Source organism: Lytechinus variegatus, chromosome 5 (assembly GCF_018143015.1).
Source record: "Lytechinus variegatus isolate NC3 chromosome 5, Lvar_3.0, whole genome shotgun sequence".
Lineage (NCBI taxonomy): Eukaryota > Metazoa > Echinodermata > Echinoidea > Temnopleuroida > Toxopneustidae > Lytechinus > Lytechinus variegatus.
The window spans coordinates 2,065,041-2,137,129 of NC_054744.1; the positions used below are offsets into that span (position 1 = coordinate 2,065,041).

The 72,089-nt window shown below is 36.6% G+C and overlaps 5 protein-coding genes across 6 annotated transcripts in view; 2 read left to right on the top strand and 3 right to left on the bottom strand.

Annotated features, from left to right (window-relative positions):
* Positions 1-6,628: 6,628 nt before the first annotated feature.
* Positions 6,629-16,352, bottom strand: LOC121414800 (muscarinic acetylcholine receptor M5-like). The gene is made up of 2 exons (XM_041607854.1): positions 15,447-16,352; positions 6,629-6,916 (listed from the first exon to the last, which is right to left on the bottom strand). Exons 1-2 carry the CDS (start codon positions 16,350-16,352, stop codon positions 6,629-6,631), a joined length of 1,194 nt encoding a protein of 397 aa, XP_041463788.1.
* Positions 16,353-23,677: 7,325 nt separating this feature from the next.
* On the top strand, positions 23,678-36,072 carry LOC121415045 (scavenger receptor cysteine-rich domain superfamily protein-like). Its single transcript, XM_041608117.1, has 9 exons — positions 23,678-24,080; positions 24,846-24,965; positions 26,175-26,393; positions 26,860-27,213; positions 30,623-30,961; positions 31,709-32,029; positions 32,565-32,888; positions 33,804-34,130; positions 35,593-36,072. Exons 1-9 carry the CDS (start codon positions 23,912-23,914, stop codon positions 35,742-35,744), a joined length of 2,325 nt encoding a protein of 774 aa, XP_041464051.1. The 5' UTR covers positions 23,678-23,911; the 3' UTR covers positions 35,745-36,072.
* Positions 36,073-44,462: 8,390 nt separating this feature from the next.
* LOC121415046 (myeloid-derived growth factor-like) lies at positions 44,463-51,262 on the top strand. Its single transcript, XM_041608118.1, has 5 exons — positions 44,463-44,683; positions 46,723-46,773; positions 48,492-48,632; positions 49,433-49,493; positions 50,656-51,262. Exons 1-5 carry the CDS (start codon positions 44,540-44,542, stop codon positions 50,730-50,732), a joined length of 474 nt encoding a protein of 157 aa, XP_041464052.1. The 5' UTR covers positions 44,463-44,539; the 3' UTR covers positions 50,733-51,262.
* Positions 51,263-57,460: 6,198 nt separating this feature from the next.
* On the bottom strand, positions 57,461-63,601 carry LOC121415047 (phosphorylated adapter RNA export protein-like). Of its 2 annotated transcripts, none has more exons than XM_041608121.1 (3): positions 63,520-63,601; positions 60,808-61,716; positions 57,461-58,460 (listed from the first exon to the last, which is right to left on the bottom strand). In XM_041608121.1, the coding sequence occupies exons 2-3, from the start codon at positions 61,684-61,686 to the stop codon at positions 57,966-57,968; spliced, it is 1,374 nt and encodes a 457-aa protein (XP_041464055.1). In that variant the 5' UTR covers positions 61,687-61,716; positions 63,520-63,601; the 3' UTR covers positions 57,461-57,965. The 2 variants fall into 2 exon arrangements, with proteins under 2 accessions (XP_041464055.1, XP_041464054.1); XM_041608120.1 differs by lacking the exon at positions 63,520-63,601 and adding an exon at positions 63,232-63,497.
* Positions 63,602-71,537: 7,936 nt separating this feature from the next.
* The window catches only part of LOC121415048, a 12,496-nt gene continuing 11,944 nt past the window's right edge, over positions 71,538-72,089 (bottom strand). Inside the window, exon 2 of the mRNA XM_041608122.1 lies at positions 71,538-72,089. This exon is cut by the window's right edge and continues 1,552 nt beyond it. The gene's annotated coding sequence lies outside the window, so the exon portion shown is untranslated.

Genomic DNA, 72,089 nt, shown 5'->3' on the forward strand with positions numbered 1-72,089 from the left:
AAGTCCCAAGAAGTAAACTTATTGTATTTGAAGTTCGATGGAATACTAAATTTCAAATCGGATCGCAACGGATCGTATAGGTTGCACTGGGCTTCCGAATCATGATTACTGATCAAGACATTCCTTAAATGACAGACAACCCCAACCAAAAGTTTACTTGAATAAAAGGAGAACAGATTAACAAGCATGACACTGAAGATTTCGGTTACACTTCGTAATTCCGAAACACGTAAATTGCCTATACCTCGATGTTCTTTAAACCGAAAACGTAAAAGGGTTCGTTAATCCGAACATTTTGTGGCGTTATTCCGAAGGTTCGATAATCCGAAAACGAAATAAGGTTCGATGTTCCGAAGGTTCGTTAATCCGAAAACGAAATAATAAGGTTCGTTGTTCCGAAGGTTCGTTAATCCGAAAACGTAATACGGTTCGTTTATCGGAAAACGAAATAAGGTTCGTTGTTCCGAAGGTTCGTTAGTCCGAAAACGAAATAAGGTTCGTTAATCATTTCGTTTTCGGACTAACGAACCTTCGGAATAACCGAACCTTCGGAATAACGAAGCTTCGGAATTACGAATGTATGCGGAAGATTTCATCCAAATCGGATGTAAAATAAGAAAGTTATGACATTTTAAAGATTTGTTTAATGTCACAAAAAAGTTTATTCTAAACATCAACAAAAATGACTACAAAATAATATATCAAGATAATTACGACCATACAGATCAGTAAGAATATTCACAGTGAATTAATTATAGGCGGAAATTTCCACAAATCAAACCTCCATTTACGAATATAAGCAGAAAGAATATCTTTCTTCTAACGATTCTGTATTCTATTTCTTTGTTACTACGAAAGATACATCTTCAGAAATGCGAAATATTAAACATATGGCGTCGTTCAGGGTCTGTACTGGGGCACTGGCCTTTCTGTATTTCATAATTTGCTTCATGTTATTCACGCTATATATGCCGGTGGTACTAACTTATCATATGCAGGAGGGGATTAAGCTAATTCCCATGTCATTGGTTAAAAGGAAAATCTAGCATCATAAATGAATTCCTCGTCATAGAAAACATAAAAGCTGCATTGATTATGTTTGCAGATCGTTCTAGACAATACAATTACAAAGTAACGTATACATTCCACATAATAATGTCAGCACATCAATTATTCTTATTGCGACGTTTAGGCCTAGCTACCTTGTTCAAAGAGTATAAATAATGTCATGAATGAATTCTTCGTCATAGAAGACCTGTATTGTTTATGTTCACAGGCAGTTCTAAATAATACATTGGAACATTGTCACGTGGGAAGTGACTTTTTTAAAATTATTTACCTACTGCTGCTTGACCCCAAATAAGGAATACGTATAACTGAGGATTACAGTTATTCCCGCAGTTATGATTTAATCAAATCTTCAATCTTTCTGTTCTCTTTTGATAGTCTTACAATAATTGTACATGAAAATATACATGGATAACAAAATATAACTTAACTTAATAATAATCGTAGACTCTAGCCCATCATCTCTTCTGGCTTGACATGCCCCACTCGGCCCTGGTGGTCGGTCCAGTTCCTGGCCTCCGCAGCTTGCGATATCTCTTCCACTCGGCCTCCGCAGACAGTGTTGCCCCTCGATGAGTAACCCCCAGATCAGAGAGATATGGCTTTAACGAATTAGTGGACGAGATCGGGCCCCAATAATAAAAATAGTTTTGACGAATCATGTCGGTGGAGAACCGGCGGCCGGCAGCTGGGGTCGTTATCTCGTCACCGACGTAGTCCCTCAGTTTTAACTTCTATTCTAGCGTAGGTGGTTCTACCTGAATTACTAAAATTAACCTCCTAATATACCCTATCGTTACTAGGACTAACTGTAAAATTTCTATAAAGTAATCCAAAGAATTTCAATAACAGATGAGTGCATAAAGCAATACATTCTATGAATAAAAGACACTTCCTGTGCATCTGTACATAATAATAATAATATAGGATATTTATATTGCGCACATTTCCACCTTGTTAGGTGCTCAAGGCGCTCCTATATTACCCGGCTAAGCTAGGCGTTCATAGCGCACACAGCTTCTTAAGGAATTACTTCCTACCGGTACCCATTTACCTCACCTGGGTCGAGTGCAACACATCGTGGATCAGTTTCTTGCTGAAGGAAATTACGCCATGGCTGGGATTCGAACCCACGACCCTCTGTTTCAAAGTCCGAAGACTAATCCACTGGGCCACAACGCTCCACATCTACATTCATCAATCATATCAATGCTAGAGCACTGTATTAGCTATTTATGACACCTGTATGAAAATTCTTCACCTAATAAGAAATATTACTACAACCTGTACAAAATATGACTTACACTTGTACTCTAAGGGGGGGGGGGGTATCAAACGTTTCCAACGCTTGCTTTTAAAACATTCAAAACATATGTACGTACAATTGTCTATTGGCCTACCCTAACTTTGGACCAAGTAAATATTTAAAACACATGTTCGAACTAAACTGAAACATTAGAATTGCATTAAATTAATTTCCTGACAAACATCTATATATTTCACATATACTAGCGCATCATGCTATTTCAAATTACAACTTTTAAACTTGTAAAAATGGAAAGTTATTTTCATAAAAATACTCGTCATAGAAACTCTATAGATGGGGCTGTGTTTTCTATGTTTTGATCTTTTGATGACCCTTTTGGACTTATCTGCTGCATTTGACACTTAAGATCATGATATTTCTTTTTATCACGCTTGTCCAGCAGAATTGGAGTTAGATCCGTTGGTTTGACCTGGTTTAAGTGGTTGGTCCTCTCAAGTTGAAATATTGGGTGAATTATCCAAACCCCAAATTTCTGAATATGACTAACACGAGGCTTGATTATTGGTCCTGTACTTTATTCAGTATACACTTCCGGTGGGTGACATAGCAAGACATCATGCTATTATCATCTCTACGCAGATGATACTCAGTTATATATATCTTTTGACTATAAAACTGCAGGAGACCTCGAAAATGCCCTTCATAGCCTAGCTAACACATAACGTTATAATATGTTAACTTGACATTAGTAAATAAAAAACATTATGAAGAAAACAAAATATTTTTCGAATGTTTCATAATGTAACATTATTAATGTAAAAATAGCATTTTTGAAACGTTAAGATGTTATGGCAATGAATTCTGTTATAAAATGTCATGAAAATATGTTTTCAAAATATTTCAACAAAACATTTTTGAAAAATGATTTTCTAACGTTCTCTAAAAACGTTTCAAATATGTATCAGTAACATAATATTTTTGACGTTTTTGTGACCTCATTTTAAGAGAAACACAATTAAATTTTTCTGACTTTATAATTTTACATCTTTGATGTAAAATAGCATTTTAAAAACATTTTTAGAATATTATGACTGTAATAATAAATGTTCTTAAAATGATAAGAAACTATGTTCTTAGATTATTCTAACAAAACAGTTTTGAAAAAACTTTTTAAATATTTACTAAAATGTTTCAGAAATATATTAGAAACGTTTTTGGGATGTAATATTAATATTTTTGAGAAACAAATTAACATTTTACCAAAATATGTTAAGCATTGGATGTGAAAATATCATTCTAAAAACAAGTTGAGATATTCTGACAATAACATCAAACGTTCTTGAAGTGTCATGAAACTGTTTATAAAATATTTTAACTAAACGTTTTTGAAAAATGTTTTCCTGATATTTTCGGAAACGTTACTGAAATGTATTTTAAACATATATCCAAAGTTTTTATGATATGATTTTTACATTTTTTTCACAATCTTAATATTTTACTTACATTTTTAAGGTTATATATTTGATGAAAAATTAACATCTTTAAAAAATGTTGTTACAATATTATGACAATTAGATAACCGTTATAGAAACGTAATGAAATTATGTTTTGTAATAGTTTAACAAAACATTTGGAAAAAAAACATTTTCTTATATTTACCAAAATATTTCAAAATGAATTAGAAACATCTCTATTTTAGTGTCTTTATAATACAATTTTAACATTTTATAACTATACTATCATCTTTAAAAAGTTATACATGGGATTTAAAAATGATCTTTAAAGGTTGTTATAATATTATAGCAATATGACATCGAACGTAGATTACATCCTACACTATTATGTTTCCAATTTGCGAGATCAGCAACCGAGATCTCAAGGGAGGAGGTTAATTCGGTTACACTTCGTTATTCCAAAGATTCATTATTCCGAAGATTCTTCTTGCGAAGGAACGTAATTCCGAAACACTTAAATTGCCCATGCCTCAAAGTTCGTTAATCCTAAAACGAAAAACGGTTCGTTAATCTGAACATTTGTGGCGTTATTCCGAAGGTTCGTTAATCCGAAATCAAAACAGGGTTCGTTATTCAAAGAACAAAAATTGGCAAGGTCTTACAGCAGTCTCCAAGATCACTGAAATTTGTTATGTCTGTGGAATGGCTCAGAAAGACCCCTCAAAGTACTTCGAAAGACTGATGGATATTTCTTGTCTTACTGGTCTTAGACTAGTCCTATAGAGATCTTTGAATGGTCTTTCTAAGATCTTTTATGCAACGAGACTAGTGATCTTTCAGAATTTTTTCCATGGACATTGCCTGGTCTTTCAATGATCTCTTATGAGTCCTACAGTGATCTCCGCAAAAATCTTGAGAGACTGCCGAAAGATCATGGAAAGACTAGTAAGAACTTTGAAAGTTCATCGAAAGACTGATGAAAAACCATCAAAAGACAATTTTCCTGCAGACCGCTGAAAGACTGTTTTGAACCGTTTCAAAAAGTTTTGGGACTCACGAGGACTACGAAGATCATTGAAAGATCCATCAGGAATCGTGAAAGACCTCGGAGATCTTTGAAAGTTCGTTGAAAGACCCTAGAAAGATCAAGCAAGTTTCATGGTCTTACAGCAGTCTTTCAGAGGCTTTGCTCTCTATGGAATGGGGATTTAAGACAAGAAATATCCATCAGTCTTTCAGAATTCTTTGAGGGGTCTTTCTGAGTCATTCCACAGAGATGACAAATTTCAGTTATCTTGGAGACTACTGTAAGACCTTGCCAATATTTGGTCATTCAAAGGTCCTTAAAATGTCTTCCCTCTGTGGAATGGTAAACCAAACAAGCAAAGTACTTAAAATTTGTAAAAATTGGTCAGGGAATAACAAAGTTATGACATTTCAAATATTTGCATTATTTTGGTGGAAGTCGTGTGCATGTCTTCATGAATATTCAATGAACAAACCAATGACGTCACATCCACACTTGTTCTTTTGTATTTTATCATATGAAATTATATTCATTCAGATTTTGTCCTCCAAACAGATTAAAATATTGGATTGACAAATGATTTAATGCATTAGATATTCATTGAATATTTTATTATAAGTGACCCATCATACACGCATGTATAGAAATATGAAATAATCACAATTTCATATAATAACACAATAATAAGAAAAGTGCGGACATGAACATCATAATAATAAATAATAATAATAATAACTTTTTATTTACCCAGGGTAGCCACTTCAGTTAAGAAACTGCTCTACCAGCGGGCCCTGCATAACATTATATGTTATTATTTCCCTTCTCCAATCTAAATGCTGAGCGCCTAGCAAGAAGGCAGAAGGTCCCATTTTTATAAGTCTTTGGTATGACTCGGCCGAGGATCGAACCCACGACCTCCTGTTCATGAGGCGGACGCTCTACCACTGAGCCACCGTGACCGGTCAGCTCACCTTTTGAATATTCACGACGGCGTGCATAAATGCTTTCACAGAATGTTGCTACAATAACTTCTTTATGTTGTTATCAGATTTTGATGACATTTTCAGCATTTTCTCACCGAATTCTACTTTGTTTAGATATAGTTATTTGTATAGATGTAATAAAGGGATTACCCCTTTAATCTCTTCTATCTATAATCAAAAGCTAACCGATTAGAATGGTCGATATTGTGCGAAGAGTTTTCAGAACTCATTGACCCTGTTTAACGCTACAGAAAGGAAATCTTATTGGAAAGAATTTTGGAATTTTACGTTACTTTCGTCAGAATCTCAATTCAAGTTCAAGAGTAAAACGGAGTGTTATATAATTGGGATTTTGGGGGAAGGAACGTTAAGAGAGCAATAGGTGCAGCATCCTCTGAGTCTGTCTTCAGTCTTCAGTCACGGTCATCTCCTCAGGGCTTGTACCATCACACCGGGTTGTCTGGTCCGGCAATCGCGTAACCGACCATTCGAGAAAAGGGCTTCCTGAATTCCCGAAACGTCCGGTCCAGTTTACCATTTGAGAATTGGGTAAACTGGACCCGACCTTTCGGAAATTTAGAGGACCTTTGATTTTTCTCGAGGTCGGGTTTCGCGATTGCCCTACAGGACGCGATGACCATGATAACCCGATGTGATGGTACAAGCCTCACATCAGTGTGTTCTGTTTAACCGACGAAGCTTGCTACTCACCTTATTTATAAGTTATGCTAAATGGTAGAAGTAGGGTTGAAAATAACTTATTTATGTTTGAGTGTAGCGCTGTAGATATACAACAGATCATGGTCAAGGGGACGATCACCATGTCTGATCACCATACCCTACATGATATGATCCTCATCACCGTAGCCCTGAATAATGGCTGAGATACCACGTATGATATGGGATTCAAGAGGTTGTTTCCATACGTCAAAAACGCAAAGAAGACGTAGAGTTGTATGGGAATACGAGGAATGATGAGACGAGCATCGATGGTCAGGAGTAAGCTGATCACGCTGAAAGGGATCCAGGTCAATACGAAAGCGACGATGATGAGGGAGAGGGTCCGTGTGGCTTTGCGCGACTCGGAGGGCGATTCCATCCGCTGTGCGTTGGATTTCTACAAGAAAAATGAAAAGAAAGTGGTTGATATGGGCGGATCCATGGACTGGGCGAATCGACTGCGGTCCCCAGCAGCGGCGCAAGAGAGAGAGAGAGAGAGAGAGGTTAGGAGAAAGGAAGAAAAGAAGTAGAGGAAGAGGGAAGAATGCTAGAAATAAAGGAAGTAGGTGAGAAATAAGAAAATAAGAGCGAAGGAAAAAAATGATTGGCTAATGGCAATACTTTGGCCTGCAGGCCTTTACGATGGCGCCCGGGGCAAGTGCTAGAATCTAGCCCCTTATATATACTAAGTAAACACACTTCTAGTCAAAATAAACATAGTATTAATGCGAGTGCGAATAATTCTCAATATTAAGACGTTCAGACGGAATATTTCTAAGTTTGCAAGATTATCATAAATAATATGATTTGTATCCAACTAAACAACAAATGCCAGCGCCAAGTGCGAGCTAAACATTATTGACATTCAGACCTGGAAAGGGAACATTTAAAAAGACCCTTTTATGAATTCATACAGATCTCATTAAATAAATCGACCTAATACGAGGGCGAATCGCGAGCCAATTTCCTTTCAATATTAAGAATGACTTTTCCAAGCACTTTTTGTAATCATTAACATGATGCATTTATCTTATCTAAACAATAATAACGCTAGCGCGAAGCGAGCTGGAAATTCGATTTGTCCGGACACATTAGGAAGAAGTATTCCCACTATATGTATCTAACTAAGCAATTAACGCAAGCATGAGAGGTGTGCTGAAAATTTGAATATATCTACTTATCTATAAAAATGAAGGAAGAGGATTTGTATATTCCTTATCAAACTAGCGCATGATGAAAAGCTTTGACAGAACAGTTTGTAAGAATTAATGAAGATCGAATAACCTATCAATATGCAAACCCGCAGCTAGAAATAAAAAGTTATGATATTTGCGTTTAGATATAAAGGGATATTCTAAGGATTGTTTGTTAGAAATTTTGAAGAGAATTAGTATATCACTAACCAAAGTTGGCATTGATATTCATCCCTAGATAAAGACATACAAGATTTATTTTCTAAATATATTGGGAACCAGGGTTAGAGCATAGGACGGGGGCATTAATCACCTTCAGTGGTATTCAATTCAATTATTTTTTCAATTCAATTTATTTTTTTCAATTTCAATTCATATCATTTATCAGGTTGGAAATGGAGGAGGCTGCTAAAAAGCGGGGCTTGTAGAGTGCAGCCTCCTAATAAATATTCTTGCAGTTGTTTAGCATATAAAAATTAAAGTAACAACTTGAGCATGAACCAGTTAAATTAAAAGGAAATAGGGGAAATTAAAATAGAAAATGAAATAAGAAAAAGAGAGATTAAAGGTCTCCAGAATCCAGCCCCAGCACTCACAGACGGACCTCGCCGATCAACAGGGAAACGAAAGAGATGTAAAAGTGTACGTGACATGATAAACATGTTTGATTAAAAAAATACAAGAGTTTGAGTGATGAAGAGTTAAATTCAATGGTTATCTTGGAGAAAGTTCAATTCAATTTATTTTTCATTCTTCAACATAATACAAATAAGTACAAGATAGATTGATTCCCTTTATGTGCCTTTATTCCTTTGCCTGTTTTCTTCATATTTTCTTTTCCTTTTCTTTATTTGAGCCCCTTTTCCCTTTTTGCTCACGTATTCCACTTGCGCCCCCGTATACACGCCACTGATCAAGAATAAAAATATTCCGCCCGCGCTTCGCAATTGCATTGTCTGTTTAATGTTATGATTAAATTGAGGACTACATAGCGCTTAAAATGTCCAGTTTTCAATATATAAAAGGTGTTATAGTTCACACTCCACTCTTTCATTTCCCTTTTTCCAAATTCTTGTTGGGAGATAACCATAATGTTATGGTTACATAAAAAAGGTCTTTGACTAATTTTTCCATCTAGGTCGCTTGTATCCCCATCAGCGCAGAGGATTATCTTTTTTTAAGGGGTGGGAGATGCAACAATTATGTCCCCCTCCCCCAAAATGATAACCCTGTACTCTGACGTCCATGGTGTAATGTTAATAATAGGGAAAAAAGTGGGAAATTTGAAAAAAAAGGTAAAAGGAGACTGAAAACAAAAACCAAATACCACAAAGTATATTATGTATTAGTAAAAATTAATAAATAAAAACAATATAACTCGTTATTTTTATGACTTGATTTCTCTTATCCTCTATTTTCTTCTTTTCTTTCACTTTTTCCCCTTTTCCTCGTATAAATTCTTCCACCCTCCATCTTTTTTCTTCTCTTTCCTTTCTTTTTTTTATGTTGGCCGCTTATCATCGGCGGAAATCTGTCCCCAAAGGTAGGGTGACCAGGGGCTGGAAAATTTGACAAGCAAAAAAAAAAAAAGGAAAATAGTTTATCACCCAAAATGTAAGGCCATCTTAACCCAAAAAAATTTAAAAGCGAAAAAAAGGTTATCACCAAAAATGTAAGGTCATTTAGTCCAAAATACATGTTTTTGTTGGCCACTATAATCGTTAATTTATAAATATTCCGTCACAAATTTTGAGTTAATCAAGATGAGATGAGGATCGAGCTAGATGTTCAGGGCAGCTCAGTGGCGTACCGAGCCAAAAATCTTGAAGGGGCAAGATATAGCGTAGTATCGGGCAAAATTTATAAAAAGTTGCGAGCGGGCAAAAATTTCAACATCTTTATTGCATAAATCAAATTATGTGATAGATTTTGACATAATAATTCAGAAATTGATATGATATTTCACCCTTCTCTCTTTCCTCTTTTTCTTGGTCATGATTTTCATTTTTTGAGGGGAGGCAAGCGCCCAAGCCCCCTATCTATACGCTACTGGGTTAGCTTGAAAAGACTTGTCAAGGGTTTTATCCGACAAATGACGTTTAATCCGACGATTGCCATAGTAAGAATACTTTTCCGCCGATCAAAAATAAATTATTTTTTAGTAGTAGTAGTATTCATTTCCGTATTGAAAGTAGAATTATATACAATGAAATACAGTGGATAGCCCCTATTCAGCGTAACTAGCACAGTCACGCTGGTCTTCCGTGGGGTCCAACAAATTTAAAATTAACTTATAAGTTAGACACAACAAAACCAGATTAAAATAACAGATGTACAGAAGATAAATGAAAACAGTGACGAACATAAATGATTAAAAATACAAATATCAATAGAAAACATATTTCGATAAAACAAAAATGAAGGGGTGCAAACCTAACAGGGAAGGGGTAGGGGGTACAGATCGATAATCTTAGATTTGAAAATATTAATACTAGGGGATGATGTAATGTGAGGAGGAAGGGAATTATAAGCCATGGCGCTTTTATACTTGAAGGATCTTTTGAGGTAATTTGTTCTTGGTTTGGGTAATTTAAATTTGGTTCCGAAACGGGAGGGATACGTACGTGATACTAACTCAAATTCATTTCTTCAGGCCCCCTCACACCTAAACGAATTGCCTGAAATATGCCTTGCGATGGCTGGCGAAAGGCATTTAAAAAAAATCGTTTTCAATGGTAACTGATAGTAAATCATATTTACCCTTCGTGTTTGGGTTCGTACATCTTCTGCACTAACAGCTGCGATTATTCAAATTCGCGCGGAAATTTTGAACATGTTTAAAATTTCCCGACGAATTGAAAAATCGTTGGTTATCTGTTTGAATTCGCACCTCTAATTTAGTCTGCGGTAATCTTTCGTTTATCGCTCGTCTGTTTTGTAGCGCATAGTTCCTCTTCGCGCTTTTGCCAAAGTGGAGAGATCTCAAACCCGTAACGAAGCAACACGATGACACAACGAACAAGATTGTCTGATCTATTCCCTCGTCTTCGTTTCTAATTGCACGTCACATCAAACCATCGCTCACTGTTCCTTCGTCTTATAGGGTTATATTAACCCTTCGCTCGCTTTTGGCCGCAATTTTCTCTTAGAGGTGAACCGAAAAATCGATATCCTTTGCATGTCATATTTATCCTTCGGTTACCGTTCGTTGATAAAATTTGACAATAGTTACTGATCGCATGATTTGACGGAATCATCTATTTGAATTCGTTAAATTCGCGTGCATTTCGTTCATTTTTCCCATTCGTCGCCCTTCGTCTGCCTACATTCGGTCAGGTGTGAGGGGGCTTTTAAATATTTTGGAGATAGATTATTCACATCGGCGGATCCAGGGGGGGTGCGCAGGGTGCGCGCGCCCCCCCTAATATTTGAGCGGCGCCTTCGGCGCCGCTCAAAATAAAGAAAATTAAAAAAAAGTAAAAGAAAGAAAAGGCGCCGCTTGAAAAATTAAAAATAAAGGAAAGAAAGGGAAAAGGCGCTGCTTAAAAAAAAAATTATACACTGATATAACATTAGCAACAGTAAAGGAAAGACTATCCCCAGCAAAGCGTAATCATATCATCTTCCTTATTTTTTCTTTTAACTACCCTTTTCCCAACAACTTCGCCGGTATAGCAGTGCGCTGCCTGCATATAACTGGCGCCAATCAAGAATAATCAGCGCCACCTTAATCTAAATCGGCGCCGGACAAGAATAATCAGCGCTATTTAATCAGCGCTATTTAATCGGCGCCGGTAAAGAAAAATCGGCGCTGCCTGAGTTCTTAACCGGCGCCGATCAAGGATAATCAGCGCCACCTATATCTAAATCGGGGCTGGTCAAGAATAATCAGCACCACCTGGTTAAAAATCGGCGCCAGTCAAGAATAATCGGCGCCTCCTGGTTCTAGATCGGCGCCAGTCGATTATGGATTGCCGCTGCCTGAATCTTACGTAACGTCGGTAAAAATAATCAGTACTACTTGTTTAAATCGGCGCCGGTCAAGACAAATCGGCGCTGCCTTTGTCTTAACCGGCGCCACCTAAATTTAAATCGGCGCCGGTCAAGAATGATCAGCGTCCCCTGATTTCAATAAATAAGCGCCGGTAGAATAATGAATAAGGGCCTATTGCTAACCAAATCTAGATCGGCGCCGCGGTCAAGAATGATCGTTTTGCCCTCCCCCAATAATTCCGCATGTGCAAAAACAACAAGATGGTAATGTTACACAGAAATCAGCAAACGAGATTGAGCTACACAACTCGTTCTTTATTAAAAATCGTGCTCAAATTATCAGATTGGAACATAAAAATTTTCAGCTCGCGCTTCGCGCTCGCATCATTTCTGTAGCAAAACCCCATACTTTTCATGATTAAATAGGTGAATAGAATGTCCCGTTTTTAGTTCTGAACCTCAAAAGAACTCCCGCTTCGATTTTCAATAATCTTTTGTTGGATATAATCTTGTTCTTTATTAAAACGTACATTAAACTGTAATGTTTTCAGATCGAAATATCAAAATTTTAAGCTCGCACTTCGCGCTCGCATTTTTTTTTAGATACCCATCTTAGTCATTGGTACCAAGAATGCTTAGAATATCAAGCTATCTGGTCAGAATATAAGTAAATTTCAGCTCGCCCTCGGCACTCGCATTATCTGTGTAGTGAGATATGTATCCTCCTCATGAGTTACTACAAACAGTCCTAAACAGGCACCTTTTTCCTGTTTTCAGGTCAGTATACTTTAAAAATTTCAGCTCGCGCTTCGCGCTCGCATTAATTTGTCGGTGAAATATGTGTCTCTATCTCATGAGTCATGTATATGATATGAGTCATATATATACATATATATATGCATGTGTGTGTGTGTGTGTGTGTGCGTGTGCGTGTTTTGACAGGGTCAGGCATTACCCCTTTTTATTTTTCAACATTTTCTTTTATTGTGCCGGTGAAGTGCAAAAATATGTGCGCCGCTCGGCAGTGCGCCCCCCCCTTTCGCCAAAAGCTGGATCCGCCTATGATTCATGATCTTATACACGAGAATAAGGGAATGATCGCTTCTTCTGTTGTTCAACAATTACCAGTTAAGTGTATTATGCATTTCCAAAATAGATATATGAGATTCGGGTTTAATCTGGAGTATAATACGACCTGCTCTGTTTTGAAGTTTTTGAAGGCGGTCTGTGTATTTCCTCAGGATGCATCGTAACCAACATCACCATAATCAAAGCAGGGGAGGATCAATGAACCATATATTATATACTTTGTGATATCATGGATATGGAAATAAATGAAATGAAAATATATTAATTTCAGAATCGATTCACTTAGGCATCGCCGCAATCTTCCCGGAAAGCCGACTACTTGACCTATTTTTTTGCAACATATTATCTATATGCAAATTAAAATTCAAATAATCATCAACCATGATGCCTAGGTATTTGAGATGATGAATTTGTTGTAATAGGGTATTATTTAATGAAACATGCAGGACATTTTGTTTAGAAATCATATTCTTGCTTCCAATGAGCATACAGACCGTTTTTTTTTTACAGCTAACACTTAACTTTGGCACATCCATTGGTACATATTTTCTGAATCTGAGTTCAGGGCCTCTTTGATTATTTCAATGGAGGGGTGTGAAAAACACAAAACGGTGTCATCCGCATACAGTTTGATATGACATGTATTGATACATTTCACTAAATCATTGACATGTAATATAAAGAGCAGTGGTCCAAGGAGTGATCCCTGGGGCACACCGCAGTTAATAACTGATTCATTAGAGAGTTCCGAATTAATAAGAGTCCTACAAACCCGGTTTGACTTGTAACTTTTGAACCATATAAGGATGGTGTGCCAGAAATACCTAAGTTATTCATTTTTTCATTAGAATATCACAATTCACGGTGTCGAATGCTTTTTTTTAATTCGACGAAGACGGCCCCAATGTAATGTTTCAGATCGACTGAGTGAAACCAGTCGTCGGTTACCTTTAGGCATGTTAGGAGAGTGGTAATGGTTGAGTGCCGTGGCCGAAAACCGGATAGGGCAGGTGTCAAAATATTCTTTCGCAAAAAAATCTAAAACTTGCCGTTGGACAACCCTTTCCAGTATTTTAGATACGCAGGGCAAAATTGAGGTGGGCCTATTATTCGAAGGAGAATTGTCATCGCCACCTTTGTGAATTGGGTTAATCTTGGCTTTTTCCATTGTAGCGGAAATATACCTCTTGACAAAGATAAATTAATCAACTTAGCAATACTCAATGATATCTCCATTGAGCATGCCTTTAAAACAAAGACAGATATGAACACCGACAGACCTCGTGTTTTTAAGATTTCTTATGATTTTCAAAACAGGTTCGTTCACCTGAGTAAATGCAAAAGTCTCATTTGCATAATTATCATTTTCTGTATGGGGGTTCATATCGGTTATTTCACTGGCTAATTGTCTCGCTACATTTGCAAAGTAAGTGTTGAATAGGTTAGCAGTTTCAGTATTACAATCCGAGTTAGACGAAACTGTAAGTATTTCACGTTTTTTTATTCGGAATGATGGACTCTAAGGTTTTTCAAGTCTGTTTTGGGTTTACCTTAAAATTTGTAAATTTATCAGAGTAATACTGTTTCTTTGATTTCCTTACTTCATTTGTTACCTTATTTTGTAATATTCTGTACTCGTTCATCAGTTTTTCATCTTTTAGTTTGCAAGCTTTTCTTTTATTTTTTCACGTTTTTTTCATGAGTTTACAAATATTTGTATTCATCCAAGGGAAACCCTTTGGTATTCATCCAAGGGAAACCCTTTGTACTAATTCTTTTTGAACGATTTGGCATATGTTTGTCAACAACTTGTAAACACATATTTTGCCATTAATTCAGGGGAGCGTTTCTTGAAAACACTTGTCCGAAAGTTACCATAATAGTAACATTACTTCTCAACCAATCAAAATCAAGGAAAAGGGCCAAATTTAACTACTTGTCAGACCAAAGAAAATTGTTGATAAAACACTACTCTTGCCTAAATTCCCGTGAAGGACTCCGTTTTATCTTATGAAAAAAAATACTCTTCTCTCTCATATCTCTTTCTCGCTTATCAATTGCAAACCAGATTCTCCCATTTTCATTTCTCATCGTCTCCTCTTCATTCCACCATGAAGATTCAAACACATCTCCTTGATTTTTTCTTTTTCTCAGGGCAGCGTTTCGTGATAGAACTTAATAGTCGTTTTATTTGACAAACTCTGTTAGGTCCATGGAAAAAGGTCCATAGAAAAAGTGCTCCAACATGTCAGACAAGAAAATGTTGATGAAACCATCTGTACCAGCTCTATGATAAAACCATGTATGAAACACACACTAAGGGGGTGTTGCAAGAAAATATTTGCGATCAATCGTAAATATTCTATTGCAATTTTACAACTGATAGAACAACGTAAACTGTAGCAAATAAGATTAAACTTCTTGTTTCAAGGAACAAATTAGCAATCAATCACTAATTGTAATTAACTGCAAGACATATGATTGATTTAGGGACCAAAAATTGACTTGCAATTGATTGCAAGTTTCTTGCAATACCCCACTACATGTATAGGACTACAGTGAGAATGCACCTCTTGGTAATCTTCACATTGTATTCAAATGAGAATAAAATAAAAATAAAAAAAGAAAGAAAAAAGATCAAAATGGAATTACCTGATTAGATGAAGTGAATCTGTTGTCTGGATGAGAAACGGTGACATCATTCTTCACTTCAGTCTCGGGTTCGTCCACGCCCCCATCATGCTGATCAATGTTTGATGACGTCACTTCTTTGACAATGCTTGATTTCGTCCTTTCCAACGACGACGACGACGATGCCTTCGAATCGAAATTCTTATTCACGCTCCTTCCACCGGCCGTCTTTCGTATCTGAAGAATTATGCGGATGTAGAGAACGGAGATGATGACGAAGGGCAGATGAAACTTACAGACGTTCTGAATAATGTACGTGATCGGACTCTCGGAGAAGAGCGGCGTGCACTGCGTGCCGTTGTCGTGGTCGACCACGAACTCCCAGACGGTGGTGTAACACAACCAGAAGGAGAGTCCTATAACCCAAGGTAGGCAGTTGATAAGAATGGCCTTACGTTTGGTTCGAGATATGAAATGGTTGATTGGGTCGTAGACGGCTCGGTGTCGGTCAGCGCAGATGACGACCACGCTGATGTTGGAGCCGTTGACAATCCCGCCCGCGATGCCGGTTAAGATCTTACAGACGTCTTGGGGAAATGGGTAACGACCATGATAAGCATGCGCTACCTGTGCGGACAATGACACTCCGACAAGAAGATCAAGTATGCTGAGGTTGATGATGAAGTAGTTGTTATAGGTGCGGAGTCGCTTTTCAACAACAAAGGCCAGAAGGCTGATGGTATTGGTGATGATGATCAGAGCAGTAAAGACACCGCTACAGACAAGACTGGCAAGGCTAGAGGGTCGAGACCCCGCTTCGCCACTGGTTTCTACTGATGCTCCTTCGGTCACGGAGTCGTTGAAGCTATAATTCTCATAATCGGTCCAAATTGTGAATGTCTCTATCGTATCAAAAATACTGGTCATGGTAAGATGAATGACTTCTTAAAATACCTGCCAATTATTTTTGTTTATATATACGTTCACAAATAAGAATAAAATTCCAGGCGATTATGTACAATTTCTTTTCAATTCTTTACTGTTCTGCTCTGAATATAACTTGGCCTGAAAAAAATTAAAATAAATCTTGTATGCCAATAGGAGTTGAGGAGCAAATCCTCAACAATTTTCATTAGAATCTAATCAAAGTGGAAAAATTACCTTTGAGGCGTGGTATTTATACCTTACTCCATTCGGTGTATTGCCCTAGCAAAGATCCGGGTCAAATGAAAAATTATTCTTCAATTCTTCTATTCACTGTCAGTGAAAAGTCCAATATCTTAATTTACTCCTCATCTGAAAACTAGAATACTTGACTATTATATATATATATATTTATATTTTAGGATCATCATTATAACCATTTATTGGCAATCGAACTGGAATTCAGTTAAGAAACGTATTTTTGTATAGCTCTATTTAAAGCAGAACGTGTCTTACAATATGCCTATTTTTATTATTCATTTATCCATGGACATGCAATGAATGATTTATAAGCGACGTCCTCGATAATTCAAATTACTTGATTTTTGCATCTTATGGAGGTAGAGTGGAGGGAGAAAGAATAAGGAAAGAAGAAAGAGTTAAAAAAGGATAGAAGAGAGAGAGAGGGTAAGAGCGCTAAGGATCGGAGAGGGGGGAAGGGAACAAATACTGGATGCGAGAATTCAGAAGAGATTCTTATTTTTATACTCCCACTCAATTAACCTAACTTTTAATCGTGTTCTATATACTACTATGAAATCAAACTATAGTTCTATTACCCCCCCCCCCCGCGCCCATTAGCTCCACTTTAAGGCCTGGTTACACTGCCCGAGCGTTGTTGGAGCGGTAGGGAGAGAGGGTCGAATTTCGCTCACAAAATTGGGGGAAAAATCGAGAACAAAAATCGAAAAAAACAAAAAAAAACAATTGAAATCGAAAATGGTGAACGGTAGCGAGCGGTTATTATTTTTTTTCTCTCCCCTCCATGACCGCTCCAACAACGCTCGGGCGGTGTGACCAGGCCTTTAATTATACTTGATCGATTAATACAAAACAGATGTTTGAAAGAATTATTTATGTATGCCTATATACTACTATGTAATAATACACCGCCCTTTCACACGGTTAAAAAAAATCGTAGTTTGAATGATGATTCCAATGAAAAAAGATTACGAATTCTTAGCACCTGTCAAACCAATCGAGAATCACGAACGCTAATCACAAACACGAATTCAAATTCTACTCCAGAGGTGAATTCCAGTAAAGTTTCATTCAAATCGCGTCACGAATTTTACGTGTGAAAGGCTCGACCTTCAAAACATCTTTTGGGGGCGGAGCTTACGTGTCCTTTCAAGCACTTCCATAGATAATACTATTGACATGCACTCATCATATCAATGCAGTGCTCTGATGGATAAGTCACCGAGGACACACACCTCCTTCGCTCGGGAATTCGAATTCAAATCAAAGTTTTCGAGAGAGCGTGTGAAAGGTCCGATTATTCTAAAGACGAATGACAATCATCAATACAATGATGATTCAAGATTCAAGAATAAAAAGGCCCTAAGTTTAAAGTCAGGAAGTTTGCATTCTCCTCTTATTTTCATTCACAGTTCGATCGCCGTCACATATTAAATGCCTTGAGTGTGTGTCTTTTTTTTTCTTTTATCGCATCTTTTTTTGCCCGCCAAACTCACATCAAGAAGATGATTCTCTTTTTATTTTCATTCACAGTTCGATCGCCGTCACATATTAAATGCCTTGAGTGTGTGTCTTTTTTTTCTTTTATCGCATTTTTTTTGCCCGCCAAACTCACATCAAGAAGATGATTCTCTTTTTATTTTCAATCACAGTATGATCAATGTCGCAGAACCCTGTGGTTTTTTGTTGTTGTTTTCTTTGGTCAGAATTGTAGCATTTTCGCTTTGAATAGATACCGCCATTTTTCGTCAAACTGACATGAAGAAGATAATTATCTTTTTATTTATATGTTTATTCAGAGTGTGATCAATGCCACATGTCCCTGTCTGTTTATTGTTTGTTTGTTTTTTTTTGGTCTAATTAGTCGTATTTCCTATCTGAATAGACAATATCCTGTCTTAGCCGAACTCATCATTTTAGTTATATCAGTTACAGGAGACCGGAAATTTACATCTCTCTCCCATTTAAAAACCTTTCCTTCGTAATATTTCCGTGAGCCCCATTATGCAGTCAATGTCATTTCGCTCGCTTGAACTATTACTGTATCTTCAATCATTTAGCTTCGTGTATTCATCTTCATTTTCTTTTTATACGGGCATGAAAGCACAATTGGGGTATCACAGTGGGAGGTGGCAGTGGCGATTTTAAGTAGTGAAGAAAATGAGAGAGAAAAAAAAGGAACTGGGATTTTAAAGAAGTGACAAAAGGAGAAAGAAAACAAAAGAAGGAAATGGGGAATGGAAATGAATATAATATTACATGACGTCCATTTAAGTTGATTATATCGGCTCCTCCCCTGAATAAGGGGAGGGGGGGGGGGATTGGGTCGCTTCGGTTTACCAGCACATATAGTTTTTTTTTTTAATTTATGTATACCAGCACATATAATTATGTAAAGGTTGACATTCTCCTTCACATTTTTAAGCGAGCTGTCAAAGCATTAATATATATGGGGGGGTTAAGATCGAGAGATAAATAAGCTATAATTCTCCTTCAGAAGTCCTTTTCTTTCTTTATAGTTTTAATTTTGAACGAGTAATTCGGTCTTTAATCGTTCCAAACGATGTTTCTGTGGTATGACGAAAAAAATATCTGGAGGAATATAAGATTAATGGGTTTTTTTATTGGACTACTGCATTTATGGGCGCTTCGTGGTCTAGTGGTTCTGACTCTCGCCTTTCAAACAGAGGGTCGTGGATTCAAATCCTCGCCATAGCGTGTTTTCCTTCAGCAAGATATTTATCCACATTGTGCTGCACTCGACCCAGGTGATGTGAAAGTGTACCCTACAGGATTAATTCCTTGAATGCACTGAGCGCCGCTAATGATAGCTTAGCTATAGCCGGGGTAATAATATCAAGTGCTATATAAATTCAGCTATTATTTTAATTGTTATTATTTTTTTATTACTATTATTATTATTATCATTATTATTATTATTATTCCCATACAGACTCTCTACTTTGTACTGTTTTTTTTTGGGGGGGTATGATTTGATATAACATCATGTTATTGTATTTTATGTATAACATTACATTTAAAATTATTTTGCATTTGCTTTTTATTTGGAAATAAAATAGTAGTCTTGAATATTGAAAAAAAAATCAAAAGATATTGCATTCTAAATACGCCCCAATCAAACTGGAATCTATTAGGTTTATATCCATTTTCTATTATTCAACAAAATCTACGTATCTTGACTTGAATCATATTGTGCTTATAATGTAACCACGAAATATCTAGCATAATACTTCAAAATGAGTTAAAGATTAGGGTCATCCTTTACAATATATCAAAAGTTAAAACTATCAGGAGACTTACACACACTTGTTCTTAATATGATATTTTAGAGATGTAACTTCATCTATTTGGTCATGATTTTGATTTGTTTTCTGATGACAATAGGTGTGCCGGTTGAGTCCGCGTACGTAATCAGCTAATGACACATGCTTTTAATCTTATCGGGCTGTAATTAACTCTAATTGCTCAACATAAAAGGCGTTATTTTTTATCAACCATAGAACCTATCAAATTTGTTTGTGCCCAGTATGCTTAGTTTTAACAATTTAATCACATCGAACAAAATCCCCATTACTACAGTGGCAGTCACCACTAATGTTTGTCAATATCAAAAAAGAAATCTGATTGCATTATTGATCATTTTTTAAATATTCTGAATTTTCATTTTACTTAATTGTGTATTGATTAGGTCTCGTAAATGTAGAAATAACCGAGGAGCACAATTTCTTGAAATTGTATATCAAATAAACTTTTGTGTCAGAACACGTCTATATGTGTTTACATGGTTTACATGGTTTATGTCATATCTTAGCAAAAGAAAATAATAATGTTAATATCCAAAATACTAAGTCAAGATGTGGCTAATAGGTTCGATTCCTGGGACCTTTTTATTTGCCATTATGATGAATGGTCTTCCCAATTATGTATAAGTAAAGGAGAGGTTTATCTGTATTCAGATGACACCGTGATCTCCGACTTTGGAAACACTCCATCAGATCCAACTTAATAATGTAATGCATGCATGAAGTTAACAAAATGGGTAGATAGAGATAAGCTGGTAAGGTAAGGGGAAAAAAAGAGGGAAAAGGAGAAAATACAAAATGTGAGAAAGAACAAATCATCCTGAAAAACTGGTGAATACGTGAGAAAAAGGAAATAATTTAGGAGATGACAAAATGAAAGGGGAATTTATGGCGGGAACGGAAAGAAATATACAAAAAGAAATGGGAAATAAAGGTAAAATGGAATGATCTAAAATGCTAGGGGAAAAGCTGAGTTCAAAATAAACAAATTGAAAAAAAATCAAAAGGATTGAAAACAATGAACGGGAAGGGAAAAAAATATGAAGTCTATAAAGGCTTGCTAAATATACTATACAGTCTGGTTTTCTATCCCCTTTCCTTTCGAGGCCTCCATCATTTTCAAGCTCCAAGCTTAAGATGGAGGTCTCCCACATTTCTAGAAATATATATATGTTCAGTAATTAAAGAAAAATGTATGCATAGATATCATTTTCACAGTACAGTTAATATTTTATGTTTATGTACATTATTCATTATGTTTGAAAAAATATTTGCCGATTATGTAATATTGAAAAAATTATACTTGTATATACATTGCTTTTGTTTTGAAATGTGGAAATAAAATAAATCAAATAAAAAAATAAATCTCATGCATTTAGAACAAAAAAATGGCTCCGGAGGTACCACCCGAGCATCGCCTATATCCTTAACCAAGGACCATATAGACATACCCCTTTAATGACGTAATTAGAATTTAATTTTCAAAGAGCAAAACATTTTTGTGCTCCCTCCCGACTTTTAGACATTTTCCCACATTTCCCATATTGTGCCCCTCAAAATATTTGGTTTATTAAGCAACTGCGTTAAAGTTGTCTTGTAAAACCCATGCATACCCGTGATTGAAACAGCGGACAGCTTTAAAATGGCTGAATCTCAAGAGTTTCCGGAAGCTCCGTACCCAGCCCCCACCCACATTGTATTGGCGTTCAATTTTTATTGGAAGGGTTTGGGGGCATAGGCCAAACAATTTCTCTAATACCCCTTTCATAGTGAGAGCCGAAGTGGAGTTAGTCCGGAGTCCAGGAGGAGTTACTCCACTTTGGAGGGCAATATGAAAATTCTGAGATTAGTTCGATCCGGATTCAAAGCGGAGTACTCAACCCACTTCGAGAAGAGGGTTACAAACGGAGTTACTCCGCACCGGAAATGCGGTATGCGCTTATCGCTGTGATCTCGCCACACGTATGGCGCGAACTCGCTTGGAAACCATGGCAACGACTGCGGATACACCGCTGCGGTGCTTGCCAATATGAAAGGGGGTTTAAAGTCGGTCCGCAGTACAAGCGTATAAACTCAATCCGGAGTTATTCCGGAGTAACTCCACTTCGCCTTCAGTATGAAAACGGTAGAAGTGGGTTGAGTTCTCCGCTTTGAATCCGGATCGAACTAATCACAGAATTTTCATATTGCCCTCCAAAGTGGAGTAACTCCTCCTGGACTCCGGACTAACTCCACTTCTGCTCTTACAATGAAAGGGGTACAAGACCATGAAGCCCAAGAACATTAAAAAGAACAGGAGAGAAGAAAGAAAAGGAAAGAAAAGTGTAAGATTACTTTATGAATATCATGTCAAAATCAGTGGTGGGGGGATCGGGGCTCTTGCTCCCCCTAAAAAAAAATCCCCGACCCCCAAAAATGGAAATTAAAGGAAGGAGAGAAGAGTGAAAATTATATTATTTTCTTAATATTATTTCAAAATCGATCACAAAATTTGATTTTGTAATAAAAATTGCCGATTTTTTGCTCGCTAGCAACGTTTTATAAATTTTGCCTGATTCACCATATTCCCCACATATTTTTATTTTCTCACTCACTTCGCTCGCTGGGGAGGTTTTTTATTTAAAACCTTTCACCACTCGCTCCATGCTGTGTGCTCCCTCTATTTTTCAAACTCTTCATGCTACTCCCACATAGAGAGCTTTGCCCTAAAACTTTTGTTTAAACTTTTTGGCATCCCCCGATCCCTGTTACGCCCCCTGACAGGGAGAGAGAGTGGGAGGGAGAGAAAGAGAGAGAGAGAGAGGGGGGGGGGCCCTCATTTTAGTCACCATGACAAAGAAGCTAAACTTTATACACTGATCCTGTTAATTCGTCATGATCAAAGTACGAAATATATCAATAATTAACGTACTGACAAACAATTTATCATAGATAAAAATTATTCATCAAACATGCATGAGCGTATATAAGACGAAAATGGTTTCATGAGCCACGGTTATTTTTTCATGATAACGTATACTTCATTATCAAGAAATATGAATATCCTTTGCATGCTCATAGCGATGGTGATGATTAATATCTTCCAGACACACAGGGTAGAAGCAGAGACTGGTGAGTAGACACAATATTTTCAAATCAGTTCTTCATTTCATGGGGGCATAGGGCCGTGGTCCCATTACTTTTACGACCAAGTAAACATTGAGAAATCGAAAAATTATATTGTTATCTGAATTATGTGTTAAAATAATATCATATTGCCATGTTATAAGGTTCGCTTGTTCGGAGACTTTAGAATATCTACGCAATGTATGGTCTTCTCAAAAATTTGGGCTCAATATGCTATTGATTACAATTTATTGCTATTAGAAGAGACTCCATTTTGAATATAAGCATCGACCCCATTGGAAATGAGTCACGTCAGCTTAAGGTATTTGAATACAAATTTTTATCTGGACTTGTTTGATCGTGCCTGGCGAATAAAGTCCATCAAAATCAATTTTGATTGATAAATCAATCCATCAATGAATGAATGAATGAATGAATCAACCAACCAGTCAGTCAATCAATCAATCAATCAATCAACCATTTACTCAATCGATCGATCGATCAATGAATGAATGAATGAATCAACCAACCAACCAACAAACCAACCAACCAACAAACCAACCAACCAATCAATCAATCAAACCCATCCTTATTTCTTAATGAGTTTCCAAATTCTACAGGGTGTATGTTTAGTAGGCACATGATGAAAGAGAAAAGATATTTTCATTTGGCATTCTGTATTACTGGAACATTTCAGAGGGCGACGTCCGACTCGTTGACGGTTCAAACGCGTACGAAGGGCGAGTCGAAGTCTTCTCTGGAGGACGATGGGGTACTGTCTGTGGTCGTCTGTTCGATGAAGCGGAAGGACGGGTCGTGTGCCACCAACTCGGCCTCGGGAGCGTGGCGTTGAGTTGGAAACCCGTTTCTGTCATGTACGATGCGTATTTTGGCGGGAATGCTAATCTACCTATAAATCTTGCTGATGCGAGATGTGTCGGTGTAGAGGATCGTCTGACTGTTTGCGATGGTACATGGGGAGACGATGTAGAAGAATGCGATCATTCACAAGATGTCGGGATCATATGCTCGTATGGAAATGGTAAGAAATCTTCTATTCTTTTAAACAGGAGTTGGATGTGCTTAGCAGGGAAGTTACTGATCAAGGGAGTTGTCCCGCCAGATTAAATTCTAAGACGACCAGTGTGATGCACTGCCTTGTAGGGGGGAAATCGAACAAAAAAATGACCAAATTATGATATTGAATTTTGGGCGCAAAGTGAAAACGAAAATCGACAACTTTGTATGTTTAATATTACTATTATGCCCAGTTAAGTGGTTTTATAGTGGTTTCCAGTGCTTTTTAAAACTTAAAACAAAGTTTTTATTTGGTTTTAATGATTTTGTGTGACAAATCACATATAAACAATACAAGTAATAAAAAAATATATAAGAAAAAAATGAGCAGCATAAAGATTAGTTTACATTAGAAAACGTATCGCAAATCAACAAATGATAAGTGGTAAACAATATTTTAATTTGCTATAATGAATTTGTCAGGTTGTCCAAATTATTGGGGGGGGGGCAAAACGACATCCCCCTCCTTTCTTTCCCTTCTCAACTCCCCTCTCTACATTTTATTTTAACTTGCAATAAGTGAATTTTGTTGAGAGTGAGAGATCAACTAAATCTTTCATATTGATAGCGTCTAAGATCGTTCAAATTGCTTTGTGTTTTCTTTGTCATACTTCCAAATAAAGAAAAACGCTTATAAGACTGACCAATAACATAATCTCTATAGTAGAAACGCGTTTTCCATTAGGTTTTACTACCATCTTTATTATCGTTTTGTTTGATGACCCTTTAGAAACGGAAGGAGATATCCGATTAATCGGAGCTGGTGTTGGTATCGAATCAGAAGGTCGAGTTCAAATATTACGTCACAATGAGTGGGGTACTATCTGTCATTACTCATGGGATCTGAAAGGTATGTAATATGAAGTGTATCCTCAATAATTGTTATTGATTGTTACAGGTTAAACCGTTCTGGAATGCCACTGTGCCACGATTGTCATCCCCAATGAATTTCATTTGTAGAATGTGAAAGCACACTTGTAAGATAAAATGTATGTGTAGAAAGAAAGACGAATAAATATCTTATCTTATCTTAAGATCGTCTTTACGTTATCGGAACTCCGTTATCCCGAATTCTATACATATCAGATGTAACACAATGTCATATTCTTCGATTTCTTCCTTCTTCTTATATTCTCCTTCCTCCTCTCTTTCCCCTCCTCTTCTTTTTGGTCTCCTTCTTCTACTTCTTCTCTTCCTTCCGTTTCTTTATTTCCTTCTTTTTATTTCCTTCCCTCTAACTTACTTTCACTATTGTCTTATACAAGCATTATTTACACGTATATACTTTTTCTTCTACATCTGTTGTTTTCGAAGCTTTACGATGGATAATGTTTTAGGGATATTAAAGTAATTGCAGAGAGTTATTAATTATTTTGTTAGTGTACACTTTTCAATATTATCATGATATACTGTATTTTTCATCTTTGAGTGTACTTAAAGCCATTGGAAACTAAATATCCTGAAATGCATACATTGACCAATAAAAGAATCTTGAATCTTTGATCTTGAATTAGTAAGATTTCCCCGTTGTATTACAGTATATAACCAGTAAGGGAGTTTGCGATCAGGATAAGTCAGAAATGATCTGCATCGCTTTCTTATTAAGCGTTAATACTGTTTTAATGCCCCTCATTGGTGTAGTTCTTTCTTATTCCCTCTCTGATGTGTATCTATATGTTATTCCTGGATGATACCATTATTTCAATTGACAGGATGAAACAATATTTTCGAATGGTCAAAGAAGATGAGCCTTTTGTGATGATTCTCCACTTCTTTCTTTGATCGTATTTATTATTTCTTCGTCATGCACGGATATTTTGTTGATAATAGTTTGTAAATGCGTCATTGATACTGATCATTTTGAACAGAAATTCACATTGTTTTCATGCAAACTTTAATACATAGAACAAGAATGATCCAGTCGCTCACGCAAACAATCTTATCAAAACAACTCTCATTTGTCAAATGGAGATAATAAATACAAGTCTCTTTATCCTTTTCAAATCTGTCCTAAGTCAATTCATGGTAATTAATCGCATCTTTTTGCTGATTCTTATAGATGCCGATGTTGCTTGTCGCCAGTTGGGCTTCGAGATGGCCATCCTAGCGACCAGGAACTCCCTGTATGGAGGTGGAAACCTTGGACAGACGGTGATGTTGAGTAATGTAAGATGTAATGGAACAGAAGAACATCTTCTTGATTGTGAGAATGATGGATGGGGTGTCGAAGACTGTGAACTTCATCAGGAAGACGCAGGCATCGTATGTGAAAGTGAGGGTAAGTATGGCTATATTTGATATTTTGGAAGTGTTGGAAGCATTAGATATAATTGTTTTATTTCCGGATGCTTAATTATCTCAAACTACATTTAAATTCTATGCTTTAAATCTATACTTAATATTCATTTTCAGTCAACGATTTTTACCATGTTTCCATTATTCCTCATGCATATAGACCTATTGGTCTCAAGGAGAAAGGGTGGGGGTTAACCCCCCCCCCGAGCTCCCTAACATTAACCAAAAAGGGGTGATCAAAATCAATCAGAGAGCCTTCTGACGAAGGATCTACGGGAGGGGGAGGAGGTAGGACGCAGAACGTCTAAGCCCATCGTCATCATGACAAAGTGGTCAGTTATGTAATTATACATCATTTCATTAATGCCCGGTTGACACTTACACGCATTGTGGCGCCGGTCGCATTCAACATTTTTTGTTACATATCTTATTTCTTCCTTTATTTGTAGTTTTTGAAGGCACAATGCGACTTTCCGGGGAAGTTATCACCCAGGAAGGGTATCACCAAGGTTTACTCGAGATTTACCACGGAGGTAGTTGGGGTACCGTCTGCATGGACGAGTCCTTTTTGAACACCGAAGCCGTGGTCGCTTGCCGCCATCTTGGTTTCAATAGGGTTGCACGATTCGGGTTCACCCCCACCTCTGGATCGGGCGTCATTAAATTGGATCAAGTGAGCTGTTATGGATACGAGCTGACACTTGGTAACTGTCGCCATGGTGTCTGGGGTAACCCTTCACCATCGTGTACCTCTGATACGAATGTCCAGACAAATGTACTGTTGACTTGTTTTAATGAACCAGGTGAGATTTTTTTTATATGTGTTCTTCATTACAACATCCTTTGCGACAACCCATCATTTCACCCACATTCTATACTTCTTATATTTGTTTATATATTAATATATTTTCAGATTTACGATATACTTTAAGTATCGCATGAATAGCCTTTGGAAGCTTATGAGGGCGTCGTGATCTAGTTGTTAAGACTCTCATACTTCAATCTGAGGGACGTGGGTTCGATTCCCAGCCATGGCGTGTTTTCCTTTTGCAAGAAACTTACCCACATGCACTCAACCTAGGTGAGGTGATATGGGTATCCGGTAGGCAGAAATTCTTCGAATGCCAGAGCGCCCGTTAGTCAGCACGGGTAATAATAGCAGTGCTTTGCATCCTAAAGCGATTTAGAAATCCAGCAATTGTAATTATCATTATTATTTTAAGTCCTAGCTAGAATATAAGATGAAGGGCCATTGAAGCTCGGAAAATCGACCTATTCGGGACGGAAAACAAATGAGGACTTGTTGAAACTTGGCAGTAGACTTGATTGGGACAAGAAAACGTGATGAGGACTTGTTGAAATTCGGCAGTAGACTTGATTGGGACAAGAAAACGTGATGAGGAGAATGAGGACTTGTTGAAACTTGGCATTAGACTTGATTGGGACAAGAAATCGTGATGAGGACTTGTTGAAACTTGGCAGTAGACTTGATTGGGACAAGAAAACGTGATGAGGACTTGTTGAAACTTGGCAGTAGACTTGATTGGGACAAGAAAACGTGATGAGGACTTATTGAAACTTGGCAGTAGACTTGATTGGGACAAGAAAACGTGATGAGGACTTGTTGAAACTTGGCAGTAGACTTGATTCGGACAAGAAAACGTGATGGGGACGTGTTGAAACTTGGCAGTAGACTTGATTGGGACAAGAAAACGTGATGAGGACTTGTTGAAATTCGGCAGTAGACTTGATTGGGACAAGAAAACGTGATGAGGAGAATGAGGACTTGTTGAAACTTGGCATTAGACTTGATTGGGACAAGAAATCGTGATGAGGACTTGTTGAAACTTGGCAGTAGACTTGATTGGGACAAGAAAACGTGATGAGGACTTATTGAAACTTGGCAGTAGACTTGATTGGGACAAGAAAACGTGATGAGGACTTGTTGAAACTTGGCAGTAGACTTGATTCGGACAAGAAAACGTGATGGGGACGTGTTGAAACTTGGCAGTAGACTTGATTGGGACAAGAAAACGTGATGAGGACTTGTTGAAACTTGGCAGTAGACTTGATTGGGACAAGAAAACGTGATGAGGACTTGTTGAAACTTGGCATTAGACTTGATTGGGACAAGAAATCGTGATGAGGACTTGTTGAAACTTGGCAGTAGACTTGATTGGGACAAGAAAACGTGATGAGGACTTGTTGAAACTTGGCATTAGACTTGATTGGGACAAGAAATCGTGATGAGGACTTGTTGAAACTTGGCAGTAGACTTGATTGGGACAAGAAAACGTGATGAGGACTTGTTGAAACTTGGCAGTAGACTTGATTGGGACAAGAAAACGTGATGAGGACTTATTGAAACTTGGCATTAGACTTGATTGGGACAAGAAATCGTGATGAGGACTTGTTGAAACTTGGCAGTAGACTTGATTGGGACAAGAAAACGTGATGAGGACTTGTTGAAACTTGGCATTAGACTTGATTGGGACAAGAAATCGTGATGAGGACTTGTTGAAACTTGGCAGTAGACTTGATTCGGACAAGAAAACGTGATGGGGACGTGTTGAAACTTGGCAGTAGACTTGATTGGGACAAGAAAACGTGATGAGGACTTGTTGAAACTTGGCAGTAGACTTGATTGGGACAAGAAAACGTGATGAGGACTTGTTGAAACTTGGCATTAGACTTGATTGGGACAAGAAATCGTGATGAGGACTTGTTGAAACTTGGCAGTAGACTTGATTGGGACAAGAAAACGTGATGAGGACTTGTTGAAACTTGGCAGTAGACTTGATTGGGACAAGAAATCGTGATGAGGACTTGTTGAAACTTGGCAGTAGACTTGATTGGGACAAGAAAACGTGATGAGGACTTGTTGAAACTTGGCAGTAGACTTGATTGGGACAAGAAAACGTGATGGGGACGTGTTGAAACTTGGCAGTAGACTTGATTGGGACAAGAAAACGTGATGAGGACTTGTTGAAACTTGGCAGTAGACTTGATTGGGACAAGAAAACGTGATGAGGACTTGCTGAAACTTGGCATTAGACTTGATTGGGACAAGAAATCGTGATGAGGACTTGTTGAAACTTGGCAGTAGACTTGATTGGGACAAGAAAACGTGATGAGGACTTGTTGAAACTTGGCAGTTGACTTGATTGGGACAAGAAATCGTGATGAGGACTTGTTGAAACTTGGCAGTAGACTTGATTGGGACAAGAAAACGTGATGGGGACTTGTTGAAACTTGGCAGTAGACTTGATTGGGACAAGAAAGCGTGATGAGGACTTGTTGAAACTTGGCAGTAGACTTGATTGGGACAAAAATACATGATGACGACTTGTTGAAACTCGAAAAGTCTACTTGCTTGGGAGGTAAAGAAAATATGACAATTTTTTTTAAACTTGGAAAGTCAGCTTGCTCGGGGCAAGAAGAGAGGATGGCGAGTTGAAACTCAAAAAGTCGACTTTTTAGGGATAGAAGACGTTGACACCTTGGGAAGTCAACTTGTTTGGGACAAGAACAAAAATGGCGACTTATTGAAACCAGGCACGTGGGCTAGTTTGGGATGAGAGGACAATATTTCAATTAGTTCGATAAATCCAAACTATATCACTATTGTAACCACGTATTGGTATTTATATTCATATATCTATAGTTATATATATATATGAATCAGTGATGTACATCATATGGTCGGGATGAGAGAGATGATGACGTCATCCCTCACTTTTTCTTATGAATCAAACACAGTCTAATAATAATAATAATCGCGTTACCGAGTTGCCTTAATTCGTCACCCTGTCTTCTTGTCTCAAACAAGTAGACTTGCCGAGTTCCATAAACTCGTCACCTTATCTTCTTGTCCCAACAGATACGCTTGCCCAGTTCCAACAACTCGTTATCTTGTCTTTCATTCCCAAACAAATTGACTTGCCGAGTTCCAACATCTTGTCTTCTCGTCATTTAACCCGTTTTTTCATCCCGTCATCTAGTTGGCAGTAAAAGCTTCCATACTAGATTATAGGCGCCACTTTTCTGACCGAGGCGGCGGTGGCACTGTCAGGTAGATGAACTCTGATAACTTATAACCAATGTCATGTTTTGGAATGATTATCAGGTAAAGACATGGGTAATGGAAAATGCCCGTGAAAATGAATACAGCTTTGATAGTTTTAACGAGTGTGATGTTTTCTTTCAAACTAGCCACACATGGTGACGTTCGCCTTGTTGATGGGTTTACTGTCTCGCAGGGACGTGCTGAATATTACGACGAATATGAAGAACATTGGTCAACCATCTGCAGCTCAACGAGCATGAAGAGCGATATGGAGATCGCGAACGTCGTGTGTCGACAACTCGGCTACCTGGCCGCCAGCGAATCGTTCGGACGGTCATACTTTGGCCCTGGTTCGACTGATCAGCCCATTGACGTTGTGCGTTGTAATGGTTTCGAGGCGGCTTTTAAAGATTGTGAACACGACCTCCAGAGCGGAGACTGTGAAGGGCATGAAAATGATATTGGTGTTGTCTGCACTGATCAAGGTATGGATGACATATCAAGTAATTTCTTGATTTTTTTACCCTTTAAGACGATCCCTTATCGGTTGCTGTAAAACTCCGAAATTCGAGGAGTTCCCCTCCTTCCCGATCGCCAACCCATATTTGGAAAAATCTGTCTCAGTAGATGTCAACTTTTATAGAGTAGCATTCATTAATTAAGAAAGATTCTTGAAAGACATGTCAGCAAGTTTGAGGATGGGACTTGTAGGACTAAAAGATGATTGCAGTTCCTAGGTTACAACTATGGTAACTTTGCCATTATGGCAAATACCATGGTAACAAGGATCAGTAGCCAATCACAATCAAGGTTCCATGGCAGTTACAATAATGAAAAAGTTACCTTAATTATTCTCCATCAAACGGACCCCTAGACAGCTTCAAGAGAAACTTTTCCCACCATATGCCATAGAAGCCCAATAGTATATACGTCATGTATTTTTCATTCTCTCTCATTGAGGGAATGACGACATTACTATATATTATTTACTTTTGAATATCTAGGTTGAACAACGTCTTGATACGTGATGACGATTCCGGGAAATACGATTAAAAGTTAGTCAATTATGAATATAGGTTTTTTTAACTACAAAGTGCTCAGTACCTAATTAATATGTAATCTAATCTAATTCACCATTTCAGATGTAATCCATTACTGCTTATTGTTCCTTGAAAATACAAATACTACATACTACAACCATGCATGATGATCAATGATAATTTTATCTGCAGTTTACGAAGGGATCGTCCGTCTAGTGGATGGGTCGGACTACACCAAGGGTCGACTTGAGATCTACCACGGCGATCGATGGGGTACAATCTGCAACACTAGCTGGACTGGGGACGATGCTGCGGTTGCTTGCAGGGAAATGGGATTGGGAAATGTCAAGTATGCTTATGAGAATTATGGACCAGGCAATGGACCGGTACATCTAGATGACGTAGGATGTCGGGGTACCGAAGTAAACCTGACGAACTGCCAGAAGAGCGATTGGGGAGTGAGCGAATGTGGACACGACCAGGATGTCGGTCTATCTTGTTTTCTTTTTAAAGGTAAAATCTTAATAGCACGAAAGGCATATCGAATGTTCAACCCACAAAATATGTTTTGTCTGAGTTTTTTTAATGGCGCCTGTGGTTTTCATCCGATCAAAATCTAGGAAAGATATGAAGATCTGACAATTGCCAGACGAGAATTATGGATGTAATGCTCTCCAGGACATTCATAGCGTCTTTTGCATGCGATGTCTTTTTTTTTTTTTTTTTTACTTCTTGGCATGCTTGGGAAATATCTTTTCATGTAGGCCTACTTCGCGTTAGTTTTAATGGAAAGTTAACGTTTGTTTTGATTGGTCACGCTTTATTGATTCGATTAAGGGGTATGAATTCGCAGGATGAACGCGGATATCATTTAAATTCATAATATTCATGTAAGACGACATCTCATTAAATTTGAAAGGCCTATCCTGACTCTGTACATTACAAAAAGGGTTGATCTGGGTATATTCGAGCGGTTAGTTTTCAGTGTGTTTAAGCTAACAAATATTCTTTATGTTATTTAAGATTCGGTCACACTTTTCTTTTCCAGAGCCAGAAACGGCTGAAGTTCGCCTAACGGGTGGTTCGAGTTACAAAGAGGGGAGATTAGAGTTTTACAGTCGTGAAGATACTTGGTACAGCGTCTGCAAAGACGAGTCCTGGGGTCCAGCCGAGGCGCAGGTTGTCTGTAATGTACTTGAACTCGAACTCGAATCCGGAGACGTGGATTTCGGACCCGCCCTTTATCCGGGAATGATAAGCAACGTTGATTGTACAGGAACAGAGAGTGATTTTGATTTCTGCTATTATTACATCGAGAATAATGATTGTGGAGCAGAAAATACGGTTGGAATCGTATGCAAAGATGTACCAGGTACTCAATTTTAGTCGCTTGGCAAGAAAAAAAGAAAGTAAGAAGGAAAAGGCTCGGGGAAAACAAAAGGGAAAGATATCATTATACACTCCATTTCCTTTAAACAAGAAATGCGCAAAGTGACATTCTTTCATTAAAAAAATGAAAGCATGAAATAACGTATCTTTTTATCCCCTTGCTTAGTAGAATCCTATGACAAACTGTTTATACTAGGCCTATCATCAAGTAACTTTATCATGAAAAAGATGTCATCGAGATTCGATCAAGACACATGGGGTGGCCACGCACCTATGCTTTTTGATGGAGGGGGTGGGTGGGGTAAGTAAAGTTAAACAGAGGGTGCAAAGAGAAGAAAAGGGGGAGGAAGGAGAAAGAGAGGACGGAGAACGGTATAAAAAGTCTGGGAAGAGTGACTCTATAATACATTTATATTTCATTATGAGAAAACAATATGGCGTAACCATCAAGTCGTCTAGCTTGCCCACCACTTATTATAGTAGCTGGCGCATCTACTGGTTTCGGTGAAGGTAAAACCTATTATTTTATCTCCAATGATGACACCTCAAAGCTAACTCCCATGGTTAACGTTCCCATCTTTCAAAGTCATGAGATTCTCTTTTAATTTACTGCACCCGCACCTGCACCTGCATTGCACCCACTTCATCAATGAAGAAATTTATATACCATTTTACGAGACCGCCATCATTTTCAAGCTCACGATGGCGGTCTCCTGCATTCGTTTAAACTGTTATTTTCTTTTCATTGAATATTGCGTCTTGTTAATATATATTTTTCATTGCTTTGCTATGACTATTGCTTAAATTGCTTTGTAAAACTTAATTGTATCACCTAGATGTAATGTTGCATATGATGAGTGCAAAAAGAAAATAAAATCAATAAATCAATTAATTTCAGTTCCTCCATCGGAAGGGGATGTACGGCTACGAGATGGGGAAACCTTCGATGAGGGTAAACTTGAGATATACCACAATGGCGTGTGGGGGTACATCTGCAGGACCAACTGGAAAAAAAGTGAAGCTAAAGTTGCATGCCGACAACTGGGCTATGATCATGTCAGTAAAGTCAACATCTATACGAACTATATTTCTAGGCCTGTTCATCTGGATCAGGTAGAATGTGTCGGTTACGAGGAAAGGTTGACTGATTGTTACTATACACCTTGGGGTGATGTCAGCTGTTCTCCGTCGTATGGAGTTGGAATTGCCTGCTCAGAAGATCCAGGTAGGTCGTTTTTCAGGTTTAGAATCAGTTTCAGTTTATTACTTATTTCACAAAAAACAAGATTTTGTGATTCGTGTCTAAGTAAATATTGTGTTGATATCGGGTGGGTGTTTCATAAAGTTCGTAAGTAACTTAAAGTGATTGGTAAACATTGGTTTGACTTTTTAAAAATCTGAGCTAGAAGGTCACACTTGTCACCTGTGTTTGTGATATGTTACAAAAATGAAGCCCAGAAAAAATTGCGTTCGAAAATAATTATTTAGTGTTTCAAAAATTGAAATATAAAGTGACCGGAAACACTATCTTAATTTCATCCCATACAGTTATGTGTACTATTTAGGCATCTATAAGACGCCTATTTACAAAATCGGGGTTGCCTTGCAGTTTTAGCTTTTCTTCTCAATAATGGTTGTTTTCAGGGTTTATTAGTTCTAATACATGCATCTTGGTTTGAGAATTTTTTAAATCGGCTGCTCACAAAGTTAAACAATACCTTTAAGAACGACTGGTGATCCTTTTTTTGTGGTAAATGGTAAACACCAAAATGTTCTATGGCGATGGTTTAGTGCGTAAAAAACGTTCACCAGTCGTTCTGAAAGTCGCTCTTAACTTACCAACTTATGAAACACCCCCGGGTTGGTAATGTCTTAATGAATATTCCTTACTTACCTGAGTGGGCTATTTTTGCCGGGAGGGGGGGGGGAGAATTGCCCCCTTAAGGTCTCGACCGTGGATGGCGCGATCACGAAGAAAATTTGCACGATCGAGGATGACATGGATGACTTGCACTAAATCCACATATTTTTATTTCATGGGAATTGATTATGGTAATTTATGCTGGAAATCATACTTTTTGCTCTAATTCACTAATTACAGTTCCTAAAAAGCATATTTTGGGACGAAAATTTTCTTTGGAGCATTTCTAACAATTGTACCGGTAAATGAAAAAAAAAATCTGGTACCTACCCGGACGTCACAGCAAGACTTGAAAGAAAAGTTCAGCGAGCGGCGCGGCGGTCAAAAAAAAAATCGCGAGGCGGGAAGGGGGGGGGGCTTTCGGTCAGTTAGGGTTAAGGGTCCGTTAATGAACTGATGGATAACTTACTACTACTACTACTAATAGTGGTAATAATGGTAGTATTATGCAATATTGTATAGCGCTTGATACAATTCTACTAGCGTTACATACTATTACCCCGGCTTTAGCGAGGCTACCCTGTGCGGTCGCTCAAACTTTTAAGGTATTCCTTTATACCGGAAATCCATATGCTACACCCGGATGAAGAGTGGCAAATATAGATAAACGCCTTGCCAAAGGACATGAGTGATGAGGTGGGATTCTAACCTTGTGGACCTTGTGATTCTATTATGTTTATCCGTTTACCTATTCGTTCATCTGATATATCTACTGCTAAATCTTTCCATTTCTTTTTATCTATTTATTTATTCATTTCTTTTCTAGTACAAGATCCTATTGAGGGATGGGCCATCGCTCTCATTGTAATCGTCTCTTTCCTGGTATTTGGCTTCGGAGCAAGCTCTATTGGATATATCCTATACAAGAAAAGGGCTATTACTGTTAACAGCGTTTCACAAAGTTATTCAGGGCAATAGGAAATAAAGAAAATAATAGCCATGGTAAAGGAGACAGAGGTGTTCCCTCCTGTGTTCAAGATCGTCTGCGAAGCATCGACTCCTTTTAAAACGTATGTTATTTACTTCTGAAATAACCACAATATATTGTGAAAGAGTAATATCAACTTCAATTTCCATCCATCACAGCAAATGGAATTATATTGTTGAATATTATTGTTTTCTTCTTTTCTGTACTTTACTTTTATCATGACCTTTTTCGTACTGTACATTTCTATGGGAAAAAAATGAACATGATTATATTATGAATACTAATGTATTTTGTATGTATTGAATGGTTTCTATAGAACATAATTGGAATAGGAAAAATGGAAAGGATATATATATATATACATATATATATATATATATATATATATATATATATATATATATATATATATATATATATATATATATATATATATATATATGAAAAAAGTGCAGTCAGACGCGTTTCTCATGTATTACACCCAGCGCACACTACACGATCCGTTGTGACTCTTTTTTCTTTTTACAAATCGCATTTTTAACAAAATATGAAAGTCCCAATAAGTAAAATTATTTCATTTGAAGTTCGGCGGAATGCTAAATTTCATAATCTGCTTTGCTGCAAGCCTTTTTGTCGGAATCCAAATCAGTTCAAGTCGCAGCCAATGATGACGGAATTTGATGTGCTTTTATTCCTAAAGGGGGGCTAGACATAAACTGAAATTTCGATTTTAATAATCATATACGACTATTTGGAACATTGAATGTTCAGTGTTGTTAAGATTTTACATATAGGCTGGGATGTTCATATCAACATGGACCTGGCCACGGAAGACTATATACACACTCTAAAAATATTGGGTATAAAATGCTTCATGAGGGTAATTGTGTCCAACCAGCATTTCCTTTGGGCATTCTTATTAATTTAGTGTGATGAAAATTTTGCCCCACCTAAAGTAATTGCTGCTTATTTTTTTAATTTACTGGACAATATGCTTCTCGCATTGGGTAAAATACTGCCCCAAATTGGTTGGACACATAATTACCCTCGTGCTGGTTAAAATCTTACCCAATTATTTTTTACAGCGTATTGTTACAAGTGTGCTGTGACAATGCTCAGCATTCCCAGTAACAATAGAATAATCATCGGTGGAAAGGGCCCTGCATTATGTTATTACAATAAATTGAAATTTTCATTTCTGTTATTCATATTTTGACTTGTTCCTACCTACATTGTAAATTCTGTGGAATAATATTCCATCTACAGTAAGAAGGGCGGCAACCTTGCAATCATTTATTTCATCTTATTGGAGAAACTGAAGATCTTATTCCAGGTTTTAAGACACAATTCGCTAAACTTTATTCTGTTTGTATCGTTCTAATTTTTTGTCCTTTGTTTTTTTCTTTTGTATGTGTTTAAATGTAGCAGGGCCCTCTGGGAGAACAGTGTACGTCACTGATGAGGCTACCCTGGATAAATAAGACTTTATAATAATAATAATAATAAATTTGTTTGAAATAAAGAAGAATAAATTCAATCAATCAAAACTCGGATCGTATAGGGTGCACTGGGCTTTCGAATCATGCTCAAGAATTCTTGAGTGGACAAGTCCACCCCCAACAAAATGTTGACTTGAATAAAAGGAGAAAAATTAAAATCCAATAAACATAACACTGAAAATTTCATCCAAATCGGATGTAAAATAAGAAGTTATTACATTTTAAATATTCGCTTAATTTCACAAAAATATATGCACATCCTGGTCGGTATGCAAATGAGGGGACTAATGACGTCACCCACTCACTATTTCTTTTGTATTTCATTATGAAATATGAAATATTTCAATTTTTTCCTCATCGTTATTTGAAGGAAAGATTTATTCCTCTCCGTGCATGTGGATAACGTTGTCTTAACATTATGTGGTTCAGTCACGTTGGTCATTAAAGCCAAATCTGTAAAAAAAAATAAGAATAGCGCTGAAAAAAATTCATCAAAATCAGATGTAAAATAAGAAACTTATGACATTCTTAAGTTTCGCTTATTTTTCATAAAATAGTTATACACACAACTCGGTGACATGCAATTAATGATAGAGTTTATAAATTATGTTCCTCACTCACTATTTCTTTTTTTTTAATTATACAATATTTCAATTTTTACAGATTTGACTAGATAAGGACCAATTTGACTGAAACTTAAAAAAACTTTTAAAACAATGTTTCAAATGAAAATTAGGAGAAATGAAGAGAAAATCAGAATATTTCTTATAATAAAATACAAAAGAAATAGTGAGTGGGTGATGTCATCAGTCCCCTCATTTGCTTACTGACCAGGATGTACAATATTAACTGTTTTGTGAAATTAAGCGAAACTTCAAACTGTCATAACTTTCTTATATTACACCCAATTTTGATAAAATTGTCAGTGCTATGCTTGTTTTTTTTTCTTTCTTTTTATTCAAATCAAATCTTTGCTTAGGTAGACTTGTCCTTTAAGAAATCTTGGAGATATGTAACTTAAGGCCCTGAAGACGTGAGCTGATAAAAAGCTTATTTTCGTAAGATAGCATTCATTTACCTCTATAGGAACTCTTGGCAGGATGTCGCATTTCAGTCGGTTAGAATATTGTTGTAATTTTGTTTCGGGTGCCATGATAAGTTTTTAAACCTCGCTACTCTATTGTCGTATTCAGGGAAAACCATTTTATTAATTATTTTATTTTTTTTAGTTTGTTATAGTGATGTTCTTCGAAATTTATTTTGGTGTCACAAGAATAATGGATTCAAGTACATGTACCCCGGTGGGGAATGCAGAGGACAGACCACACCGAAATATTTTTCCGTTGGGCTATAATACCCATATTATTCAACTGAGAAAAAAACGAATTCACATTTAAGTGGTCACGCCCCTCACCCCCACCATCAATATATCCTAGCGCTGCCCCTTGATTATTTTTTTTACAACAGTATTATTAACAATAATAATGATTATAATTATAATGATAATAATAATTGAGAGAACGACCAGACATCGTTCTCTTAAAGAAAGAAGAAGGAGAAAGAATGTCTCATCGTAAATATTGCGATTCAAGGAGACTGCAGAGCTTGGCTTAAAGAGGAGGACAGGATACAGAAGTATAACGACCTGGCACGGGAGCCGAGAAGGATATGGAAGGTGAAGACGAAGGAAGTACCAGTAGTCATCGGAGCCTAAGGAACTGCATGTGACAACAAGAAACTTTCTGGCTATTCTAGGAGTCGAGGTGTCCTTTGAAACTATACAGAAGGCAAGCTTGCTTGGAACAGCTCATATCCTACGGAAGGTCTTGAATTAGAAAGAGAAGTGAACAATGAGAAGAGGACCCATTTGATAGAATATAGAACAATAACCTTTGATTTCTGGAAGAAGTCTAGTTGCTGATTGGTATACCAACAGAACATCAAGTTATGGACAAGGGAAATAATGATGATAATAATTATACATTTGACTTATAAAGCGCCAAATTCACTCTGTATAGTGCTCAAGGTGCAAAAAGAAATCAAGAAGTTGAAAAGAAAGGTTTTCAGAACATTTTTCAAAGACTCAACAAAGATTTTGATGTCTTCAGGAATTCTGTTCCATGGGGCTCGCATGAGCAAGGATCTTCCCCTCAAAGTTTTTGAAACTTTTGGAACCCAAAACAAACGAGATATTGAAGAGCGTAGATACCTTATAGTGGGTATGTATCAGAGGCGTCGATCCGGGGGGGGGGGCGATCGCCCCACCAACGAAAGTATCGGAGGGGCAAGCATAGCGTTTTGCCCCCCCCCCGTGCAAAAAGAAAAGAAAACTATAAAGTTACACAGAAATTGGGAAATTTACCAAATATAGTATAAAATGTTGTTTCTACATCTATAGTACAATACAAAATTATGATTTTCCCCGAGCGGGAAATGATTCCATCTATCATTGGAACTTTTGTTAAGGTACATTAATGCAGGAATTTGCCAATGAATAAACAAGAAAATGGCAATCGCCTTTTTTATAGGCGGATCCAGGTGAGTTATGTATACCTCTAAGTTGATTTAAAAAAAACCCTCTCAATATTCCCCTTTTCAACAAATGTTTCGCTCTCATAATAAGGTTTATTTCATATATAATAAGATTATATATCTATATAAATATATATATATATAGAGAGAGAGAGAGAGAGAGTAAAGAGTCTCCCGGCAGAGACATTTTTTTCGGCATCACCAATTTTTCCAAAGGGTAGATAGCTCCGGGGAACCTTGATTTAAGCTACGCCTACCATTGTTCCCTTCATCCATTCCATTTCTTTACAATATTTAAATAAAAAGAGTTGCCAAAGCTGTTGTACATGTGTAACTTCATATATATATATATATATATATTAATTCTGTAATTCTGCAACATTATTAACAAATGTAACTATACCCAAGTTATATATATATACATATATGATAATCGTACCAAATTATGTTATGTTCGTTCTATCTCATTCTGTTTTTTGTAGGCCTGACGAAGGCCGATGATGGCCGAAAGCTCGTAAATAAAGGAAATAAGAGAGCTACGTCTCACTCGTCTATTTATTTGTCTTCCAAGTGTATATATATATATACATATATATATATATGTATATATATATATATATATATATATATATATATATATATATATATATATATATATATATATATATACATATATATATATATGTGTGGGGGGTGTTTCTGTGTGTGTATGTGTGAGAGAGAGTTTGCTTTGTGTGATCAAGTGCCTTTCGAATGTTGATTCATGATTTTGCCCCTCTCCCATCTGAAAAATGGATCAGACGCCCCTATAATAATTAATGAAACTAAGGAAGATTTATCATAGGTAGCTGATCAATAATGTAATGAAAGGCGAGCAACAAAATCTTAAAAGCCTTTGACATCGAATCTTATTTTAAAAACTGAAAAAGAAATATACAGTTGAAGTCTTGTATTGGTTTACTCGTTATTTTGATAATCGATTGCAGTATGTTCATATGAATGATAACTCTTTATAAAAATCAAGTATTTATTGAAGTTATAATAACATAACCAACAAAAATTACTACAAAATATTTCAAGATAATTACGACCATGCAGATCAGTAAGAATATTTACAGTGCATTAATTATAGGCGGAAATGTCCACAAATCAAACATCCATTTACGAATATGAGCAGAAAGAATATTTTCCTTTTAACGAGTTTGTATTCTATCCCTTTGTTACTATGAATGATACATCAATAATGCGAACTATTATACATTGGGCGTCGTTCGGGGTCTGTACTGGGGCTTGCCTTTCTGTATTTCATATTTAATCTGTAAGCAATTCGCTTCATGTTATTATTCACGTTATTTATGCCGGTGGTACTAACTTATATCCGGGAGGGGAGGGGAACAAGAGTAATAGTCCAGGATAGGCCCCATAGAAAATTGACCAAACCTTGTTTTTTTTATATATACAATATTTTTTTATGGTTTCTTGTCAATTCGAGGGTGCTGATTACGAATCTGGATGATGCCACTCGTGTAACCTTGAGCATTTTCCGCAAATTGGCAAAATCCAATATGGCCGCCAAAATATGCAAATTACCCATGAAACTCATAAAATTGTCCACACATTGGCTGTGAAATGCATGAAATTGTATGGCAGGAGTAAAATACAATCTTAAAAAATAATTTTTGACGAAATATTTATTTTCCTGATATTCAAAATGGCCGCCGTAGGCCATTGTATACACTATCATGTACAATACGAATAGGGAAAACTAATTTAGAAAAAAAATGAGCACTAAAATGCAAAAATCGCGATGTATGGACGGAGTAATATATGCAAATCATCATTACTAATGAGATATATTATTTATTATGTCAAATATGGGAACATTGCTGTATTTTGATATCTAAAATAGCCGCCACTGGCCCAAAGAGTATTTTGTACAATGGCAATGGCCGGGGCCAAAAAAAATGACAAGATTGAGCATTAAAATGCATATTAAGATAAGCGAGTGGAATAGGTCAAAATATGAAAATAAGTATATCGCACATTCTATATATATAAATAGTGTACAATCTATTGTACAATATACTGGATTATATGTACGACAAATATAAAATTATCCCGAGTGCAGATTTATTTCACCGAGGCCGAAGGCCGAGGTGAAATAGGCTTGCACGAGGGATAATTTTATATTTGGAGTTCATATAGTCCAGTAATATTGTATGATAGAACGTTCACTATTTATTATAGTAAATAGATCCTTTAATCTAAGACCCCATCATGGATTTTGCCATCCAAAAATCGAAAGTTATATTGTACATATGTACAATATAACTTTTTGAAGGGAGGTCACGTGGTACAAATCCAGCCAATCACAGCTCGTATTTTACTACCACTATTTACTATATACCAATATGGTCAAACTACATGCATGAAACATTTAATGTAAATTATTGTATAAATGTTACATTTCCTGATTTTCGAATTGACTGTTTTCTGAAATATGAATAAAATTCAACTTATTTGAGCCGAAAATTCATTGCACTCCATAACTTGTCGTTGGGTTGGTTGTCAAAAGTTGACCACGTTTGGGTCATTTTTTAACCACGATACGTACGGTGTCATTTCAAATGACCACGGCAAACGTAGTCAGAATGACCAAGGTTGTAGTAGGTGCATAGTTGGCTCCGGTGACGTGGTTAAAAATGACCACGTTGTGGTCGTTTTTTTTTAAGAGTGTGACTAAAAACATTATTGTAAATATGCCATTTATGTGATAAATGCTGTATTTTGAAATTCAAAATGTCCGCCATAGCCCCTATATTCATCATGTACAATGCGAATGGAGAAACTAGTAAATTACGTAACATGCGAACAGGGAAACTAATTTTCACAAGAGTGAGAATCATAAAATGCATATAACTGTGATGTACGAGTAAAGATATTGTCTTAAACATTATTTCTAACTAAATACATCACATATTGGTCGTGGACATGGTGGAGGTAATAACTGCTGTACTTTGAAATCCAAAATGACTGCCATAGGTCCTAAAAGTATTGTGTACACTGTAACATATATGGGACATATATAATTTTGACAGAATTTGGATTTGCTTGACTCTAAATATTGCATATAGTTGTGATTGTGATGTAAGGGTGAATTATTGTCCAAAACCATGGTTTCTAACGAGGTATATCATAATGTGTAATTAAGGTGATAAATGCTGCATTATTAAATTGAAAACGGCCACCATAGGCACTTATCGTATAATATACAATTTGGGTGGAGACAAATAATGTTCACAAAATGGGCATACTTGGCAGCCATTTTGAATGTTGAAATACAGTATTTATCACCTAAATTACACTAGATATGATATTGTTATATATGTTTTCAGACAACATTCCACTCATACATCACCATTTGACCAATTAAGCAAAGCCTAATTCTGTGAAATGATTTGTTCCCATCATATTGTGCATACCGTAAGGGGACTGTAGCGGCCATTTTGACTTTAAAATAACCGTATTTATCACCTAACTTGCAGAATAAATGATATATCTTAATAGAAATTATGCTTTCAGACAATATTTTACTCATAGATCACTATTACGTGCATTCATAGTGCTCACTCCTGTGAGTATTGGTTTCCCACTTTGCATTGTACATAATACACTTAATGTCGATGGCGGCCATTTTGAAAGTCGAAATACAGTATTTAACACAAGCTTGAAACCTGAATGATTTATTTCGTTAGAAAATACGTTTTTAGACAGTATCCAATTAATTTGTCACATACATATGCATTTTAGCGCTCACTCTTGTGATTTCCTTTCTCCCATTTCTCATTGTGCATAATAGTACTTTTAGTTCAATATACATATTTAAAAAATTCAACATTTAAATCAATCTTTATAATACAATGATACCAAGAAATCGAAAGGGAAGGAGACCAACTAAAGAGCATAGCTTGCAGGGTGAACTCTATTAGGACATTTTCGGAATTAAGAAATAAGATAAAATAAAGAAATAAACAAAAAAATATAATGAATAAATGAATAATGAATATACAGAAATCATTAAACAATTAAACATATATAAAAAGATAAAATAATAAAAACGTATACATGCAAGTTCCGAATTACATTACTTTGGGAAAAGCGATAATCTAATATTAGTTCAGAAGATATTTGTTAAGTTTTCCTTTGATATTTTCTATTGAATTACATTGTATAATATCCTTCGAAAAAAAAAATATTCCACTATTTTGGACCAGTAAAAACAAATGTCTCGCCTGTTATGGCGAGTACGTGACTGGTGCTTACCGTGCTTATGATTTTTTTTACAAACATATCATTAAAAGGTAATGGTAATTTGAACTTGTAAATTAACCGTCCGAGTTGAAAATAATACAAATCTCATAGACTTTATTTAAAAACAGAATGTGCCCTGAAAGCTGCATTATACGAATCAGGAATTCGCTGCGTTACCCCATGCAACAAATCCGTAATTCAAGTAAGGTAATAAGGTATTATGCTAATTGGGCTAATGATCGAGCTCATTATGCTAATTACGCTGAATACTATGATAGCATGCAATCCATTAAAAAAAAAGAAGAGAAAAAAAATGCCCAAACCAACTTTATGAAACTTTCTCAGGAAAGATATCACCACGCACCCGTACACTAATTACACGCGCACGAGCTCGTCTACAGCTGGGGGCAGGGCCGAGATCCATTCAGTTACACGAACGCAAAATGGAGTGGAAAGGCATATTTGTATTATTTTTCTTTCTTATTATTCGTCTTCAGTCAGTAAGATGTGAAGAAGCGCCGAAGGTACTAACGGAAACATTCGATGTCAGACCTGGAGGGGAATCTCATAAAGTAGAAAAGGCCCTTGTAAGTAAATCGGACAAGATATACGATGTCCCACGCATTCAAATTTGTGTTGGTACCGTACCGTACAGTGCCTGTATGGCTGAACACCATGAACATCCACTCTAGGGGACACCACTCATTCAATGAACAAGCTTATGATATAACCTTGTTCTCAGTTATATCTCCATGTGTGGCAAAATAAAGGTGGCAATGTTTGGCTAATTTTCTCTTTTTGTTTGGGGCAAATGATTGATGTTTTTACAATTACACTGACAGTTTCCAATACACCTATTATTCAATCATACAGCTTGGCTCTTATTTAAATTTGACACTTTAAATCATTTTTTTCTTAATTAAAAATAGAGATCAAAAAATGAAAATTTTCTTGCCATATTACTTTCCACCAATAGAGGGCGTACACAAAAATATACCCAAAATTCAAGTTTTTGAGCGCTCTGGTGAATACAAAAATTATTCCCAAGTTACTAATGAAAAATAAATTGCAACTGTATAGAAATTAGTAATTTTGGTCACAAAAGTGATATTTTAATGACTTTTTAAAGTGTGTGCTCTGGACAACATTAGCATACCATAGTCCTACCTGTAGATTCCCCACAGGCAGGGTGGTAGCAGTGAACAAGTGGGCGACACCGCAATACTTACCCGTGTTAAGAAACTGGGACTCCACTCACGCGCATTTGGGCTGCCCTAGCTTAGAACTAAGCTTTGTTTTACTATAAAATAAATATTCTTATAATTCAATAAATGTTACTAAATACATTAGTACTGTTAAATCGGTACTCCTTGGTTCTTTTCTTGAATTTTCTGGGAATTTCCCACGCTTCTGGCTACAATTCTGCGACTAGCGTTGTCGCGGTAGACAGCTACACATGCAACTTTATGTATAAATGGAGCGCCCCTTACGAGAGTTGTTAATGCCCCGGAGAATGTGTGTGTGTGTGTATTTGAGTTTTGTCAGACGTGTATCAATAAGATATGATTATTTACGTCTGGGACCGACCTTAAACGTCACCATCCGAAAGACGTGACCAGGGCTCGAACCTCGAACCTCTGCATCAATTTGTAACTTCCCCACAGCTTGGATTACAGGCGCACGCCACAACGCCCAGTTGTCGTTAGGCATTTAGGCCTGTGTTCAAGCAAGGCGTAGCTGTTCTATTTTTTTTTTTAGGTATGAGATCGAAATCACAGCGAGTATACACTCTTCCTAGTCTTGAGGGTGCAATGATGATGATTTTTTTTAGATATGTCATATACTTCTTCATCATTGACGTCTTGACACTCTCTCCATAGTGTCTTAAGCGAAGGATCAAAACAAAGATGGATTTCCCTAAGAAATCCATCTTTTTAAACCAAAACCACGAGAATTCTATTAATTTTATTCATTCTTACACCTTCCTACGCCTAATGCGTAGGAAGGTTTTAAATATTTCGCCTGATTATATAAAAATATAAAAAAATGAAGATTTCTTACCTAACTGATGCCACGTAGACCCCTCGTTCCACATGTAAACAACGGATTCATATTAATATATATAAATTATTTATGATCACGAAATAAATTTTAATATTTGTAAGAATTTTATCTCTAAATTGTTCGTTAAGACGGCATTGCTTTCAAGGGTCGAAGCTATTGTATTTCCGTTGTTTACATGTGGAACGAGGGGTCTATGCGGCATCACTTAGGTAAGAAATCTTCATTTTTTTGTGTCTCTCTATCATTTGGTGAGTGGAGCCAACGTAGTTCAGCGGAACAACCAACATTATACAGACTAAAGCTTTTGGTCTAAATCGAAAAGAGCTAGCTACCCTCACTACGATAGGACTAACGTTAGATCGTCTACAGTCAAAGAGATATATTACTAGTTTGCTAGAGTGCGGATTCGCAATTGGCACAATATATTAACATGTTCTCTAGAAGCTAAAGACTTGTTAAAGTCATCAGTTTTCCCCTTTTATCTCCCCTCCCCTTCTCCCCCTGACTGTCTCTCTCTTTCATTCATTATACCACTTTCTGTTTCTCTGTCTCCCTCATACAGGGATCATTCAAGTGTAAATTTGTATACGTAGCTCAAGGAGGAACAAATGAGGTGAGGGTCATTTTTTTTAATTTTAGATGAATAATGGTCAGGTCCACCCCCCCCTCCCCCCAAAAAAAGTTTATTTCAACAAAATATAGTAGAAAAAAAAATCCAACAAGCATATTTCTGAAAATTTATTTTGAATTTTTGATTAAATTTTCAACAACATTTAGGTTTGGTTCTCTCTATTCATCCAAAACAACGTTTTGGTGGGGTGAACTAATCACCTAGAAAGACATTTCTTTGTATTGTGATTTAAAAAAAAACAGATCTTAGAGGAATCAACCCGAGTATTTGACCAACATATTGTTAAAACAGAGAAAAGAACATAAGACTATCATTTTATTTTATACAGAACAACCAAACTGTTGCGAGAGAAAAAGGGCTTGTTTTGCTACTTGGTTTTAAAATATTGTTATTGCAGTATGGTTGTATTGTAGTCATCAATTAGCTTGTTATCATTCAAGTAGGCATTATGGCTCGCAACCCATATTTTCTGAGGTATTTTAACCCTATCTAGGCCGGGGGGGGCCTTGAAGGCCCCCCCCCTCAACGAATCGCGTGATATTTTCGTCGTGCGAAATTTTTTGACCGCGCCGCTCGCTGACATTTTACTCTCAAGTCTTGCGCAACTTTTGAGACCAATTTTGACCAGAACTTTTTTATTTCTAGACCATTTTCTGTAATTGAGGTACCAAATTAAAGAGAAGATATTGAACTTTTCAGAAATGTGGTTTTCTTTTTGAAACCCAGATACCCCTCGCCAAATTAGTTTTTGGTATCCTTTCTTCAAATTGTTTTTGCTCACTCATGCTTGAATAAGAAATGAGCTAAGTAATATCAGATGAAAGAGGAGATTCTAAGCTTTAAATTGGTAGGTCATTTATCTATTCTATTTATGATTAAGTTATGATGAATGGTCGCTAAATCTCGGTTCATTTATTGTGGGAGGCACTGTATTGTTTTTTGCAATTTCTTCTGTATTTCTTTGTTTTTTTGACCTTTTGTTTTTCATTGTTTTTTCAATGAAATTTGTTGGGGACTCTTCTGTGATCATAAAAAGCATAAAATGAATACATTTAGACGAGAAAAACTGAAAATAATCATACATTTATGAATTTTGGTTGAAAATACAATTTGCATTGACTTTGTACATGAAATCACGTTTTTTAAGCAATTTTCGGTCTGACATGCACTTACATAATGTTGCGTAATTTCGTAACCACGTACCCGGGTGATGCAAAATTGGTCTCAAAAGTTGCGCAAGACTTGAGAGTAAAATGTCACTGTATATTACATAAGAAAATGATTTAATATCACAATTTTTTTCATGTACACTTGCTAATGACACCACAAAGAGTTTCTATACCAAATATTGGTACATTTGGAGCTGTATTTAGGGAGTTAAAGGGAAAAGTATGATTTCGCATACTAATTATGCATAAATTAGCATAATCACTTAATAGCGATTCGCATGAAATAGATTACTATACAATCTTGTAGATTATGCTCCAGGCAACCCGCGTGCCAATTTTCGGCGCGATCGCACGGTCAACGGCCGAGATCTTAGTGGGGGGACCATAGGAACTCCCAAAATATCCCGGCCTAGATAGAGTTAAGTACTGTACATAGCAATTTATAGATTCATAAATCATAATGTGTCTAAAATGGATTATAAATCTTTAGGCTGTTTTGTACATGAAAACTGTTGATTTCTTTAATTCAAGGAATGGGACATCATTCTTTCAAAGGATGAATTTGGTGCTTACTCCTGTACCGTCGTGAGACCTGGAGGAACATCTTACATCTTTTTTCAGCAATTCAAGATGAAGATTGCTGGAGCAAGAATTACATCAGTCAGAGCAGCGGTGAGATACATCTATCTTTTTATTAAGACCATGTTAGTAATGGATGGCGAACAGGGGAGGCAAAGCTACAGGGGGTGGGAGGATTTTTCATGTACCGGTAGTTTGAAAAAAAGGACAAGGAGAAAAAGGTAGAAGCAACAAAAAAAAATGGTATGAAAGGATAGGTCTTAGATGTGTAACTTTATGATACCCTCATTCAATTGAGATAAGAATGTGAAGTCACCTGTATATTGCCTCCCCATTCCCCATACCTGGCATCGCCACTGTTGCTGAACACTAAAATGTTGATGTGTTGGATATAAAATGTATTGTCAAAGCTGAATTAGAGTAAGAGAAACTGACCTTTCATTACACTCAAAAGACATCAATTTTAAATCAAACGGTACAAAGACCGGCCAGCACAGATTTAGGAGGGGTAGCAAGTGGGCCTTCCCCTGTTTTATTTGTGCCCCCCTGTCCTACCTGGGTGGGAGTAATGAGGTATGTTACCCAACCGTGTTTGACAACCTCATAAATGCAACGTAACGTAGATGGTGTAACCCCCATTCACAAATTTGCAACCCTAAATGGCTTGATAATTGCTGAATGGTGATGAAAACGCAAGAATTTTTTTTTCAAAGACATCAGTGCCTGGATTCTAATGCTCTAAAAGAATGAAATAAGGGCCAGGCAGCTTGTAAGTGCCCAAATTTGATATCCTTAGTCTCTGTCTTTGTTCTCCAACCCCCTCCTCTCGCTATCTCTTACCCCTATTTTTCTGTATCCTTTTTTTTAACCACCCCCTCCCTTACAATTTACAGGGTAGTCAAGATGTACCTCTAGAGCCTGATGAGTATGTTGTCAGCAAACATCACAACGAAGGTGAGTCTTGGGTGGGGGGGTGCAAGAAACTTATGATCAATTGCAAGTCCAGTTTAAGTCCTAAAACTGATCGAAAGTCGTGCATTTGATTGCAAATTTGCTATTGATTGATGGTCAGATTTTTGCATCAACAAGTATATAATTTGGTTTTCTTTAGTCTAAATTGATATATCACTTGTGAACTTTCATTTGAAATTTGCATTTGATTGCAATTATTTTCTTGCCACACTGTCTTGGGTCTGTTTCATGAAGAGAATTTGGGACTGTGGCAAATCATTGTATGGAAACATGAATTTCTTTTGCAATTTTACAACTAATAGATTAATTGTAACTGAAGCACATTCTTGCAAGAGTCAAAATGGCAATTCAGTGCAATTCTGGAATTGATTGGAAGAGCTGTGATGTGGGGGCGTAGTGGTCTAGTGGTTACGACTCTCATGGGTTCGAATCCCAGCCATGGCATTTTTTCGTCCAGCAAGAAATTAACCCACATTGTGCTGCACTCGACCCAGGTGAGGTAAATGGTTACCTGGTAGGATTTATTCCTTGATGCTTTAGCACCAACATGGCGGCTCAGCTACGGCCGGGGTAGTAATATGATACCAAGTAACAAAGCGCAGTTGAGTATATGCACATAGAACAGCGCTATATAAAGGGACATATAGTATTTTATTATTTATTGATATTGGGACCCAAAATATACTTGCAGTTGATGGCAATATTCTTGCAAAGCCTCATAATTTGTAAATACATGGTTTACCATAGATATACAATTATAATAGAGTGGTTGTAGAATTCTTATTGCTTTTTAGCTCTTCAGATTATAGATTACTATTATAATTTGGGTTATCTTGTCCCAGTGGGCATTTGTCCATTTGATTGACTTTACTTTCGTCCATGTCCATTTAATACCTTCACCTACCACAAGTGGTTGCCCAAGTCATTGTGCTTTCAGTGTGCTTTACTTGGGAGTGAAGTTGATTTGATTAACTTTTTTTGTTCACAAGGTCATTGGTTGAAAGGTTACACAGGTCTTTTTAAAGGAGTTAAATGTGTATTAGGTGGGAGGCATAAATTTGAATTGCATAAAGTCCAAAATTCATCATTGATTCATTGATCACCACCCCATCGTAATACTTTCGTCATTCTTTTTTTATTTCAGTTCGCAGCAAAAAGGATGTATTCAAATCAATTCTCAGGGAGCTTACGGTGCATGCAGAACCAAAAAGTGAATTGTAACTGTGGTAATCTCTTTAACATGTTGCTTTACAAAGCCTATAGGTTAAATATTTCATGAAGAAAGAAAAATCCTCTTAGAATTTTTTCCTTAGTTTTAGTTTTATTTCCAGATCCACCACCTTACTTTTTTTTAATCTCTCCATTTTTAAAAATATTTTTTATTAGAATCCTGCCCATGTAGGAAACCAGAGAAATAGATATATGAAAGGTCAAATAGAACCTGATAAACAATTACAAAGTTATTACTTTTGAAAAAAAAAAGTTATTACTTTTGAAAAGTTGTAAAAAACAAGGTTGTTCTCACCGTATTATGGAGATTTAAAATCAGCTGCATTTATAATAAAATTGCAATTTTCGGTATGGTCTACTGACTCTACTCCTAACTTTTCTATTGTACACAAAATTGCCAAATCTCATCATTTTCTGAATATTTTCTAGAGTATGAGTGGGCTTACAGAATTTCTTCTTTTGTGTTCCTTTTACCCAAAGGAAATTGCGATATTTTAGAATTGGTCCTGAGAAAAATGTATCCTGAAGAAAAAAAATTGCAAATTGTCTCATCTGTACAGCTGTGATTACTGTTACCAAAGATCATTGAACATTTTTTATGTTTACAATGTTGAAAAACAGTTGTTATCTTTCAAGCATCACTAGAGTGGCATACATACAAACAATTATTAACATTGATTATAATAAGCAAGTGCAAGGCGTCCTCTTTCATTTTTGAAGTTTTATTTTATTATTTTTTCAATGAGTAATGAGTAATATGTGTCACTAAAATGTCTAGTCTTGTGTATCAATAGCAATCTTGATTCAGGTGGATTATATATATATATATATATATATATATGGTGAAATCAATGGGAGCCAAGAATACTGTTAGTTAATAAATTTTGATGATGCTGAAAAAGTCTCTGCCTGTCTCTGCCAGGAATCAAACAAGGATAACGGACAGAACTTTCAAGAAAGCTACCCTCTATACCATTTATTTCACTACATATAGAGTTGCCAAAACTGCTGTACGTCATTTCATACACTATACATGTATATATGATATATATATATATTTCATTCAACGCCGACACTTCAACTCCCACCATTCATTTATTTCATTAATATATTAATGTATGGATCATTGAAAAATACAAATGACACTGAAATATATTTGTTTTGTGAAGGATTTTAATGTTAGTTTTTAGTCAATTTATATACCTAAATGATGGCGTGTCTGCAAAAATGTTGGTCTGAAATGACATTAAGCAGAATCCTTTGACATTTATAGTTTTCAGGAGCTTTAGCTCTATGATACAATTTCTCTGAAAGGTTTATTTGGCAAAAAATGTTGATTTGAGATGTCTGCTCTAAATATTGTCATGTCACTTAATTTTTGATGATTTTGGGCCAGATACTGCCTGCTACTTAAAAAGTGTGTATCACCATGGCTACCAAAGTACCCCCCCCCCTAAATTTAGGGCAACGTTATTGATAAGTGTATCTCCATGTAATCCAAAGCAAGTATTTAAACATGATGTGAGTTAATAGGAGAAAGATATAGCATTGCTAGCAAGATTACCATCACAGAAATTGTGTCTTAAGTCCAAAGTTTCTATATTTGTGGAATATATACACATGGATGCCATTTAGAATTGATTTCAAAAAGTTAGAAAATAATCTGGAATAGGCCATTTTGCACACATAACAAAATTGTTTTCTTATGGCTGAAAATAAGTCTGAATTTAGACTTATGTCTGAAGAGTGGAATCCTGGCTGTTGAGACTTCTGATTTTTTACCATTCATGCCAAAATTACTTGCGATTTTAAACAGCAATTTGTTTTTTAAAATGTATGTCCCATGCAATAATGAAACAATATAAATTTACTGATTGAAAGGATGCATGTGAAAGAGTGTTCACTTGCCAGAATGACTAGTGCATGTATTGATCAGTACTTATAAATAACCCAATAAGCCAGTTCGTAGTTCCTTTCTGCGCATGATCAAAAGATTCTACGCATGATCAGAAGGTCATTTGTACTAAAGTGACATGGTGCTTTAAAATCTAATGAGGTAAGCACCAACTTTTGTCTTATTCATATATTCTTTTGAATTGTCGTTTTCATTTACATCCACAAAAAACAACAATGCTTCCACGAACGACTGGTATTTCACAGTTTGTCAAGTACATTGTGCAACATGCTAAGATATGCATTCAAAGTAGCAATGCAACAAAAACCTTCATTAAGTGTTCATTGGTGTGCTATTCTAGTCACTTGGTCTATTCAATTTCTTCATCCTGCCATGTAAGGCATTGGCAAGCTTACGTAATATCTTGCTTTGAAATCTGCCTATCATGATAAAAGAAATGAAAGGTCATTTGACCAAAATTGCCAATGAAGTAACTACGAACTGGTCTATATATTGTATCTCCTTTTTAAATGAAAAGACAACATTCAGGGGGTGGGGGTACCGCACCCACAAAGGGATATAACATTTTTTATGGGAAAATTATAAAATTTTAATTTCCTTGATGGGAGGGGGGGGGCTTGACTTCCATGTATCAGATTTTTAAAAGAAAAATGTACCTACTGGTAAATGCTAGATCGCCACTGCCTCAGATGGTGTGAGAGTGGTTGGATGTCTTGATTGCATGTACATTAAGCATTTATACATTCCAATGTGAATACTGATTATCAATTTACCTTTAACTGGATTGCATATATTCAGGATTTCTGTCAGAATTTCAGAAGTGCCTTACTTTTGATAAATTATATAATGGTGGTTGAAACAGAATAATTAAATCTATATTATTGCAATCGTCGGTATGTTCTTTTCTGTTATGTGTGAAACTTTTTTAAGTTATTGACTGGATTGATTGATTGTAAAATTTTTAACGACACTTAATGTAGGTGTGTCATCTGAGTGCTGGAACTTGGAATCATATTTTTTTTGTTTTGAATTATCGCATTTGCATTTGAGAAATGGTTGGTTTTATGTTGTAAGCTAAATGGAGGTTGAAATAAAATTTCATGAGACCATCAATAAAAAAATGTGTATGTATAGTACGCAGAGCCTAGAAACATTTGTATTAAACGCTATATAAATGTTGCATGTTATTATCATTATAACAATTGTTATTCATATGATTGTATTAGACAAATATTTTGGCTTCAGACTCTTCGGAGTGAGGGCCAGGGGGTCTTTAATCGTTTGTTATTGTGATTTTGTTCAATGCTCAGTAATGTTTCTTGTCGGGTATGTATATTTCATTCTTATGTGAAAATATTATTATAGAAGCAATAAAACTATTGAATCATGTTGAAATGACATTTTTGCTCTACAGAGTTTTTTTTCTCTCTCTGTTTCCGTGTATTTCTCCCACCATCCTCTCTCTATATTCATGCTTCTCTTTTCAGCACACTTTCTTCTGCTTAATCACTTCCTCTTCTCATTAATTTTGTCATTCTCTCTACTACCATTTCCTTTATCTTTCTCTTTTCATTATTTTATGCCCCAAATAAAATGTCCCTCTCACAGACAATAGAATAATTAACAGGAATCAAGATTTCATTGAATTATTTTGTAATACATAATTTGCAAAGCCGAATTCTGTTAGTAGTTCTGGTAAGAATTGATGAGGTTTCAAATGTATGCTCTTATATAACAGCAGTGATCATCAACCCATTCCAAGTTGGTTAAAAAGCATTGTGCATTACACACATTCACTCCTTATTCCATGCTTCACTTTATGCCAATAATAAGTTTCTGCATTTTATCCCTCCTTGATTACTAATTCAAGTTAATTTTCTTCTTAGACAAATACTCATCAGAGTTAAGTTCCACTGCATGGCCATCCTTACTTGTACAGAGCGTTCAATCTATGGTTTGGTTTTCATAGTCCAGCTTGTCATGTTCTCAAGTTCCAATGATTTGCTCACCTCGGTGTAACTTCAGATTTCTTCTTGTTTCTCTTGAAAAATATTCTGTTTCTTGACATTAATAATGAAATTCTAAGCTGCACGAATTCCCATGGTTGATTGCTGTATTATAAACCAAAAGTTGGAGACAGAATAGAGGGATGTAAAGTAATTAAATTAATTGGTAAGTAGTAATAACTTTCAATTTAGTGCAGACATGTGTCATGAAGCAAACTTGGAATGGGCTGAAATGTGTCAATTGCTGAACAAACAAAACAAATGAAACTAGCATGAAAAAAGTAATATTAATTGGACTTTCTAAATCTTGACACAAAAGCTGAAATAACGTTTAATTTAAAAATTGATATCCGGTCTCTTTCAGGGGGATTATATTCACTGGGACACACTATACTTATCATTGAAAATAGAATCTGTCGGGCAATTGGTGTATTTCCTACATGTATGCAAGTTGTGTGCTTATTGTGATGTCACTCTTCTGTGTCAGTCTTGAGAGGATAGGGTTGATCATAGTGTACTAATCCGGGGGGGGGGCCACTTCCATTCACGAGTGGATACCATGCGTGACCATGGGGTCTCGAAAAGCACCCTAAACACGTAATTTCCATATTCTGAAAATGCACCCCTTAACAAGTATTGGCGTGTGAAACCCTACCCTTAACAAGTATTGGAAACAAAACGATACTCTTGGCAAATATTCCCTGAAATGAACCCCTAAACAAGTACAGGAATGTTTTATTGTTACGGGTCCTTCGGTCGTCGGCTTTACCTTATTTGGTTTAGTATGACCCCACCTTCTACACCTCGCGCAAATCGAACTCTAAACACGTAGTGTTGGGGCAAAATGAAGGACATCCTTTATAAAACATTTTAATTTTGTTTTATCATCCCCGCAAATTCGACCCTAAACACGTAATTTTTTCTAGCGAAAAAGATACCCTTTTTTCATTTTTTTTGTGTTTTTTACACCCTTATCACGTTACATACATAACGTGCCCTATCGTGAAAAAGACATCATTTTTACATGTTTTTTTGGTCGCGCATGGTATCCACTCGTCAGTGTAAGTGGCCCCCCCCGGGTACTAATATCAATCACAAAGTTCTCTTTCAAAATGATTATAAATCTCACGATTGGTTGTACATAATATTTAACACTTTATCTTCCCTTTGCTTGGGATTGATTGTTCAGTGAAATACATGTATTTCTTTGAATTTCCAAACTCCAATTTTCTATTATGATGTCTTTTGAAAGAATGGTCATCCCACAAGCCTTTCATATTTTTTGTAATAATGAATGTTTTTAGTTTATTATGAAATGCATAAATTGCCATCAAGGGCTCACAGGAGCCAACTACATGTATCTCAATGCTGTTTGGCATCATTTTTCTTAGAAATTACAATACAAGAACAGCAACATGAATCAATTCAATTAATGCCTTTGGAACAAAAGAAGCAATTATATTTCAAACTATAGAATGATGCGTACATGTATCATGATGTAACATTGTACTAAAAATAAAATCAGTTTCCATGACACAATAGATGGGGCAATTTATTTCACTTTAAAAGTGATTACATACAGTATGCTTGCCTGAATTTCAGGCAAGTGGCATGTCCCTAACAGTCTTGCATTGAATTTGACATAAATGTAGCAAAGTCTTGACTTTGTGACATTGACTGGTTTCAACACTTTTTATTGGCCTTGGTACCTCTTAATAGGACTAAAGTAAAGCAAATTGCCTAGATAACAAAGTGGCCTTGCCCTATTAAAATCAAAGGCCTGAAGATAAATTTTAACAAGATCCATGGATTATGAAAATAAGCACTTTCTTTTTATATGTAATTAATATATGTATATTTTAATGTAACAAAACCTACTTAGTTCATAATTCATTCACTACAAATGATGTCATTTACCTCCAAATCACTTTGACATTGGCTACATGTAGGTAATAATTTGACCCGTCACCATCTCAATTTTTTTTTATAAACTTTGATTAAATGACTTTAAATTAATGAAGAAAATACATCATTTATCATCAAAGCAATAGAACTGAAATGACATCTGACCTTGACTTGGTGACATAAAATTACATAAAAAGTACTTTAAAATCCTTATATCAAATTTTCACAAAATAGGGACTTGCAGTTATTGTGAAATAGAACTAGATGGATTCTCAATTGAAAACAGTGGAGATTTATATGCCAATGCCATAGCCAGATCAAGAATGAACTTTTCATAAAGTTCTTAATGTTTAAATTAATAACCAATATGACCTTTGACTCTTGACCTTGTGACTCACCTACATCATTGGATTATCATCGTGGACCAAGCTTTAAGTTGATCCATCAAAAACTTCTTAGTTGTCATGAAAACGAAAAACAGGTAAATGGACGATACAAAAACATTTAATGCTTACAGCAACCACATAAAAATCTTTAACCTTTGGTTAAGTTCTTGATGTTGATACTACAAAAAAAGTAAAGTTTGATCTTACTATACATGTAGTCACTTTATTGTGGATACTTCATAAACATACTAATCTACATGTAAGTTTTATGAAATAGGGACCAATACTTTCAAATTATCTTGAAAACATATTTATAATGGTGATACAACACAGTTTATGTTCATTGACCCCAATGACGTTTGACCTTACGTGAGCTGATCTTCATACTACCAAATAAGTGACACTTCATTGCCCTGATGTCCAAGTTCCATGAAATACATGTAGGCCCATAAATACTCTCAAAGTTGTGATGACATTTAAAAAACTTTAACTGTAGTTAGGATTTTGATGTTGATGATGTCGCGGCCACCTCACTTATGCTATCCAGGCAAGGCAAAACAAGATCATCATTTGATTCCATTTTACATGTGTTTCTTACAATTCATCATTTGCTCTGTTAAAACCTTGAAAATCATAATTCTTTTTGCATCAAAATAACCAACTTACGGACCGATGTCACAAACGTGATACAACAAATGTAAACCTGTTAGAAAATGGCATAGAGGAAAATATGCAATGCATAGACACGCTGGGGAGAGTATCATGAAGTATCTTGTCCATGATTTTCACTGTTCCATTTCATTTCATCCAATCAGGTGGAAAGATTTCAGTAGCTTATAACAATATTGATTTAATGAATTGCTCTCCACGAATCAATCATAATGTAATAACAAGTACTTCTCTTTTTGAATCAAAATAATCAATTTCAGGACCCATGTCACAAATTGATATAACAAATGTAAACCTGTTGGAAATAGGCATACCAGAAAGCACGCACATCAGCTTACTTGAATCAATCATCATCTAAAACTTCTCCATCTTCTGGATCAGAGTCTTCATTCCTCTGTGGGATGTCTTCTAGCTTTGGGAACATCATGTTATCATTGTCCTCTTTGATATCACTGCACTCCTTCTGACGCAGGGGTACTCCACAATCCAGAGGATCAAGGTTTGATGGTTCATCCGGCATTGGCTCCATTTCATTCACACATGGTTCATCATCTAACTTCGGAACTCTATCATCCCTCATGTCCATTTCACCAACAGCCTCTCCATCTCCCTCGAATCCTGCTTCCTCCATCTCTTCCTCCCTGTTTCCAGGGTGATCATCCCCATCCTTGTGGAAGGCTGCCGACTTTCTGGTGTGCCTTCTCCTCTTCTTCCGCTCTGCTTCAAAGATCTTTTTCTCTTCTGCGAAGATGTCCTTGATGGTTTCTTTGGAGATGTCTGGATCTGTCTTCATCAGCTGGATAAATACCCCACCCGGTGATCGCCGCCTTGTTCGGTTCTAAGAGAGGAAATAGTTAGATTTACATTGAATTATCATAATTGATGAGTGTGTTTGACAGAACAAAAACAGTCACTGGTATTTTGTGGTTCGTAAGATTACAAGTGACCCAATATTTAAAAAACAAAACTATTTCAGACTATTACATGCACGGCTCTATATCTCAAAGCCAAAACCATGTTTGCCTTTAAAGCCTAAAACAATAAGTAATCTTAAAGGGGAATCAGTCTAAAAACAAGTGGAATGCCTCTGGCCGTCTCACCTGCATCACGCGGTTCAAGACAGCAGCAGTGCTGACTTTGAATACTACTCTAACTCGCACAAGATGTTCAGTGATACATGGTTACTCTTATGTCCACTTTTTATGAACTAGACCAATAAACTTACAGAGATATGATGGTTATTCAACAAAAAACCCCAACATGGCCAAAGTTCATTGACCTTACATGACCTTTGACCTTGATCATGTGACCTGAAACTCGAACAGGATGTTCAGTGATACTTGATTACTCTTATGTACAAGTTTCATGAATCAGATCCATAAACTTTCAAAGTTATGATGGTAATTCAACAGATACACCCAATTCGGCCAAAGTTCATTGACCTTTGACCTTGGTCATGTGACCTGAAATGCGCACAGGATGTTCAGTGATACTTGATTACTCTAATGTCCAAGTTTAATGAACTAGACCAATAAACTTTCAAAGTTATGATGGTAATTCAACAGATACCCCCGATTCGGCCAAAGTTCATTGACCCTAAATGACCTTTGACCTTAATCATGAGACCTGAAACTTGCACAAAATTTTCAGTGATGCTTGATTACTATTATATCTAAGTTTCATGAATCAGATCCATAAACTTTCAAAGTTATGATGGGAATTCAACAGATATCCCCAATTCGGCCAAAGTTCATTGACCCTAAATGACCTTTGACCTTGGTCGTGTGACGTGAAACTCATGCAGGATGTTCAGTGATACTTGATTAACCTTATGTCCAAGTTTCATGAACTAGGTCCATATATTTTCTAAGTTATGATGACATTTAAAAAACTTAACCTCAGGTTAAGATTTTGATGTTGATTCCTCCAACATGGTCTAAGTTCATTGACCCTAAATGACCTTTGACCTTGGTCATGTGACATGAAACTCTAATAGGATGTTCAGTAATACTTGATTAACCTTATGGCCAAGTTTTATTAACTAGGTCCATATACTTTCTAAGTTATGACGTCATTTCAAAAACTTAACCTCAGGTTAAGATTTGATGTTGACGCCGCCGCCGCCGCCGCCGTCGCCGCCGACGTCGGAAAAGCGGCGCCTATAGTCTCACTTTGCTTCGCAGGTGAGACAAAAAGCTGTTTTTAGAGGAAGAAGATATAGAGTACCAAAGTGTGACATTAGTTGCCATGGTGTAATGGGGCTGGTTCGAAACAGAGTCGCAGCTGATGATCGTCTGTACACATTTGTATGACTTTGGCTCATCTGAAAAATAGGTTGCAAGCAATCAAATTCCGATAGCAGTCATTTTCTCCTCTGAGAAACACACGCTTTATTTCGGCGGTTCATTTGTTTAGATCCAGGCCTCCATGACACCAATGCAACTGACCTCATCGCTTCGGTACTCTATATCAACCAAGAAGAACAGTTTAAATATACCAGACAAACAATGAGAATTCTCAAAAAGTTGCAATCACTATAAATTACATGTAATAAGGAGACTTTCAAATTGGTACTATTGTTGATGTTATTATGAATGTGATGTACAATGTAGGCTAAAGAAAACTCTTCCACTTCCAGTTCCTTAAATACCCTCAAAAGGCTCAAATGACCTTCTTTTCAGGTACACTTATGCAAGAAAACCAACATCCTACTCATTACTGAATGAAAAGAGCATCAATGCGTGGCAGATCAAATTTAATTAGATGGATTCTCAAATGCATGCATTCAAAATTTTTGCCTCTCATATACCATGAACAAGACTGTTGCTAAGGCGAGCACATAATACGCTCGTCTATAACACAGAAAATGGAGTTTTTGGTCAAGCAAGAAAGTAGAAGGTGGCAACTTCACCTTTGACCTTCTGGCCTCAAAATCAATAGAATTGCTAGGATCTATGCTAGTATCATACACACCAAATTATATGAGCCTAGAATAAGTTAAACTGAAGTTATTGCGTTTACAAGGAAAAGTTAACAGACAGACGGACGAACACCGAGCGTGATACCATAATACATCCCGTCGAGACGGGGCGTATGATAAAAAAAAAATGTTGAGGTAGCCAATACACCCCTAAACCCAATTGATGAAACATAAAAAAAATATTTTTGTTCATAGCATTTCTTACCGCTATCATCATTCCTCCATCATTTTCAATCTCCTCTGTTTGCTTCCATATCTGAAGTGCCTTCTCGACTCCAAGAATCTTGACTATTCTCAGAATAAGTTCTCTCTTTGGCTCTTGGAGGCTGAAAGCAAGCTGACCTGCGATTACCTTTTTCTCAGCACTGGGGTCAATCTCCACCTTCTTCATCAGGATGACCTGTTCAGTATTGTCTGAATGAGTTCCAAGCCTGCTCTTTACATTGGAGCGCCGGAACCTGTCAGCAACCATGGAGCCACGCTTCTTTAATTTTTCCCGAAGATCATCATGTGGTCTTTCTAGGTCTTCTTCCTCCTGCTCACTATGTCTTGGTGGATCATCTGCAAGCCAAGCGTCATCCTCATCCTCTCCTACTGCCTTCACCAGCTTTCTACCCTTGATGACATCATCTCCAGGAGGAATGTTTGTGGCTACACCAAGAGGGAGCTGTTCTGTATCTTTGTAGCTGTAGCTCTCCACATCCCGTTCCATGACCTGATCAACTCCAAAATGTGTGATTTCCCTCTCGACGGCCTCCTGGTTCTGCTCTACAGCTACAGAACCCCAGATGTTGTTCTTCCGCCTCTTCCCTACTGTAACCACTCCTCTGTCTCCATCTTTCATCCTTGAAGACCTGTAGTCTGGTCTCTCAGAACTCTTTCCCTGCTTCTGCTGATCCCTGTAGAATGAAGACTCAGACAAGGACAAGGCAGGTGCTGTCTTTCGACGCTTCCAGGACTGTTCATCCTCACTGTCACTCTGATCACTTGAATCATCTTCATCACTCAGTTCAAACTTTCTAATGCTCCCTCTCGGTAAATCTTTCTTTTTAGGTGTTGTTTGACGCTGTGTGAAGGCTGCCATGTTGAATTCCAATACTACAAAAAGATAGATCTGCAAAGATAAGTGATGAATCAGTAATAAGATAAGGTGATGTTAGCCAGCATCTACCTGCACCTATAGAATGATTTGACTTTTCAACAGTTAATTAACAACAAATACTAATTAACCAAAAATTATTAAAGAAAAAGAATTGAAATATCACTTTGGCAGTTGAACCTATATCAATCCATGTTTGTTTTTTCATAAATAAAGCTGGATATATCTCACGACTACATATCTGCACTGATCCACCCAGAAAGAATTGGTGGGATCCAGGCTAGAGAGTAAAAATCATTCACTAACGCGCACTTGCTCTCCACGGAGCCAGGGATTGCGTCCCATTCATGTGCACGTACCGCGAAAAAAACTGAAATTTTCGCCACCCCCCCCGAGATTTCAACTCTCTTTTCAAAAAATCTAGCCCTAAATCATGTAAATAGGATACAACTTAAATTCCGACATTACTACAAATTTTGATTTTATTTTTTAAATAAGAATTCATAAAAAAACAAGAAAAATATTATGAAAAGAGGCAGTGTAGCTCAGTAAGTTAGAGCGCATATTTCGGATAAGATTGTGGATCTCAACGTGAGAGGTTCAAGTCCCGATCATGCCGAAACGCAACTAACAAAAAAAGTCTGATGCTATAGCATTGTGTGTTAACGTGCCTCACCACTGTATTCAGTGCAGGTGTGAATGCAGTTGGAAAACACTCCGTCCATCGGAAAGGACACAAATGTTGGTCTCATGTATAGCCTATAGAGTCACAACCTATGCACGTTAAAACCAATACTAATACACTATTCGTTAAAGTGTAGGGTGTTCACCCGGTGTATTGCACCTGCCGGTCCCGGCAAAATTCATGCCAAGTACCCGATGCATTTATGCCCAGGAGGGCCCTTTATTGTATACATCCAGATCCAGAAAAGACGGGGAAAACTTGCAATTTTTACATAGCCATCTTCATCAGTTCATGACATGATCTTGTTCTCTTCTTAAAGGTAAATGCTAGTTTTGGTAACGATATCAAAATGAGTTCGTACAGAATCCAATAAAATGACGACCAAAGTGTCCGTTTGTATAAATAAAACGTTTATGCCAAAGGATTCTGGAAGAAATTGTGCAACTGCTGAGAAATCAGCAAATAAGCGCAGGATTCGGGTAGAGCGTCGCGCGTCGGGCCCAACATTCAAAGCAATAATAATACACTGTCCCACGTGCGCCTATCTGTGTTGGGGATCTTCAGTGTGAACATTTTTTTAGCGTATATTTCAAGATTTCACAAAGTCCAGTTTATGTAACTGTACCAGATCTAGATCCTCGATAATATACTGACAATCAAGCCTTGTTTTACAGACTTTCTCATGAAATCAGTATTTACTGCAGCTAATGGAATTTCTCTTTTTTAGTTTAGTTTAAGTTTTATTTTTCGCCAAGCTACAAGTACAACTCATAGCAAGATGCATATCCATCTTCAATATGTGTCTTGTAGCTGAATTCATATTTTACAAACCTCAAAATACTAACGTTTGATCAAGTACACAGTCACAGATCTAAGTGTCACTGAGTTAAATTGACTGTTCTGTCATTGTCTGTTGTGGTGTTCTTTACACAAGAGTCGATCGAGAGCTCACAGTCACACGAAAGTCGGTATCTGGGCACGTGTAGACAAGAAACGTATGATAATTCCTAAATTTCTGTCACCATTCATGTCTCAAACACAAACTTCAAACTTCAGTCACTTAAAATAGTATTTGCACATCAATAAATCAAATTAGAAGAGTTGGCTGAGGCCTAATTGACAAAATAACGCACCCTTTTACTACTGGTTCCGGCTAGAATTTGGGGACAGCATCAAACAAATATAGTATCGCCGAAACGTCCAAAGGCAAATATAACTATAAGAAAAAAAAATTCATATGTATACAAATTTGATTCTTGCTTTTGGTAATTTCTGCATATGACTGTAAATACTATAAAAAAAACTATTTGATATGGAATCTCAAAAAAAGCAAAGCAATGACTGTCTGGACTTATTTTGTTAACAAAATTTTTACCCGGTGCATTTTACCCAACGGCCCTGCATTGCATGTTTCACATGCAGATCAAACAAGTTGAACAACTTGGCTCTTGGAATAAAATGTGAGAGTCCCTTTTTCCAGCAGAATAATTAGTAAATAATACAAATTCGCACGGTTTGGCTGATTAAAATATAAAAAAAGAATATATTCAGCTTTGAAGCGATAGGCCTATATAGAACTGGCTTGTGGGTTCTTACTGTTTACTTTTAACTTAATTTAAATGCCGCTGATGTTTAGCATCAACCATCCGTATAGTTTAAGCCACATATGCAGAGTGCAAAAAAATCTGCACTTCGTATATGCTAAGTTGATATTATATCAACTATTTAGCTTGTGATACCTTCTACCAGAGTGTTGCGATTTCCCCGCACGGTCATGTCGGAGTTAATAGTATTGGTCGTTATTTAGAATATGGGATCGCAGTGTATAATTTAAAAAACGCATCGTTGAACAGTTTACATTTCGAAAGACTATATCCCCCCCCCCCTCAGTGTTATTTAGGGTACGCCTATATGCTCGTTCCCTCCCTTTGAAAGCACCCCCTATCGAAGGTCTGCCAAAATTTCTGAACCCCCTCCGAGGGTTTTCACCTGGCTTTTTTTTGTTGCCTTGGAGACCCCCTAAATCCGGAACACTACTCAATGTACCCTGTATCTCAGGTGAGCTCTCATTCCAACAAAAGGTCCTCACTTTACTTTTCAAATAAATGAAATAATCCTGAATGAGCTTTCAGTACTAGCAGGTATTTGATCCCAAGATTTGATAAATTTTTCTGATATTCAAGATCGATATTTTATAACCCCCTTTTAAAAATTTTCAGGAGTCCAAAGAGAGGGATAAAAAAAACACCCCCATTTAAAGGAGACTCCAGGTGAAAATACAAATACACGCCGGACTTGTCCCACGAAAAAGTATCCTTTTACTGGACATTTTGGGAACATGCATGCGGTCGATCCAAAGGGTCGATCCTACCGACCCCGGAGGGAGTGGGGGGGGGGGCGGGGCTCATAGCTCGCATTGTCCAAAATAATGTTCTATGTCAAATTCGATGTTAAATTCTAAAATTATATTACAAAGCAAGGGGACTGAAATAACTCTATTTAATCTTTAAACATGAATTAAACTATCAAAAGAATTTTGCAAAAACGTGTGTAAAACCATTCATTTTGGTAAAAAAAAAGGAAACTTAAATTTAGATCGAATCTTGCTATCCATAAATCTCATATTGCAATGAATCAGTGGCGTACGCGGGGGGGGGGGGGTGGGTTTACAGGAATTCAAACCCCCTTAAATTTTCGGATAACCACCCTCCCCCCCCCCGATTTTTTAAAGACCTTTTTTTCTATCTTTTTTTTACTTGTCTATTTTTTTTTATTATACGAGACGACGTATTTTATGTTTTGTTGTCAACATTTCATTCAGCTTGAACCCCCCCCCCCCTTTAGAAATTCCTGCTTACGCTACTGCAACGAATATCTCCATTTGCATAATGTACATTTTTGTTAAATCGTGTTTGATGGCTTACATTAATTTTTGTTAACATTTTACTTCTGAACTAAGTTACTGCCTCCTTTTTCCAAATCGTACTACCGGACAAAATCACCCGAGATGTTCTTTGCTATTTACGGAATTATGTCGCCATGTCGGTCAAAAAAAAAATCGACTCTCCATAAATCTTTGGACACTTTGTGAAATTTCATAAATGATACTGTCATGATAATTTCGGGACTAGCTCCAAGTCTACTCCTTTCATGAGGCCCGGCTTTTTCGCAAACGATTGTCATGCCCGAGGCTTAATGGCATGGTAGCTCAGTGGTAGAGCGCCCGTCTCGATCATGAACGGGAGGTCGTAGGTTCGATCCCCGGCCGAGTCATACCAAACCAAAGGCAACGGAGACCGAATCTACAATAGCAAATCTATTGAAAATTTCCGTCAAATTACAAAAATTTGCAAACAATTATGTCGTTTGTCCATAGTCCAGGGCGACATTGCTGTTTTGATTCGCTGATTTTCGACAAAGGCTGCTTTGTCATAAAGGGCTTTTGACAATAGATTCTCTACGTTCCAGAAAGCGTCTGCGTATTAGTTGCGAAAACTCCCTTTTGTCGGACCAGGGAAAGTGAGATCAGAAGATGGAATCATATTCCTTTAGTAGTTATACTGAATTTTCTTCTATGCAACGACAACACCTGTTACCGGGTAAACACCTGAATTGCGTCAAATTCCCCATGAGGTCATCATATTGTAATATATATTTAGTAGCCTATCCAGAAAGATAATTGTGGTTAAGCTTTTGATTACTCATGACGCAAATGTTGCTGTTACAGTATTAAAGCCCCCTATGGCGGGCCCTATGGATATGAATGTGACTAAACAAGCAGGAACAATGTCGTAATTGAAATACGGTCACTCCATCACGTCTTAAGATCCCTATAAATACAGGGGCATATTAGGGGTCGGGTCGGTGGCCAGGGCGGGGGGGGGGGATCAAGAGCCAAAACTTCCCGGTCATAAAAGGTATGAACAAGCAGTGACGTAATGAAACAAGCAAATTTAGGGAGCCAGGACCCCATCTTACAAAGAGTTACGATTGATCCAATCAATCGTAACTCTATGGAAATCCAACAGTGTCATAATTTTTTTCGGTTACACTTCGTAATTCCGAAACACGTAAATTACCTATACCTCGATGTTCGTTAATCCGAAAAAGAAAAAATTAATCCGAACATTTGTGGCGTTAATTCGAAAATAAAATAAGGTTCTTTATTCCGAAGGTTCCTCAATCCGAAAAATGAAAACTGGGAAAGCAGAGGCAGAGGCAAATGGGGGAGGGGGGATAAACACCGTAGCTGTTAAATTGTTATGATGATGGAAAGGCAAGGGTGGCTGAACGAATTTTCGTTTGGGGGGCAAAGTCAAGAATCAAACTCATACGTCAAAATGGGCACTTCAGTGATATTTTCATCTTGAGATTATCGTCTGCGTGAAGTCATTGTGTTTTTTATAGTAATCAAGTAGAGAAAAACCTTTTTGTAATGACTTCTGATTATGAAAAGATGTATATTTAGGCTTTATTTTTCGCGAAGGAGTATAATAAGCGAGCGGTTTGAAAAAATTCAAAGCTGAAGTTGTTAAACTCGTTTTGGGGGTCAATTATTGTTAAAATGGCATTATTGCGAGGTGTTGCGAGCGTGAATCACAAGCTAAAACTTTAGGGCATTTCAATAAAAAATGAAAAAAAGAAATCCGAGCAGGTTTCTGCTGTCATTAAAAAGATGTGCATCTAACTGCGCTCGATCGTGTTAATTCTGAATTAACACGAGCGCAAAACGCGAGCTTGAATATACTGACCAGAAAAGGAACCTCTTAAAGACTGCATTTAGTGACCTCTTTATGATACATATTTCACCAATCAAATAATTGAGAGTGCGAAGCGCGAACTGAAAATGCGTAATATTCCAGCCTGAAAACTAATCTAAAATGTATACTTTAAAAAGAGTATTTCATTTTGAAAAAGGGCACATTTCATTTGGAAAAAAGGGCATTTTCCATTATGAAAAAGGGCATTTTTTCCTACGAGGATTTTTTTTGAGGGGGGGCACCCCCGGTTCCGCCGCCCCTGGTTTCAACAATTAAACAATGCGAACACGATTTTTTTTCCATTCCGACCTAAAAATTGACATTCTGAGCAATTTTTTGTAATCACGAACGGGATAAGTATAATAACTAAACAATTGATTCGAGCACGACGCGCGAGCGGAAAAAAAGAGATTTCAGACCTGAGAAAGGGACACTATAATGTCTTGTGAATCATGAAAAGGATGGGCAATTGGGTATACACATACACACACATAGGCCTACTGTTCGGTGAATACGAATTGAAATGCATTCCATTTTTATATTTTACATGGATTATAATAAAAAAAGAACATTAAATGTTAAACTGTTAGCATTTTTATCGTCATTAACATTGTCAACACTATAGGGGTGACGATCAATGATTTTTTTTATTAACATTTATATTCTTTATAACCATTTTTATTATGAACATCGTTTGGATTATTATGATCATCATTAGTATTATATTTTATTTTTATTACCAGCAGAAGCTGTTGTTAAAAAATGACATCCCCTCCAATACAAATCCTTTTATCTGGGGGTTACTCGCACGCGACCAACAAACTTAATCCCCTGCATCATTAAACCATTTGCTTAGGCAGCAATTGCTCAGATAAAATCGAAATTAAACCTGTGCTTGATCCGGGCGCCTATTCTTATTGCAATGCATGCTTTGGCCACAACACACACATGTATCATCGTTCTTTATTGCTATTATTGCATAATATCGTGTTATCTTGTAATGGCAACACCGTTTTTTGTTACCAAAATAAATTAATTTTATTTTCGGAAATACAAACCTTATTCAATTTTCGGATTAACGAACCTTATTTCGTTTTCGGACTCACGAACCTTCGGAATAACGAACCTCATTTCGTTTTATGAGTGACGAACATTTGGAATAATGAACTTATTTCGCTTTTCGGACTGACGAACCTTATTTTGTTTAATAAAATTGTAAAATAAGAAAGTTATGACATTTCGAAGTTTCACTTATTAAAAAAAAAATAGTTATATGAACGAGCCAGTTACATCCAAATGAAAGCGTCGATGATGCCACTCACTCACTATTTCTTTTGCTTTTTATTGTTTGAATTATACAACATTTTAGTTTTTACGAATTTGACGATAAGGACCTCGATCCTTGCCTGAAGCGCAAAATGTTTAAAAAATGGAATTCCACGTGTTCAGGGAGGAATGAAACTTCATTTCACATGACAATGACGAGAAAATCAAAATATTTCATATTTCATATAATAAAATACAAAAGAAATAGTGAGTGAGAGCATGTCATCAGTTCCTCATTTGCATACCGACCGAGATGTGCATTTAACTGTTTTGTGAAATGAAGCTAAACTTTATAAGGCCATAACTTTCTTATTTTACATCCGATTTTGATGAAATCTTCAGTGTTATACTTGGTGAATTTTTCTCTTTTTATTCAAATCAAGTTTTTGTTGGGGTGGACTTGTCCTTTAAGTATGGATAACCAATTGTTACATAAATCACTAAGAGTAGAAATATCATATTTGAGCTCATTTGGCTTTCAAATCATTCATAATTGTCTAGGAAGTATAAGTAGATGATTGTCTTCACCATGGATGAATCAAGAAAGAACTCAGTAAACATAAGAAACATACAACTTAATAAAAAAAATTTGACACTTTTGGCTTCCCATAATTTTAGCACAGAGTTAGACCATGGTTTAAGTTAAACCTGACTTCAGAATACGGGCCATAGAATTGGATAAAGCGTATCCAACTCTATGGATCAATCGCAACTCTTTGTAAGACGGGCCCCAGATATGGCGATTCGGGGATATGATTATTTTTTTAAAGTTATGAGCGAGCGAAGCGAGCGAGCAAAAAAAAATAGACATATTCATTACAAAAATCAAATTTTGTGATAGATTTAGCATAATATGTAGAAAGTATGTTTCACCCTTCGCTAATTCCGTTCCTTTTCTCCTTTTTTTCTTGGTCTGTACGCCACTGTGAACAGTTTTTTTAATGATATTTCACCCTTCGCTATTTCCTTTTCTTTTTTTTTTTCGTTGGTCTCTACGCCAGGATTGTTTTTAATGATTGTGCACGAGCATCATGGCGAAACTCTAGGCGGCTGTATAGGGTAATGAGTAAAAAAAAAAAAAAGAGGGGGCACAGTATGTCGCGTGTGGCAAAAGTGAGCGAAAAAAAATCATATTTCATAAGAATTTGAAATAGATTTATTCCTTTCCTTTTCGTCTTTTTTTTCTTTCTTTCCTTCTTTTCTTTTTTTGTTCTTTGAAGAGCTTTGGCCCAAACCCTTTCCATCAATATTCTGTCCATCAATGCTATGCGGGTGGAGTCCCTGGAACCTCTTAATGATAATTTTAAACCTTACAGATTACCGCGGGTATAAGTTTTACACATCAAATTCAATGCAGTTGCGTAGTATGCCATATATTTTGAAGGGGCACAACATAGAAAATGTGGGAAAATTTGTTAAAAGTCGCCAGCAAGAGAAGCGAGCCAGAAAAAGTTCGCATTTGAACTAAAATTATGATTATGCGACAGATTTTTACATTACATTAAGCAAAATTGTTTTTCATTCATTTTTCATTCCGATGCCTCATTTATTTATTTTTTATTTCTCCTTGACTGTGGAACAAAGCCCCCCCCCCCAACCTGTACGCCAATGCTTCAACGTAAAGCTAAATGCAGGAAGGGTCCACACAGGGGCCCGTCATATAGACCTTTGAAGAGCCCCTACTGCATGGGGTCTGGGGCAGAGCCTCGGAAGCTATGGAGATGCAGCCGTTTACGGTAACTCTTGCCAGCGTAAATCTTTACTTAGGTATAGGGAAATACAATATATTTCAGGGGGTTTTTACAAGGTTTGTCTACTAGCTTTTGGTGGACTTTTTGTCCCGATTTACCGATATTGCACAGAATTTAGCAATCTTATAATATACTTCATATACACAATGTTATATGCCATCCATCTTTTTTCCAATCGTTATTGTCAATCTTCGGCAGCCCGGTCGTGTTATTAAGTTTTTTTCTTTTCTCTTTTCTTCATTTTCTAATTTATCTTTTGACTCATTCCATTCTACCTTCATTTCTGTCATCTTTTAATTTATTTCTCTTTCTTTCTAATCATGCTAATGTGTTAGCATTTTGGGATGATTTTTTCTTTCTCACTCGTTTTTTCTTTCAGTCCTTTACCCGCTTTCCTTCCGTTTCTCTTTTTTTTTTGTTTTTCTTAGTTTTCTTTTCACCTTTTCCCTTTCCCTTTTTCCTCTTTTTCTTCCATCTTTCTTTCTTCTTTCTTTCTTTCTTTCTTTTTTTTTCTTTCTTTTTTCTTTCTCTTTCTTTCTTTCTTTCTTTCTTTCTTTCTTTCTTTCCTTGTTCTTCTTTCTTTCTTAGGGGTTTAGGTATTATGCCTCTCCATTGCAGCATTATTATCAACCTAGTGCTATAAAAAGGAGATTATTTCTAACAGAGGCAGCGGAAACGAGGAGGCCAACAATCAGAAAAGTTGGCTAAACTTACCCCCTCCCCTGGAAAAAAGAAGAAATAACAACCGAAAGTATCGTCACCTCCAGCTTTCCGAAATTTGAAGCCTTACACCTTTTTTCTGAAAGTTTAATAACCAATCGAAACTGAACACAAGATCCTTAAATTTTACATTTTCTTGAAGATGTAAAAGAGCCCTCTCAAAAGCTCCATCACTTTCAAGCTTCTCCGGAAAAACAGGTCTGTGCAATCCCTAAATCCCTTTATACCTCGTCCTGGAAAAAGTACGGCCCATGTCACCACCGAAGGTTTTCTGACAGAATCCCCTTTTCTGAAAAGGATGGCCCCTGGAGATATTGATGCCCCCTGCCCCACTAGTTCCCCACCAATCGCAAACCTGCATGACTGTATAAATGTATAGTGTTGATAACGTCATCAAAACATTATACAGAACAATTAAATATTATGAATGATAACAATACCTGAAATGACAATCAAGAAAAGAAAGCTCTATTCAGTAGGAAAAAAAATAGATTTAAAAAATCATATGACCATGGAGCTACCGTTTATAACTCCATGATATAACCATGACGACAGTAGTTCACAAAAGAACGATATCCAAGAGTCCGAATATTTTTTCTCCAAATTTTAATAACACACTATAAAGACAAATATCTATCAAATATTAAAAACATTATACGAACGAAAAAGAATTAATAAAATACATGAATGTCGTATAAACAATTAATTTGATATTTTGTTGTATAGATAACACGATCATAGAAAATTATCTGTGGTTCGTGATAAAACTTGATTTCTTGTAAGGAGCACACATACTGAATAAAACCAAATAAAGGGTATTTAAAAGGAATAACAATTCAAGCAGTCGTTTGGTGGTACAAAATCAAATGAGGAAAACAAATAAAGTAAAAAGTCAATACTTAAACATTTCAACATTTTTTAGATAATTCAAGCAATGTATACATATACGTGCACTTGCATCTAAAAAGTGAACTGTAAAAAAAAATAATGAAATAGAAAAACATATAAATATACATGCATGTCACTACTTCATAATATACAGTAAAATCTCAAAATACTTATATACAGACGATTGAAGAAACAAAACACTTTCATATCATAAGATGGATAAAGAAGATATCCAGGGACGTTATATGTTAAGGGACA

Coding starts and splice junctions, on each gene's coding strand:
- LOC121415045 (XM_041608117.1), top strand. CDS start 23,912: ATGTACGATGCGTATTTTGGCGGGAATGCTAATCTACCTATAAATCTT. Junction 24,966..26,174: donor TTACTCATGGGATCTGAAAG/GTATGTAATATG, acceptor TGATTCTTATAG/ATGCCGATGTTGCTTGTCGC. Junction 34,131..35,592: donor TGCCTGCTCAGAAGATCCAG/GTAGGTCGTTTT, acceptor TTTCTTTTCTAG/TACAAGATCCTATTGAGGGA.
- LOC121415046 (XM_041608118.1), top strand. CDS start 44,540: ATGGAGTGGAAAGGCATATTTGTATTATTTTTCTTTCTTATTATTCGT. Junction 44,684..46,722: donor ATAAAGTAGAAAAGGCCCTT/GTAAGTAAATCG, acceptor TCCCTCATACAG/GGATCATTCAAGTGTAAATT. Junction 48,633..49,432: donor TTACATCAGTCAGAGCAGCG/GTGAGATACATC, acceptor TACAATTTACAG/GGTAGTCAAGATGTACCTCT.
- LOC121414800 (XM_041607854.1), bottom strand. CDS start 16,352: ATGACCAGTATTTTTGATACGATAGAGACATTCACAATTTGGACCGAT. Junction 6,917..15,446: donor GATTCACTTCATCTAATCAG/GTAATTCCATTT, acceptor TTTTTCTTGTAG/AAATCCAACGCACAGCGGAT.
- LOC121415047 (XM_041608121.1), bottom strand. CDS start 61,686: ATGGCAGCCTTCACACAGCGTCAAACAACACCTAAAAAGAAAGATTTA. Junction 58,461..60,807: donor ATGGAGGAATGATGATAGCG/GTAAGAAATGCT, acceptor TTCCTCTCTTAG/AACCGAACAAGGCGGCGATC.